The following is a 70,139-nucleotide window of genomic DNA, read 5'->3' as shown; positions in this document are numbered from 1 at the left end:
GAAGACACCAAGCCCCCCCTGGCTCCAACCTCCTTCCAGGGAGCTGTAGAGAGCAATGAGGTCTCCTCTCAGCCTCCTTTTCCCCAGGCTGAACAACCCCAGTTCCTTCAGTGCTCCTCACAGGACTTGAGTCCAGACTATCCAGTAGAAGTTCAGCAGGACCAGATCTGCCTGCAGTGCCTCTCTGGGGCTCTTCCCACAGGACCAGCAGCCTGGGCAAAGACCTCCTGCACTACACGGTGGCACAAAGAACCCAGCTGCAAGTTTTAGCCACACAAATGGTGTGTAAATACAGCATTAGTATGGAAGGGGTATCACAACTGTAGCTGCTCACATCTGAAATAGAATTATTTCATCCTTGCAAACATCTCCAGGGTTGAAGGTTTTATTTTCAAACCCCCCTGAAGTCAAAGCTTGATGGAGGGCACTATAAAACCCAACCATCTGACCACTCATGAGCAGTGAGCTGACTGCTACAATGCATTGCTATGGGAAATTTATCACCTGGGCTTTGCCAAAAGAGTCTTTGACATCAGGCACTAATTAGTTTCTAATTGATCTTTCCAATAAAAACTGTTGGGTGTGCCCATAAAGTTCAATGCTCTGCCTCCAGCATTTCCAACTCTTCAAGCAGAAAATAGCAGGGCTTCAGCTAATGGGGCTGAAGGTGATTTTGTTGATCACCAAACCCTTTCAACAAGGGCAACACCACAACACTCACAGCACTGCTTCACAGAATGGAAGGGGTTGGAAGGCACCTCCAGAGGTCATTGAGTCCAACCCACTGCCAGAGCAGGATCACCTCGTGCAGGTCACACAGGAGCACATCCAGATGGGTCTGGAAAGTCTCCAGAGAAGGAGACTCCACAACCTCTCTGGGGAGCCTGCTCCAGGGCCCCAGCACCCTCACAGTAAGGAAGTTTTCCCTCATGTTGAGGTGGAACCTCCTGGGTGCCAGTTTGTGTCCATTGCCCCTCACATTTCACAGTCACACTACAGCTTTCACACAGACACCTGATAGAGAAGTTTAGAAATCCTCAGCAGGCATAACTGCACACTTCAAGGGTCCCAAATCTGGCCCCAGGACTCAAGGTGTGTTGTCACCACTGCTGACTACAGGGGCACAATCTCTTCCCTGCTCCTGCTGGCCACACCACTGCTGATCCAGGCCAAGAGGCTTCTTGGCCACCTGGGCACACAGTGGCTCCTCTTCAGCCTGCTGTCAACCAGCAGCTTTCCAGCCACTCTGCCCCAAGCCTGGAGTGTTCATGGGGTTGGGATCACCCAAATGCAGGACCAGCACTTGGCCTTGTTGAACCTCCTACAAGTGACCTCAGCTTCTTGACCCAGCCTGCCCAGATCCCTCAGCAGAGCCTGCCTACCCTCAGCACATCAACCCTGGCACCCAGTGCAGTGCCACCTGCAAACTTAGTGAGAATGGCATGAATATCTTCCTGAGGACAGTCTGAATCCACATTTTCTAGGAATGTTGATTTTCATTAACAGGCTAAAAAAAAAAAAAAATCCCTCAAGGGTTGCCTAGCCCACAGATGTGTGATCAGCATCTGGTTTAGACAGACCACCTCATGCCCACGTTGTGTGCATCTGTCTCAGCTTGGTCTTGGAGGCTACAGGAAAAGCAAGACCCTGCAAGAAGAGAATATTTCAGTCTTCCAGTTATTTTGAAAGGATAAATTCTCTGAGAGGTCAGTCCAGTGTTTAACAAGGAAATAACTTGAGGGACATCTAGTGGAAAGAGAAGCAATAGTTGATGGAGGCACAGCAGCTCTGAGGAAGGAGCAAGGAGGGACGTTCTGTGTGAGAATGGGTGTGAGATGAAAGAATTCTGTGATAAAGTGGGTGAAGAGAATTTCCTAATGGCAAGAGTTTACCTGCCTGAGCAGTAATCTGCCAAGGAAGCAGAATCTCACAGTCATAGAACTGTTTTGGTTGGAAAAGAGCTCTAAGATCATTGAGTCCAACCACCATGGCCACTGAACCACGTCCCCAAGGGCCATGGCCACACATTTCTTGAACACCTCCAGGGATGGGGACTCCACCACCTCCCTGGGCAGCCTGTTCCAATGTCTGACCACTCTTGCAGCAAAGAAACTGTTCCTAATCTCCAACCTAAACCTCCCCTGGCACTATTTCAGGCTATTTCTTTGTATCACCTGATACTATGGAGAAGAGACCAACCCCCACCTGGATCTGACCTCCTTTCAGGGAGCTGTAGAGAACAATGAGGTCTCCCCTCAGCCTCTTCTCCCCAGTGCCTGACCTACTCCTGCAGGGGACAAATTTTTCCTGATGTCCACCTTAAACCTCTCCTGGCACAATTTCAGGCCATTGCTTCTCATTCTATCACCTGATAGCAGGGAGAAGAGACCAACCCCCACCTCACTGCAGTCTCCTTTCAGGTCTTAGATTTGACAGAGACAAAATCAAACCAGGCAAATCCACAATGCATGTGCAGAGAGAAACAAAAGGCTAAGAAGGTGGGCAGGCTGAAATTCAGAACCCTCCTATGTGTAAGGACTGCAAAGGCTTTTGCAGGCTGCTTCTCTGGGGTGCAGCAGCTAATGGCAATAGTTTGGGGCAACAATAACTCCTGCTGTGACAGAAAACAGACTTCCTTTGATTCATTTCTGCAGGGATTTTTCCCTGATGTGTGAATTAATTTCTTGATTGAACCTTTTTTTCTTTTCTTTTTCCCCCTTCCTTCATTTTGCTTTCTCATTAATTTGGATAACTCACTAATTACCAGTGCCTCACATCCAGTTATGAAGGAATATGTTGATCAGTCTGTGCCCACCAAGCTGTTTGAAAACAGAACAGATTTAATCAAGATGATCAAACTTCAATGAGAAGCACTTTTGCCACCTGTTGGCAATGGGATGTGGCAAGTTGGATCAGCACTGGAAATAGAAATGATGCTGATCATAGAATCACAGCCTCACAGTGTATCAGAGGCTGGAAGGGACCTCCAGAGATCATCAGGTCCAGCCCCCCTGCCAGAGCAGGGTCACCCAGGGCAGTCTGCACAGGAATGCATCCAGGTGGGTTTGAAATTCTCCAGAGAAGGAGACTCCACAACCCCCCTGGGCAGCCTGCTCCAGGGCTCTGTCACCCTCACTGTAAAGAAGTTTCTCCTCATGTTGAGCTGAAATCTTCTCTGTTCAAGTTTGAACCCTTTGCTCCTTGGCTTATCACTGTGCACCACCCAAAAGAGCCTGGCCCCCTCCCCTTGACACCCACCCTCAGCTATTGATAGACATTGATCAGATCCCTCTCAGCCTTCTCTTCTCCAGACTAAACAGCCCCAGGGCTCTCAGTCTCTCTTCACAGGGGAGATGCTCAAGTCCCCTAAGCATCCACAGGGCTCACATCAGGTTGGAAGGGACCCTCGAAGGTCTTCTTGCCCAACCCCCCTGCAGTCAAGCAGGGACACTCTGACCAGATCAGGCTGCTCAGTGTCCCATCAAGACTGACATTCAATGTCTCCAGGGATGAGGCCTCCACCACATCTCTGGGCAACCTGTTCCAGTGTTTTACCACCCTCACAGTAAAGAGCTTCCTCCTGATGCCTAAGCTGAATCTGCCCTGCTCCAGTTTCAAAGCATTGCCCCAAGTGCTGCAAGCCCTTCTAAACAGTCCCTCCCCAGCCTTCCTGTAGGTCCCTTCAGGTACTGAAAGGACACTACAAGGTCTCCCTGGAGCCTTCTCATCTCTAGATTAAAAGGAGCTTGAGGAAGACATTTCTTTTTCTAGGTCAAAAAGAGGTCAGTGGCAGCAGTAAATGACTACAACCCCTTAAAACCATCTATAAAAATTAGTGACATCTGCTGCCTGAACTTGCTCTTGGCAGGGCATGTGTTTGATTTTCACATTTATCTTTAACTTGCAGCTTTTATCCATGACTGCAAGGAACCTGGTCATCTGCTTTCAACTCTCTTTGCCTCCTTCTGTAAGCACTTGGACACAGAACTGATTGGGCAGATCAAAGTCTCAAAAGAAAAGGAATCCAGAGAATCCAGAAGCTTTGAGGGAATAAGGGAGCAAGACAAGGTTGCTTTGAGACCAAGAGGAGCCTTCAGAAATACCTCCAAGAGGAGGCAGAGCCTCTTTCATTCATAAAAGCTTCCAACAGATTCCCTCAGTGGAAAAATACATTTTCAGACTATAACAAGATTAGAGCAGATTAGGACTTCTCTCTTTTTTTTTTTTTCCCCCCAAATTGTCTCTTAATAAATCCTCTTAAAGGAAGAATCCTCATCTGGCCTACAAACAGCTATAGCCCTAGAATCATAAATGCAAATAAATGCCTTGCATTTCAAGCTGTGCTTCCCCCAGGAGGCTCCCTGCACACACTGCCCTCCACACAGAGCTGTGGGAACCTGCTCGTGGTCCTCAGCACGCCCAGCAGACACAGGCACTTGGCCTGAGCAGCTCTTTCTTCTGGGACAGAGCAGCCAGAGGAATGTGAGACCACCTTTGTGAGGACTGCCCATAGCACAGAGCTTGGACAAGGATTCCAGAGGACTCCAAATATTTTGTGTCTGTTTCAGTGCAGAAAGATGCAGCATTTGATTGCACCACACACTGGGTGCATGAAGAACAGTGGGACCAGCAGCTCAAGGGAGCTTCCCCTCCCACTCTGCTCTCCCCAGGGTGGCCATGTCTGGAATATTGTGTCCAGTTCTGGCCTCCCCCAGTTCAAGAGAGGCAGGGAACTACTGGAGAGAGTCCAGCAGAGCCTACAAAGATGCTGAGGGGCCTGGAGCATCTCTGTGAGGAGGAAAGGCTGAGAGACCTTGGGGTGTTGAGCCTGGAGAAGAGCAGCCCCAGAGGGGATCTGAGCAATGCTCAGCAAGAGCTAAAGGGTGGGGGGCAAGAGGCTGGGGCCAGACTCTTGTCAGTGGTGCCCAGGGACAGGGGAAGGGACAACAGGCACAAACTAGAACCCAGGAGGTTCCATCTGAACAGGAGGAAAAACTTATTTGTTGTGAGGGTGCTGGAGCCCTGGAGCAGGCTGCCCAGAGAGGTTGTGGAGTCTCCTTGTCTGGAGAGATTCCAAACCCACCTGGACATTTTGATCCTGGGCAAGCTGCTGTGGGTGACCCTCCTTTAGCAGGGGGATTGGTCTAGATGACCTCCCAGCCCCTACCATGCTGGCATGTGGAGATTCTGTAATGGTATTCCACAAAACATCACATGAACCAGAACAAGAATGGATCCATGCACACACACCTCCTTCACATCCAAGGCTGTGTTGGGGCACCCACCTGGTGGAGTCCTCCTGGCTCAGGTACCACAGCTGCAATGCACTACAGTGAACCTCTTCACAGGAATCAGTTCTCCTTCTCTGGAGACTTTCAAGACCCATCTGGATGTGTTCCTGTGCTGGATTCTATGGTCCTGCTCTAGCAGGGGGGTTGGACTAGATGATCCCTGCAGGTCCCTTCCTACCATCACTGTGCTCCTGTTCTCCATGTCCCTGGTCATCACAGAAACTTTCCTTTCTTTTTTGAATTAAATACTGGGTGGTTTGGTTGCCTTTTCACCACTATTTCAATATAACAGCATTAATATTTTTTTCCCCCTTGCTGATCTCATTGACTAACACAAATCCTTTTGATGCTACTGTGTGCTTTCACAAACTTTGCTCAGTCAGTGATAAAGTAAACACCAAACACTGCTGGCTCACACTGAAGCAGCATAACTCAACTCCTGGGCTGCCCTCAGCTGTCTTGAACCTGGCTTGGGCTTGCAGGTGCCAGCAGCTGAAGCTCAAGCTAAACATTTACACCTGCAGGTTGTCATAGCTGTGGAAACAAAACCAAACAACAGAAAGGCAAACAAACAACAAAAAAGCAAAACCCAAACCCCAGTAGATTTTAGAGCAGTCATTTTAAGTTTTCCAGATATTGTCAAGTTTAAGGGGAAAAATATATTAACAATTAAAGGGAAAAAAAAAAAAACACACCAAACCCCAAACCAGTCCAAAGCATTTCCTCTTGCTGCCAGAAGATCCAGAAGTGCCCCAAGCACCAAATGCCAGGACAGATGTTAACCACATATATAGCATCTTCCAAGGGCAGTGCTTTCCTTTTTGTGCACAGGAGGAAGCTCATCTTCTTGAACACATTTCCTTAGTGGCTCTTTAAGAAGCCAGCTCCAGTCCTCTATATGCACTCCAACACTTGATCAAGCAGAGGAGAGAAACCAAGAGGGAAGAAATAAAGGTAAGTGGCGGTCAGGCACCTCCCCAATTCTGCCTTTATGGCCACAGTTCTTGCTTCTATGTGCTGTTGAATTTCTCATTTCTGTAGTGTGTATTATATTAAACCAGATCAGCTGTTGCATAGCTGTTGCCTGCCTGTTTCTCAGCCAGATGACAGCAGTCTGTCCTTTTAAAACTGGCCCCAGGACTCAAGGTGTGTTGTCACCACTGCTGACTACAGGGGCACAATCTCTTCCCTGCTCCTGCTGGCCACACCACTGCTGATCCAGGCCAAGAGGCTTCTTGGCCACCTGGGCACACAGTGGCTCCTCTTCAGCCTGCTGTCAACCAGCAGCTTTCCAGCCACTCTGCCCCAAGCCTGGAGTGTTCATGGGGTTGGGATCACCCAAATGCAGGACCCAGCACTTGGCCTTGTTGAACTCACACAACTGACCTCAGCTTCTTGACCCAGCCTGCCCAGATCCCTCAGCAGAGCCTGCCTACCCTCAGCACATCAACCCTGGCACCCAGTGCAGTGCCACCTGCAAACTTGGTGAGAGTGAACGGCATGAACATTTCAGCTTTTCTCAGCCAGATGACAGCAGGCTGTCCTTTTAAGATGTTTGCTTTGAAAAGAACCAGCTCTCGGAGGTGTCTTGAAGGACGAGTATCTATTCTCAGACCAAAGATATTCATGTTAATTCCTTGCTAACAAACACATAGGAGGCTTAAGATTAATGTTGCTCCATGAAGAAGTTGGAGGTGTCCCTGCTGACTGCAGGGTGGGGGTTGGACACTGTGACCTCTGAGGGTTCCTTCCAAACCAGCCTGTGACTCTCTGTGGGAAGTTTAGGTCTTTATTACTTCTTTATTACTACTTAATTACTTGGACTTTTTATTAGCATTAATCCAATTTAAAAGACAGGGTTGGAATATTGAGACCAGGAATCCAAAGCTGTCTAAACATTCTTTTGGACAGCTAAATTACATAATCCTTGTAAGTAAATGGTAGCAAACTGGTTAAAGAAAAACAAAAACAAACCACCAAAATCAATCTCTTTTCCCTACAATTTCAGACTTCATGAAATGAAAGTTCTTAGAGAAAAAAAAAAAAAGACTCAGCTTATTTTAATTTTTTAAGGGGCAACTCTGCAATTTTATTTTTATTTTTAGTTCTGAAGTATCTCTGCACTTGAAAACATTCTTTTAAACATTTTTTTCCTCCAAAATTCCATTCTGATTTAGTATAATTTAAGTTCCCTATCACCTTAGTAGGTAAAAACCTTTGTTTTGTTTTGTTTTTTTTTTTAACTCTCTATTTGTTGTTGTTAATAAGGCAGTTCCACCTGCTGGCTGTTTCTCAGGCTTTGTCCAGTCCAACTTAAAAGGATACTCAATGTGCTCCTGATTTTTGCCTGCAAACAAAAGCTACACAGCCCTTGCCACCTTCTTCAGTTAAAAAGGGATTTTTCCATAAGTAGATAAACCCCCCCCAAAACATTTTACAGGATCTGCCATTCTCCAAGGAGTACCCAAGGCAATGCCCAGATATTTTTGATTGAGTGTTTACTTATTGCAAATAAATTGGGGGTTAAAAAAAAATCTATTTTAATTTGGAGATGTATTAAAATTATAAAAAGAGATGGTTTCACGACTGGCAATTCCCCAGCCTGGGCAAGGGAGTTGGTATTTCAAATTCCAGCCTGGTCCCAGGCCTAGCTGTGTATTTGCAAATGCAGAGAGCAGTGGGAAGCACAGGGAGGGAATAGCTTTAGAAGTTTTAAAGTGCCAGACAAGAAGGACTGAGATGGAAATCCAGTGGGATCCACTCTACAGGCACAGCAAAAGGGATAATCACCTGCTAGCCCAAAGCATGGTTATTGAATCCCTAAAAGACAAAGGCAAGCTATACCAGATATGCAAAACCCCCAAATCTCTGTTCATCCAGGTGTATGCTCTCAGAGGCAGGAGGCAAAAAAAAAAAAAAATTAAAAAAAAGAACACACACACACACACAAAAAATCCCAAAACACCTTTTTGCCACAGAAAAATTGGTACTTCCTGGCTGGAAGAAGAAAGAAGGTTTTTAGCCATTTACAATTATTCAGTCTCCTAAGCTCAGTTTTGAAAACTGACTTCAAGACATCATTTCAACACCAGCCCTATGAAAATAGGGAAACAAACCCAAAATCTTTTCCTAGAATCAAGTTAGCTTTGACCATCAAGGTGATAGTTAGGAAGGTTGGAGCAGGTGATCCTTGGGGTCCCTTGCAGCCTGGGACTCTGTCATTCTGTGTGACTGACCATCCAGGTGACACTTACCATCAAAGTCATACTTCACCATCAGGGTGGTATCACAGTTACAATATGGCTCTGTCATAATGTTCTATCCTAACTGCAGTCTCATACTGCAGCAATGGGGTGCACCATTCGGAAGGGAAAGCAACAAACTGGACACAGACTGGAAGCACTCTGCTCTCCCCCCTCTGCTCTCCCCCCTCTGCTCTCCCCCCTCTGCTCTCCCCCCTCTGCTCTCCCCCCTCTGCTCTCCCCCCTCTGCTCTCCCCCCTCTGCTCTCCCCCCTCTGCTCTCCCCTCTGCTCTCCCCCCTCTGCTCTCCCCCCTCTGCTCTCCCCCCTCTGCTCTCCCCCCTCTGCTCTCCCCCCTCTGCTCTCCCCCCTCTGCTCTCTCCCCTCTGCTCTCCCCCCTCTGCTCTCCCCCCTCTGCCTCCTCCCCCCCTCTGCTCTCCCCCCTCTGCTCTCCCCCTCTGCTCTCCCCCCTCTGCTCTCCCCCTCTGCTCTCCCCCTCTGCTCTCCCCCCTCTGCTCTCCCCCTCTGCTCTCCCCCTCTGCTCTCCCCCCTCTGCTCTCCCCCCTCTGCTCTCCCCCTCTGCTCTCCCCTCTCGCTCTCCCCTCGCCTCCCCCTCTGCTCTCCCCCCTCTGCTCTCCCCCCTCTGCTCTCCCCCCTCTGCCTCCCCCCTCTCTCCCCCCTCTGCTCTCCCCCCTCTGCCTCTCCCCCCTCTGCTCTCCCCCCTCTCTCTCCCCCCTCTGCTCCTCCCCTCTGCCTCCCCCCCTCTGCTCTCCCCCCTCTCCCCCTCTGCTCTCCCCCCTCTGCTCTCCCCCCTCTGCCTCTCCCCCCTCTGCTCTCCCCCTCTGCTCCCCCCTCTGCTCTCCCCCCTCTGCTCTCCCCCCTCTCTGCTCTCCCCCCTCTGCTCTCCCCCCTCTGCTCTCCCCCCCTGCTCTCCCCCTCTGCTCTCCCCCCTCTGCTCTCCCCCCTCTGCTCTCCCCTCTGCTCTCCCCTCTGCTCTCTCCCCTCTGCTCTCTCCCCTCTGCTCTCCCCCCTCTGCTCTCCCCCCTCTGCTCTCCCCCTCTGCTCTCCCCTCTCTGCTCTCCCCTCTGCTCTCCCCCCTCTGCTCTCCCCCTCTGCTCTCCCCCCTCTGCTCTCCCCCTCTGCTCTCCCCATCTGCTCTCCCCCCTCTGCTCTCCCCACTCTGCTCTCCCCCCTCTGCTCTCCCCCCTCTTGCTCTCCCCCTCTGCTCTCCCCTCTGCTCTCCCCCTCTTGCTCTCCCCCCTCTTGCTCTCCCCACTCTGGCTCTCCCCACTCTGGCTCTCCCCACTCTGGCTCTCCCCACTCTGTTCTCCCCCAGTGGTATTGATGCTACTTCACATCAGGAAGAGTGGCTCTGTAGGAAATACAGAAAGCTGAAGATCAGAGGATGTTAGGGGTTGGAAGGGACCTCTGCAGATCTTCCAGTCCAACCTCCCTGCCAGAGCAGGACCAGCACAGGTCACACAGGAACACATCCAGACAGGGCTGCAAAGGATCCAGAGAAGGAGACTCCACAACCTCTCTGGGCAGCCTGTTCCAGGGCTCTGGGACCCTCACAGTCAAGAAGTTCTTCCTCATGTTGAGGTGGAACCTCCTGTGCTGTAGTTTCCATCCATTGCCCCTTGTCCTATCCAGGATGCAACTGAGCAGAGGCTGTCCCTGTCCCTTCCTTCCTGACCTCCAGCCCTCAGCTATTGATAGGCACTGATCAGATCCCCTCTCAGTCTTCTCCTCTCCAGACTAAACACCCCCAGGGCTCTCAGCCTCTCCTCCCCAGGCAGTGCTGCAGTCCCTTCAGCATCCTTGTAGCCCTCCCTTGGACTCTCTCCAGCAGATCCCTGTCCCTCCTGAACTGGGGAGCCCAGACCTGGATGCAATATTCCAGGTGATGCCCTCACCAGGGCAGAGTAGAGGGGGAGGAGAATCTTCCTGGCTCTGCTGGCCACACTCCTCTTAATGCACCCCAGGGATCCCATTGGCCTTCTTTGCCACAAGGACACATTGCTGTCCCATGCAGAACTTGTTGTCCACCAACCCCCCAAAATCCTCCAACCCCCAAAGCCTCATGAGTGATCCTGAGAAAGAGTGAGCTGTGTTGTAGTTGTGCCTTTAGAAACCTGCTAATGCATCACACTGAGCAGATTATTCTTCTTCTCTGGGCAGCTGAAGCATGAAGAAGGCAGAACTCCCGGCCCTGGTGGGATTTTCTGTCTCCTTGCTGCTCGCTGTGGCCCTGAGTGGAGCCTGCCCTCCCTCCTGCAGCTGCATGTCCCTGGGAGACAGGAAGGGTTTGCTCGTTGACTGCAGCTCGCAGGGGCTGCGGGAAGTGCCTGCCCTGCCCGTCGACACCAGGAGCCTTTATCTGCACAACAACAGCCTGACCACAGTTCCTCCCGGCTCCCTGGACAGCCTGAGCAGCCTGCAGGAGCTGAGAGTATTTGACAACCCCTGGGACTGTGACTGTCGTATCCTGTACCTAAAACTCTGGTTGGAAGAGGTCTCTGTCCCCTCTCTTGCCAGTGTCAGGTGTGCAAGTCCAGCTCCCCTGAGGATGAAGCCCTTGGTGCAGCTGACTGGGAACGAGCTGGGGGCTTGTAAGAGACTCCTCCCCACCAAGTGCCTTGAGTTCTTTTGGCGAGACCTCATTTTAGTTGCTGGAGCAATAATTACACTGATTTTAGTAGCCTGGGCTCTGAAACACTCCAAAAAGCTGCTCTGCCAAATAAGGCTCAGCAGATACGACTCTCGGGGCTACTGCCTGTTGAGGAGGCACAGCTCCAAAACCTACAAGATCCAGTGAGCTGTGCACCACCACCAGGTCAGACAGAAACACCAAACGATTCCACAACCAAAAAGAAAATGAATTGGCAATTCTAGCTGTAATGATGACCAGGCTACAAACAGATCACAGTATCACAGGACATTAGAGGTTGGAAGGGACCTCCAGAGATCATCCAGTCCAACCCCCCTACCGAGGGCAGTCTGCACAGGAATGCATCCAGGTGGGGTTTGAAAGTCTCCAGAGAAGGAGACTCCACAACCTCTCTGGGGAGCCTGTTCCAGGGCTGTGTCACCCTCACTGTAAAGAAGTTTCTCCTCATGTTGACACAAAACCTTCTATATTGCAGCTTGTACCTATTGTTCCTTGTCTTATTACTGTTTACCACCCAAAAGAGCCTGGCCCCCTCCCCTGGACACCCACCCCTCAGCTATTGATAGACATTGATCAGATCCCCTCTCAGCCTTCTCTTCTCCAAACAGCCCCAGGGCTCTCAGTCTCTCTTCACAGGGAGATGCTCAAGTCCCCTAAGCATCCTCCTGCCTCTCCCTTGGACTCTCTCCAGCAGGTCTCTGTCTCTCTTCAACTGGGGAGCCCAGAACTGGACACAGGATTGCAGCTGTGGTCTCACCAGGGCAGAGTAGAGAGGGAGCAGAACCTCCTTAGCCCTGCTGGCCACACTTTTCTTGCTGCCCCCCAGGATCCCATTGGCTCTCTTGGCCCCACGGGAACATTGCTGTTCCATGGAAAACTTGCTGCCCACCAGCACTCCAAGGTCTTTCTCCATGGAGCTGCTCTCCAGCAGGGCAGCCTCTAACCTGTCCTGGTGCCTGCTGTTGCTCCTCCCCAGATGCAGGACCCTGCTCTTGTCCTTATTGAGGTTTGTCTGCACTCAGCTCTCAGCCTGTCCAGGTCACCCTGGATGTCAGCACAGCCTGAGGGGTGTCAGCCTCCCCCCAGGTTTGTATCACCAGGAACTTGCTGAGGGTACTCTCAATCCTCTCAGCCAGGTGGTTGATAAAGATATTGAACAAAACTGGGTCCAGTACTGATCCCTGGGGAACACCACTGGCCACAGGCCTCCAGGCTGACTCTGTGCCACAGATGGCAACCCTCTGAACTCTGCTGTCAAGCCAGTTTTCAGTCCACAGGGCTCGAGGTCTGGCTCCTCAGAGAGGCAGATTTGATGGAATTTCTTTCCAAAAAGAAGCTTGCCAGGAAGGTTTCATTCTGCTGCCATCTGCTTATATCAAAACCAGTTTCTAAACTTTAAAAAAAAAAAAATTACATTTTCCCACCACATTCTCAGCTCTTATAGGAAGAAGATTTACATCTCCAGATCCTCCACTTTGTAACATCTGGAGATGAGTACTGATTCGTACTATTTTAGCAATTATTTACTCACTCAGAACCTGGGGGAGTTTGCAAACCATCACCCCCTCCACAGTGTCCCATGGGCTTGGTGGAACCATTCTTGGGTGCTAACAACTTCAACCATCTCTTTTTCAGGTGCAGGAGCTTCCTGCCAGTAAAACCCCTACGAGGGCCAGCCACTGAGTGTATCCCTTGCTAAACATGTTTCAAGATGGACTGGCAATAGGAATATGAGGGTGGTGAAACACTGAAACAGGTTGCCCAGGGAGGTGGTTGGGGCCCAAGCGGGCTCTGGGCAGCCTGATGTGGTTGAGGAGGTCCCTGCTTACTGCAGAGGGGTTGGACTGGATGAGCTTTGGCAGTCCCTTCCAATCCAGACCATTCTGTGAGTCTATGAATATCATCAGTAAAAATGCTTTCAAATATTGTTGCACCTGCTCTGTGTGAGACTGAAGTCCTGTCTGCTGCTTCCTGACCAGCTGGATCTTGAGTGCTCACAACTGCTCTGGAATTCACAATTTACATGTTTCTGAATAAACCCCAAAGAAATTTCCAGAGCTTGTCTTCACCGCTGACTTGTGATCCGCTGGATTTCACACGACAGCTCTGGAGAGGATGAGCTCTCAGCCCTTCTCTTCGTGATTGAAGGTGGCTGTGGGGGTGTATAGGGGCTACAGGGGACATGGAAGTGTATAGGCAGCTGTAGGGGACATTGGGATGTATGGGGGCTAAAGAGACTACAGGGCTGTATAGGTGGCTAGAGGGGTGTACAGGTGGCTAGAGGGATGTATAGGTGGCTATAGGGGTATATAGGTAGATATAGGGGTGTATAGGGATTATAGGGGTGTATAGGTGAATATAGGGGTGCATAGGGGCTGTAGGGGCATATAGGGGCTATAGGGGTATATAGGTGGTTATAGAGGGCTATAGGGATGTATAGGGGGCGATAGGGGTGTATAGGGGCTATAGGGGTATATAGGTGGTTATAGGGGTGTAGAGGTGGTTATAGGGGTGTATAGGGGCTCTGGGTGTATATAGGTGGTTATAGGGGTGTATAGGTGGTTATAGGGGTGTATAGGGGCTATAGGTGTATATAGGTGGTTACAGGGGACTATAGGGGTGTACAGGGACCTATAGGGGTGTATAGGGATTATAGGGGTATATAGGTGGTTATAGGGGTGTATAGGGATTATAGGGGTTTATAGGTGGGTATAGGGGTGTATAGGTGGCTCTAGGAGCTATGGGGGTGTATATGGGTATATCAGGGCTATTTGGGCAATAGGGGTGTACAGAGGCTATAAGGACATGTAGGTGACTATCAGGGTGTATAGAGACTCTAGAGGTGTATATGGATGGATAGAGGCTAAAGAGGTGTATAGCAGGTAGAGAGGTCTACTACGGCTATAGGGACTATGGAGTTCTATAGCAGTGCACAGGGACTAGAGAGTTATATAGGGATGTATGGGTTTGTGGGGTGCATACGCATGTATATGGGCTACAAAGGCTATAAGGGTGTATAAAGTGTGAACAGACAGTACGTAAAAAAAAAGTATTGCGGAGCCCGTGAGCAGTGCTGCCACCAGGTGTTCAATTATCGGTACTGCAGCGGTGCAAAGACGTGTGGTGCCCCGTCAGTGCGCTGTGCTGCCATCAGGTGTTCAATTATCGGTACTGCAGCGGTGCAAAGACGTGCGGTGCCACGTCAGTGCGCAGTGCTGCCATCCGGTGTTCAATTATCGGTACTGCAGCGGTGCAAAGACGTCTGGTGCCCCGTCAGTGCGCTGTGCTGCCATCAGGTGTTCAATTATCGGTACTGCAGCGGTGCAAAGATGCGCGGTGCCACGTCAGTGCGCAGTGCTGCCATCCGGTGTTCAATTATCGGTACTGCAGCGGTGCAAAGACGTCTGGTGCCCCGTCAGTGCGCAGTGCTGCCATCCGGTGTTCAATTATCGCTACTGCAGCGGTGCAAAGACGTCTGGTGCCCCGTCAGTGCGCAGTGCTGCCATCCGGTGTTCAATTATCGGTACTGCAGCGGTGCAAAGACGCGCGGTGCCCCGTCAGTGCGCAGTGCTGCCATCCGGTGTTCAATTATCGGTACTGCAGGGGTCAAAGACGCGTGGTGCGCCATCAGTGCGCAGTGCTGCCACCCGGTGTTCACTTTTCTGTATTGCAGTTGTGCAGCGACGTGTGGTGCGCCATCACTGCGCAGTGCTGCCACCCGGTGCTCAATTTTCTGTATTGCAGTTGTGCAGCGACGTGTGGTGGCCCATCAGTGCGCAGTGCTGTCATCCGGTGTTCAATTGTCGGTACTGCAGCGGTGCAAAGACGTGCGGTGCCCCGTCAGTGCGCAGTGCTGCCATCCGGTGTTCAATTATCGGTACTGCAGCGGTGCAAAGACGTGCGGTGCCCCGTCAGTGCGCAGTGCTGCCATCCGGTGTTCACTTTTCTGTATTGCAGTTGTGCAGCGACGTGTGGTGCGCCATCACTGCGCAGTGCTGCCACCCGGTGCTCAATTTTCTGTATTGCAGTTGTGCAGCGACGTGTGGTGGCCCATCAGTGCGCAGTGCTGTCACCCGGTGTTCAATTATCGGTACTGCAGCGGTGCAAAGACGTCTGGTGCCCCGTCAGTGCGTGAGCAGTGCTGCCATCCGGTGTTCAATTATCGGTACTGCAGCGGTGCAAAGACGTCTGGTGCCCCGTCAGTGCGCAGTGCTGCCATCCGGTGTTCAATTATCGGTACTGCAGCGGTGCAAAGACGTCTGGTGCCCCGTCAGTGCGCAGTGCTGCCATCCGGTGTTCAATTATCGCTACTGCAGCGGTGCAAAGACGTCTGGTGCCCCGTCAGTGCGCAGTGCTGCCATCCGGTGTTCAATTATCGGTACTGCAGCGGTGCAAAGACGCGCGGTGCCCCGTCAGTGCGCAGTGCTGCCATCCGGTGTTCAATTATCGGTACTGCAGGGGTCAAAGACGCGTGGTGCGCCATCAGTGCGCAGTGCTGCCACCCGGTGTTCACTTTTCTGTATTGCAGTTGTGCAGCGACGTGTGGTGCGCCATCACTGCGCAGTGCTGCCACCCGGTGCTCAATTTTCTGTATTGCAGTTGTGCAGCGACGTGTGGTGCGCCATCACTGCGCAGTGCTGCCACCCGGTGCTCAATTTTCTGTATTGCAGTTGTGCAGCGACGTGTGGTGGCCCATCAGTGCGCAGTGCTGTCACCCGGTGTTCAATTGTCGGTACTGCAGCGGTGCAAAGACGTGCAGTGCCCCGTCAGTGCGCAGTGCTGCCATCCGGTGTTCAATTATCGGTACTGCAGCAGTGCAAAGACGTCTGGTGCCCCGTCAGTGCGTGAGCAGTGCTGCCATCCGGTGTTCAATTATCGGTACTGCAGCGGTGCAAAGACGTCTGGTGCCCCGTCAGTGCGTGAGCAGTGCTGCCATCCGGTGTTCAATTATCGGTACTGCAGCGGTGCAAAGACGTCTGGTGCCCCGTCAGTGCGCAGTGCTGCCATCCGGTGTTCAATTATCGCTACTGCAGCGGTGCAAAGACGTCTGGTGCCCCGTCAGTGCGCAGTGCTGCCATCCGGTGTTCAATTATCGGTACTGCAGCGGTGCAAAGACGCGCGGTGCCCCGTCAGTGCGCAGTGCTGCCATCCGGTGTTCAATTATCGGTACTGCAGGGGTCAAAGACGCGTGGTGCGCCATCAGTGCGCAGTGCTGCCACCCGGTGTTCACTTTTCTGTATTGCAGTTGTGCAGCGACGTGTGGTGCGCCATCACTGCGCAGTGCTGCCACCCGGTGCTCAATTTTCTGTATTGCAGTTGTGCAGCGACGTGTGGTGCGCCATCACTGCGCAGTGCTGCCACCCGGTGCTCAATTTTCTGTATTGCAGTTGTGCAGCGACGTGTGGTGGCCCATCAGTGCGCAGTGCTGTCACCCGGTGTTCAATTGTCGGTACTGCAGCGGTGCAAAGACGTGCAGTGCCCCGTCAGTGCGCAGTGCTGCCATCCGGTGTTCAATTATCGGTACTGCAGCAGTGCAAAGACGTCTGGTGCCCCGTCAGTGCGTGAGCAGTGCTGCCATCCGGTGTTCAATTATCGGTACTGCAGCGGTGCAAAGACGTCTGGTGCCCCGTCAGTGCGTGAGCAGTGCTGCCATCCGGTGTTCAATTATCGGTACTGCAGCGGTGCAAAGACGTCTGGTGCCCCGTCAGTGCGCAGTGCTGCCATCCGGTGTTCAATTATCGGTACTGCAGCGGTGCAAAGACGTCTGGTGCCCCGTCAGTGCGCAGTGCTGCCATCCGGTGTTCAATTATCGCTACTGCAGCGGTGCAAAGACGTCTGGTGCCCCGTCAGTGCGCAGTGCTGCCATCCGGTGTTCAATTATCGGTACTGCAGCGGTGCAAAGACGCGCGGTGCCCCGTCAGTGCGCAGTGCTGCCATCCGGTGTTCAATTATCGGTACTGCAGGGGTCAAAGACGCGTGGTGCGCCATCAGTGCGCAGTGCTGCCACCCGGTGTTCACTTTTCTGTATTGCAGTTGTGCAGCGACGTGTGGTGCGCCATCACTGCGCAGTGCTGCCACCCGGTGCTCAATTTTCTGTATTGCAGTTGTGCAGCGACGTGTGGTGCGCCATCACTGCGCAGTGCTGCCACCCGGTGCTCAATTTTCTGTATTGCAGTTGTGCAGCGACGTGTGGTGGCCCATCAGTGCGCAGTGCTGTCACCCGGTGTTCAATTATCGGTACTGCAGCGGTGCAAAGACGTGCGGTGCCCCGTCAGTGCGCAGTGCTGCCATCCGGTGTTCAATTATCGGTACTGCAGCGGTGCAAAGACGTGCGGTGCCCCGTCAGTGCGTGAGCAGTGCTGCCATCCGGTGTTCAATTATCGGTACTGCAGCAGTGCAAAGACGTCTGGTGCCCCGTCAGTGCGTGAGCAGTGCTGCCATCCGGTGTTCAATTATCGCTACTGCAGCGGTGCAAAGACGTCTGGTGCCCCGTCAGTGCGTGAGCAGTGCTGCCATCAGGTGTTCAATTATCGGTACTGCAGCGGTGCAAAGACGCGCGGTGCCCCGTCAGTGCGCAGTGCTGCCATCCGGTGTTCAATTATCGGTACTGCAGCGGTGCAAAGACGTGCGGTGCGCCATCAGTGCGCAGTGCTGCCACACGGTGTTCAATTTTCTGTATTGCAGTTGTGCAGCGACGTGTGGTGCCCCATCAGTGCGCAGTGCTGCCATCCGGTGTTCAATTGTCGGTACTGCAGTTGTGCGTTCCTCTTCTGTCAGACACCTCTGCTACTCAAAATTCATCTGCCCAGCCAGCTCAAAAGCTGCCAGCGGATTAAGGAACTGGACAGCTCTGACCTCAGAGAAGACCAGGTGTGACTCTCAATGGGAACAACAATACCTGTTCTCTTAAATCACTGACACTTACGGGGCACCTTGAAGGTTTCTCTCACTGACTCCCTTAAAAGAAAACACCAAAACTACTGTGAAAATACATGAAAACATTATAGAAACCAGCCTAAGATGTACTAAAGTAGCAACCAAGCAGATGAGACAATAGAAATACTGACCTGGGTAACAGATGTGAATGTAGGAAGGGATCCAGTGGGAAATGAAGGCACATGACAGAGAAGAAAGAACTAAAAGATAGGGACAGACACATTGGTAAAAAGTTGACAGAAAGAAAAGCTTAAAAGCAAGGGGTTACAAGGTAGAGGCGTATTTAAATGCCCGGGTAGGGCAGCAGAGATGAAGCAGGACACACACAAGAAAACATGTGACTCACCACAAGCAGGAGACCTTCACTTCCCAGACACGGCTCTGCTGGCTCTGACCCTGCCTGACCCTCATCCACACACTGGAGGACAGCTCAAAGCTCCTCAGCCCTGGAGCAACCTCAATAAACATAGCCCATGGGGTCACTGAGCTTCCAGCATTATATGCTGGCATGGCTCAGAGGGATACTTCCTTGCCACAAGGACTGCCGTTGCTTGCTGGAAGAGCCTCCCTGCAGGACCCCCTTGGACTCCTTCCTCAAACAGTTCCCTTTCGTCAGTGCCCTTAGGCAGAGCCACCCAGGCAGCCCCTTTGAAAGCTAAAGCCTTTCCTTTGGCTAGGCCAGTCCATCCATGGGGGAAACATAACCCCTGTGATTAAAAAGGGGAGCAAAGAAAACCCAGGGAAGCAGTGGTGGAAGCCTCATGCCTGGAGGTTTTTGCAGCCAGGCTGGATGTGGCTGTGAGCAACCTGCTGTAGTGTGAGGTGTCCCTGCCCATGGCAGGGGGGTTGGAACTGGATGATCCTTGAGGTCCCTTCCAGCCCTGACAACTCTGTGATTCTATGATAAGGTGGCAATCCCCACAGCATTAAAGGTTGCCTTCCAACAAAAGGAAGACAGACAAGCAGCAGAGAGGTTGTTAGAGCCCAGCCAAGGTCAGTGTGCAGGTGTGTTATCTCTGAAGCACAGCCAGAAGAGAGGAGCAGAAGCACCCTGCCTGACTGCCCAGCAGAAAACCACCAGGCAGACTGACTGAGCTTTGTTTTGAGAACTGAATCTTAAAGGTTTCTCTCTCTCCAACGGGAGTGTTTAGAATAATCAATATTTTGCTTTCTTACATGAGGGGAGGGGAGGGGAGGGGAGGGGAGGAGAGGAGAGGAGAGGAGAGGAGAGGAGAGGAGAGGAGAGGAGAGGAGAGGAGAGGAGAGGAGAGGAGAGGAGAGGAGAGGAGAGGAGAGGAGAGGAGAGGGGAGGAGAGGAGAGGGGAGGAGAGGGGAGGAGAGGGGAGGGGAGGAGAGGGGAGAGGAGAGGAGAGGAGAGGAGAGGAGAGGAGAGGAGAGGAGAGGAGAGGAGAGGAGAGGAGAGGAGAGGAGGAGAGGAGAGGAGAGGAGAGGAGAGGAGAGGAGAGGAGAGGAGAGGAGAGGAGAGGAGAGGAGAGGAGAGGAGAGGAGAGGAGAGGAGAGGAGAGGAGAGGAGAGGAGAGGGTTTAAATCCTGTTAGCTGCCTTCAGTAAAATAGGAGAAATATTTTTAGATATATTTCAGATTTTGAAATTGTGGTCTGCTGTTCTGCATAAAAATACACAGGTTTGGGTTTGTTGTTTCTTTTCTTTTGAGGTAGAGATTCTTAACATTTCTTCCTCATGTGGTCAGTGGACTTTAGGTCAATGCATTTCAAGAACCATGTGATGGAAAACACCACATTCATGTCACAGGTGGCAGTTTCACAATTACTGCAACTTTCAGCCAAGGAGCTTAAAGTTTTATGGAGGTGCTGGCTGAGTGCACACTGCTATGTCAAGCCATCAGCTCCAGGCCCCCCAGCCTGATTGCTGGCCAACACAAACAAACTCTTCCAGCCAAAATGTCCCACCAGCCTAGCTGAACAGGCTCTACTTAACAGGCAAAGAGCTACCAGTGAGAATCCAAGTGCACATACCAGGCAAACTAGCACAAATATCTGCAGAGAAGTGAGAGCTGAGCACCCTTCTGCTTGTGTCAGAATAAATGGTTTATTTTAGAGCCCTCGACACAAGGACATGGATCTCTTGGAGAGGGTCTAGAGGAGGACCACAAAGATGATCAGAGGGCTGGAGCACCTATCCTATAAGGATAGGCTGAGGGAGTTGGGTTTGTCCAGCATGGAGAAGAGAAGGCTCTGGGGAGAATAAAAAAAGGATTTTCAGATGGGAAGAGGGAGGGGCAGTTAGCTTCCATGAATTCAGGAGTCATGAAATCCAGATGATTTATTATGCACAACCAAGAATTCATGCAGCAAATACATTAGGCCATTTCAGGTAGTGGCTGAGTATGGGAACATTTTTTTATGACTTCAAAATAAGGACCTTTTAAACTAAACTTTTCCCTGTTTAACAGATAACTTCTTCCAAAAATGAAAGCACAACCTATGACTACTTTTGTTGTTTGGAAGAAATCATCCCACTCAAGCTGACTCAGCTGTAAAACTGGCAGGAGGACATAAAGCTATCCGGAAATACAGATCCTTAAATGTTCTTGTAACCAAAATCTAATCAAAGAAAGTTTGTGCCACAAAAGAACCCCTGACACATCAAATGATATGCTTGCACAGCATAAACAATGTGCCAACCAAAGTGTAATTCAAGGCTTTTGGTTCACAGGCTCACAGGATGTTAGGGGTTGAAAGGGACCTCAGGAGACCTTCAAGTCCAATGCCCCTGCCAGAGCAGGACCAGAGAATCCAGCACAGGTCACACAGGAACACATCCAGACAGGGCTGCAAAGGCTCCAGAGAAGGAGACTCCACAACCTCTCTGGGCAGCCTGCTCCAGGGCTCTGTCACCTTTACAGTCAAGAAGTTCTTCCTCAAGTTGAGGTGGAACCTCCTGTGCTGCAGTTTCCATCTGACACAGTGAGCAGAGGCTGTCCCTGTCCCTTCCTTCCTGACCCCCACCCCTCAGCTATTGATAGACATTGATCAGATCCCTCTCAGCCTTCTCCTCTCCAGACTGAACACCCCCAGGGCTCTCAGCCTCTCCTCCCCAGGCAGGGCTCCAGTCCCTTCAGCATCCTTGGAGCCCTCCCTTGGACTCTCTCCAGCAGTCCCTCTTGAACTGGGGAGCCCAGACCTGGATGCAATATTCCAGGTGGGGCCTCACTAGAGCAGAGTTGGAGGGAGAGGAGAATCTTGGTTTCCATGAATAATTTTGGAACTTGTTGGAATTGGACTGTTCTACAGACACAGTTCAATTACTTAGGATGAATGCTTGATACTGCATCAAATTACACAAATGGATAGACCTACTGAGTCACTGCTTGGCTATAAAACTCACTTTGAACCCCCTGCTCCTCCAAACAGTGCTGCAAAAGTTTGGAGAATATATTTAAGAGGTCCTCCTTGCAGTTTTTCAGTGTTTCAGCTGAGATGCCTCTATGGGTTGATTTAGAAGGCGAGAAGTTAATCAATCCCCTTTTTAACTCCAAATCTCAAGCAGCTGCTTTGAAACACAACACAGTCTCACCACCCCAGTTCCAAGCACCCTTGCACCTGTAGCTCAACCCACTTGGCAGAGTTGGTATTTAACTTCTCTTGTTGAACCAAACCAGCTGAGTGGAAAGGAACCTGTGACTCAAGCCAGTATCAGGGGGTTTCTACCACATTTTGGTACTGGTTTCTAGCAACTATTAGAGTGACACTAGGAGAAAGATTACTGGGGAGTGTTTTCAAGCACACCCTCCTCTTCTCTGCTGCATCCCTCTCAAACACAGCCAGATACAACCTGGCATTGGCTCATTTTAGTTTTCCTCCACTTTGCAAGGAAGAGATGTTAACCCCAGGGGAGTCTGGGGATTGATCACAGACAGACAAGCACTTTAACACTCAAACCACCAGTTGAAGCATTCACAGCTTGAGAGAACTTGAGCCTAACACCATGATGAGACAATCCCTGGGTGTTTGGGGAATTCTTTGGGTTAGAAGCAGTTAAAGGCTCATGATGGCAAGTGGCAAGGACAGTTAATAAGGTTGTCATGGTCTATAGCAAGGATAATGGGATACCTGCTTATAATTATCTTCATGGATGCAGAATCTTTCTTTGGCCACTAAAATGAGGTCATAAAATTAATTCCACATATTAAAGTCTGACCTCTCTAGCAATGTTTCTTCCCAAATAATCTAAATTCCCTAAAGTGCTTTGCTCTGACATTAAAAACATTCAAAGTGCTAATTAGCATGACAACACATGCAGTGTCTTATTTCCTCTTCAACACTTTTTTGTCCTGAGTGATGAATATCCTAGAATTCAGTGGCCTGCTCAACTCAGAGTTGCAGGCTACCAGGAGCAGACAGCCATTGTTCCATCCTGACAGGGTACTCACACCTCTGCTCCAGCTGGAAGGTTACCATGGCTCTCCAAAAATGGATATCCAGACAGCAATAATCATAGAATCACAGAATGTTTTGAGTTGGAAGGGACCTTAAAGATCATCTAGTTATACATACACACCCTCCCCATCCCAACCTCACCATGGGCAGGGACACCTCCCACTAGCCCAGGTTGCTCAAAGCCTCATCCAGCCTGGTCTTAAACATTTCCAGGGATGAGGCATCCACAACTTCTCTGAGCAACCCATTTCAGTGTCTTACCACCCTCACAGTAAAGAATTTCTGAATTTCTTCCTAATGTCTAACCTTAATCAAGCTTCTTTCAGTTGGAAGCCGTTGCCCCTTGTCAAAGGCTCACAGGAGGTCAGGGGTTGGAAGGGACCTCTGAAGATCACTGAGTCCAACCCCCCTGCCAGAGCAGGACCAGAGAATCCAGCACAGGTCACACAGGAACACATCCAGATGGGTCTGGAAATTCTCCAGAGAAGGAGACTCCACAACCTCTCTGGGCAGCCTGTTCCAGTGCTCTGGGACCCTGACAGTGAAGAAGTTCCTCCTCATGTTGAGGTGGAACCTCCTGTGCTGTAGTTTCCATCCATTGCCCCTTGTCCTATCACAGGGTGCAACTGAGCAGAGGCTGTCCCCTTTCTCTTGACCCCCAGCCCTCAGATATTTATAAACACTTATTAAATCTCCTCTCAGTCTCCTCCTGTCACTCCATGTCTTTGCAGCTCTTCAGCTCCCCTGTAGCCCCCTTCAGATAGTGGAAGGCTGCTCTAAGGTCTCCCTGGAGCCTTCTCCAGGCTGAACAGACCTCAAGCTTGTCTTCATAGCAGAGGTGCTCCAACTCTCTGCCCATCTCCTTGGCACTCCTCTGGACCCTATCCAGCAGGTCCATGTCCTTCTCCTGTTGGGAGCTCCAGAACTGCACACAGCACTGCAGGGGCCATCTTACCAGAGCAGAGTGGAGGGGGAAAATCCCCTCCCTTGACCTGCTTCTGCTGCATCTGTTGATGCAGCTCAGGACAGGGTTGGCTTTTTGGGCTGCCAGTGCACATTGCTGGCTCATGTTAATGAAGACACCCCAAAATACATTGATTCAGAGCAACTGAAGTCAAGCTGCCCTGGTTGGTCTGTGCTGGCTGGGTCATAAACCAGGTTGTTCTCCTGCTGCACAGCTACCATTGTGGAAATGGAGCTCTCTGCTATTCAACAGCAATGTGTCCTTGTGGCCAAGAAGGCCAGTGGGATCCTGGGGTGTATTAAGAAGAGTGTGTCAGGCAGATTCAGGGAGGTTCTCCTCCCTCTCTACTCTGCCCTGCTGAGACCTCATCTTGAGTACTGCCTTCAGTTTTGGGCTCCCCAGTTTAGGAGGGACAGGAACCTGCTGGAGAGAGTCCAGTGGAGGACTATGAGGATGATCAGGGGACTGGAGCACTGCCTGGGGAGGAGAGGCTGAGGGACCTGGGGCTGTTTAGTCTGGAAAAGAGAAGAGTTAGAGGGGATTTAATAAATGTTTATAAATATCTGAGGGCTGGGGGTCGGGAGGGAGGGGACAGCCTCTGCTCACTTGCTCCCTGGGATAGGACAGGGAGCAATGGATGTAAGCTGCAGCACAGGAGGTTCCACCTCAACACAAGGGGGAACTTCTTTACTGTAAGGGTCACAGAGCACTGGAACAGGCTGCCCAGAGAGGTTGTGGAGTCTCCTTCTCTGGAGACTTCCAAGGCCCTTCTGGATGTGTTTGTCTGTGATCTGAGCTGGATTGTATGGTCCTGCTCTGGCAGGGGGGTTGGACTTAATGATCTCTTTGGGTCCCTTCCAACCCCTGACATCCTGTGATGCTTTGAACAGTTTTATTTCTCAGTTTTACCACATGAAACCACGAGGGTGGAATTTAGCAGCCCTCTGTTACAAAGAGCAGCATAACAAAATGTACTGTGTCAAGGTATTCTTATTAGTAAAGCTGATTTTTATTAGCACCCTGACTCCCCACGTACTCTCAAGGAGAGCACCTATTAAAGAACAGTTTCTTTTGTAGATAACCCAGCTAGCAGTTGAAGCACAAACCCTTCCAGATTGCTGAGATATGTTATCTCAGCACTCAGTTTGTGATGCATTATCTAATCACACACAAACACCTGTGGATGTGAGACCCATAGCACAATATTAGCAGCTTTAAAGACATCTCTGAGCTGCACTGTACCTAGCCAGAGATTAAAAACCATAGCCCTGAGCCTTGGGTTGTGACTCTGGAAGCAAACCATAGAATGGGCCAGGCTGGAAGGGACCTCCACAGGTCATCCAGTCCAACCTCCCCACAGTCAGCAGGGACATCCCCAACTAGATCAGGTTGCCCAGGGCCTCATTGAGTCTTACTTTGAATATCTCCAGGAAAGGGGCCTCAACCACCTCCCTGGGCAACCTGTTCCAATGTTCCACCATCCTCATAGTAAAGAACTTCTTCCTGCTATCCAATCTAAACCTGCCCTTCTCCAGTTTGAAGCCATTGCCTCTCATCCTGTCACTGCAGGCCTTTGCAAACAGTCTCCATCCTTCCTGTAGCCCCTTTCAGGTACTGGAAGGCTGCTATTAAGTCTCCCTGGAGCCTCCTCTTCTCCAGCTCCCTCAGACCATCCTTGTAGCAGAAGTGCTCCATCCCCCTGATCATTTTCATGGCCTTCATCTGGACCAACTCCATCAGGTCCATGTCCTTCCTATATTGAGGGATCCAGAGCTGCACACAGCACTGCAGGTGAGGTCTCACCAGAGCACAGTGGCAGAATCACTTCTCTGGATCTGCTGGCAGCACTGCTTTTGATGCAGCCCAGGATGTCATTTGCCTTCTGGGCTGCAAGCTCACACTCCCTGCTCACGTCCAGCTTTCTGTCCTTTTCCTCAGGGCTGCTTCCTGTCACCTCATCCCCCAGTCTGCATTGATGGTGAGGATTGTTCTGGCCCAGGAGAACCTTGCACAAACCATACCCAGGCCCTGACAGAAAACTGAAAAGCCAACAAGGCAGAGCAGTTGCACTTAACACTAAATGCACCTGTTTGTTTCTGTGTGCCAGTGACTGAAATCTACCAGAAAGAATACACCACCAAATTCTATCCCCCCAGCAGAATGTGGGACAAACACTCTCCTCTGGCGGGGGCACTGTCAGTGATTTCTGGCTCATCAACAGAGACTTAAGAGGAGCAGCTGAGGGAAGTGGGGGTGTTCAGTCTGGAGAAAAGGAGGCTGAGGGGAGACCTCATTGCTCTCTACAGCTCCCTGGAAGGAGGCTGGAGTGAGGAGGGACTCTGCCTCCCCTAGTATCAGGTGACAGGACAAGAAGAAATGGCCTGAAATTGTGCCAGAGGAGATTTAGGCTGGGTATCAGTAACAATTTCTTGCCTGCAAGAGTGGTCAGGCATTGGAACAGGCTGCCCAGGTAGGTGGTGGAGTCACTATCCCTGGAGGTGTTCAAGAAACCCATGGCCATGGCACTTTGGGACATAGCTTAATTGCCATGGTGGTGTTGGGTTGGAGGTTGGACTCTGATCTCAGAGGGCTTTTTCAGCTGAAACAATTCTATGATTCTGTATTTCTATGAACAGCTGACTCCAACATGCTTCCTTCCCCACACAACCATAGAACCATTTTGTAGGAAGAGACCTTTAGGATCGTCAAACCCAACTGTTAAGATCACCAAACCCAACTGTTAACCCAGCACTGTCGGGTCAGCACTAAGCCATGTCATAGAATCACTGAATCGTTCTGGTTGGAAAAGACCCTTAGGAGTCCAACCATTCTCTGACGCTGCCAAGGCTGGGGCTAAGCCGTGTCCCTCAGCACCACACGTCCCTGCCCGCTTCACACACCTCCCTCAGCGCCACACCTACACAGCTTTCCGATCGCCTCCAGGCATGGTTTACGTCTCTCAGACCGGAACAGGCCCCGGCCCACCGGGGAACCTGTCCGCGACCCCGCGGCCTACGGTGGTGCCGGGCTCTGGCGGGTGGCCGCAGCCAGCTGTGTGCCTCCCGGGCCGGGCCGGGCCGGGCCGGGCCGGGCCGCCAGCAAGCCGGTAGCAGCACCGCCGGCTGCGGGCGGACATGCCCGGGAGGCGGCAGCCGCAGCCGGGGCGGAGAGAGGGCGAGCACGGGGGCAGACGGGAGGCGGGCCCGGCGCTAGGCCCGGCCCGGCGCGGCGAGGGGCGGCGGGCGCTGCGCAGAGCCCGGCTCCCCTCGGCGGCGGGCGGAAGGCCGGAGGGCGGCAGCGCCATGCCCGGCCCGGCAGTGCCGGGAGCGGCGGCGGGGCCCGTCCCCGACCCGGAGGAGGGCTACGATTTCCTCTTCAAGCTGGTGCTGATCGGGGACGCCAGCGTGGGCAAGACCTGCCTGGTGCAGCGCTTCAAAACCGGGGCCTTCGCCGAGCGGCAGGGCAGCACCATCGGCGTGGACTTCACCATGAAGAGCCTGGAGATCCAGGGCAAGCGGGTGAAGGTGAGGAACAGGGCGACGGAGGGAGCCGCCCGGGCCCCGCCGCTTCGGTTCCGCGGCTAGCGGCTCGCTGCGGCTCGCTCCCGGCCTGACAACACAGCCGCCGGGATGCCGGCGCGGCCGTCCGGCCCCGACCCGACTGCCGGAGGAGAAGGCAGCGGCTGGCGGCGAGCGGAGCCGCCCCGTCTCGGGTCAGCCCCCGCTGCTCTCTGCGGTCTCGCTGCCTGGTTGTCCAGCGCCCGGGCCGCCTTCCCGAGCAGCTCCCGCAGGCCAGGAGGGTCCAAGCGCATCCATGAAGTGGTTGTGCTGGAGCAGGCTCACCCCAGCCCGGGCTGCCCCCCAGCAGCACCCCCTGAGCACGGGCAAAGCCCCGCGGCAGGGCAGGACACAGCCCCGCGGTACCGAGCTGCAGCAGCTCGCTACCCAGGCAGGCTCCTGGCCGCGGTTTGTTTACCAGTCGCGAAGAAGCTCAGCTGGCCTGTCAGGTTTCCAGCAAGGGATGTGGAACTGGCAGGCCAGCTGAGAGAAGCTGGGGAGCGGTGTTTAAATTAGACACATTTAAAAGTTATCTTAAGGCACTGTTAAGAGAATGGCTCAGAAAGTGCAACTTCTGTAGTTCTTCTCAAAGCACAACAAATCAGCCCCACATTTGACTTCTCCTTACTTGTGCTGGAGAAATCCAGCTAGTTGCAAGGGTTAGAAAGAGGATAGGGCATTTTCCCCGTGGAATTCTTCCCAGACTCCCAGTGGCACAGATTCCCTACAGCATACTGGGCCTCTGAGAACAGAAGTGTGGTCAAACAGCAGGGGAAAAGGCTGTAAGCACCTGTGGTTTGGAGGAGGTTCTGGGATAAATCCCTTCTCCAGTCCTCTCCTGAGTAGATTCATACAACTGTCCTTAAGGATTTAAAAAAAAAAATTAGTGCAGTCACTGCCTGGGAAAGCTCATAAAGCTGTAAAGTGACACAGAAGTACAGTAACTGCAGTTGAATTTTGATCTGTGTTTACCAAAGTAGGTGTCAAAGTCCTTTATCGTCTCTTTCTTACAGATTAACTTTGGTGAGCAGAGTATTAAACAGAGAAAAGTTGCAGAGAATAAGAGAAGTGAAAGCTCACATCTTTCAGGGAAGGAGCAGCATTAGAAGCTCCACACCCAGCAGAGGTGTTTATTTTCTTGGCAGTTTTATACCTTTACCTATCATGTATAGCCAAGGTTAACAGTTGAAGAGGAAACGCAGATTCTTCTCTGTTTGTGCTGTTGGGTCCAGTTTGGTGCTTTCTAGCAAGTGAGCTGTTAGCAGTGGGGTTTCTCCTTCCAGATTGAAACCTGGCTCCGTTTAAATGCCAGGCACATAGGAAGTGACAAATGTGTCTGTTCCTGGTGCCAGGGGTCTCTGCCACAGACTTCAGGAGTAGGGGAAGGCAAGCCCAGGAAACAACCCAGACTTCCTAGGTGTGCTTGTCCTCTTGTCACTACTTACACCTGAAAATTCCTGTGTTAGTTACCACTCTGTAAAAAAACCTGTGGGTTATTTCTAACTATTTTACACAAACACCCAACCAATCAAAACCCCAATAACAAAAAAAACTAAACAAACCAACAACAACCAAGTAGGAAAATGCAGGCTCTTGAGGCTTTCATTTTCTTTGGCTTGTTCTCTACTTCCACTTAGGGAAAAATCAGGGATGAACAGATTGAAGGAGAGCATTTTCAGCATTACTTTAAGGCAGATGAATCCAACATTGCTGCTGATCTGCCTTACAGATATTGTTGTTAGCTGCTGAGTCAAGGACACAGCTGAAATATGAAAACATTTGCTTGGAGGGTTTTGCTTTTTTCCTGTTTGGTCTGTTAAGGTATGGGTTGGATGTGAAGTTTAAATCTCAGTCAGGCTTTTCCAGTTGGATTGAGGTTTCAGAGAGCTTCCTCTGCTCCAGGTAGGTTTGTTCAGCGTGATAGAGGAAACAGAAAACGAGGAGGCATTTTGTTACACTGTTGTGAGCTCCCATACGAAATAGGGAAGTTGGAGTGTGTTCTACAGATGTGCTTTTGGTGTGGTCATAGTGATAGTAGGAGGAGCACTTGAGCCATCCAAAGAGCTTGTATCCTAACCCCTTAGTAAACAAGGCTGAGCCTGTGCTCTGCCAGAGATGCTCTGTGCTTGTCATTGTTTCTGGCCCAGTCACGTGAGACAGACTGGTTCAAAAGGGTTTTATACAGATTGTTGGTCAGGATGCCTCAAATCAAGAGGTGTTCAGGACAGGTTTTAAATAAAAATCATAAAATCTGACCTTTCACAAACGTTCTCCTCCCCCTCTACTCTGCCCTAGTGAGGCCCCACCTAGAATATTGCTTCAAGGTCTAGGCTCCCCAGTTCAAGAGGGACAGGGATCTACTGGAGAGAGTCCAAGGGAGGGCTCCAAGGATGCTGAAGGGACTGGAGCACTGCCTGGGGAGGAGAGGCTGAGAGCCCTGGGGCTGTTTAGTCTGGAGAGGAGAAGACTGAGAGGGGATCTGATCAATGTCTATCAATATCTGAGGGCTGGGGGTCAGGAAGGAAGGGATAGGGACAGCCTCTGCTCACTTGTGCTGTGTGACAGGACAAGGGGCAATAGATGGAAACTCCAGCACAGGAGGGTCCACCTCAACATGAGGAAGAACTTCTTTACTGTAAAGGTGACAGAGCCCTGGAACAGGCTGCCCAGAGGGGGTGTGGAGTCTCCTTCCCTGGAGCCTTTCTAGCTCTGTCTGGATGTATTCCTGTGTGACCTGCACTGGATTCTGTGGTCCTGGCAGGGGGTTTGGATTGAAAGATCTGCAGAGGTCCCTTCCAACCCCTAACATCCTCTGTTCCTTACAAAAGTGTGCTGGGTGATTGTCTGTGCTGCTCCAATTTCACTGTGAGTTTGTGACACTATCTTCATAAGGAATGCAAACACTTTGCTTTCTCTTTAGCAAATGGTGCAGGAATCTCATTCCCATTTTTATACTGTGTTATAAGTGCAGAAGTTTCTTCAGAACAACAATGTGTACAAAACAAGTCCCAAGGAGCTTTTGAGCACTGCTTGTTGTCTAAGCTTCATTTTTAGTCAGGCTAAAGCTAGGGTTCCAACACCAGGGAGTGAGAGTGAACAAGACACTCATTTTGTGGTTGAAACAAACGTTTTAAGGTAACTGTGTCCCATTCTGTTTAAAACTTCAAATGCTGTCATCACAGTTATATAATGTTTCTGAAATAGGCTGCTCAGGGAGGTGGTGGAGTTGCTATCCCTGGAGCTGAAAGATCTGGGGCCTGGAGAAGAGCAGCCCTAGAAGGGATCTTCTCAATGCTCAACAAGAGCTAAGGGGTGGGGGGCAAGAGGATGGGGCCAGAATCTTCTCAGTGGTGCCCAGGGACAGGACAAGGGGCAATGGACACAAACTGGAACCCAGGAGGTTCCACCTAAACATCAGGAAAAAATTCTTTGGTGTGAGGGTGCTGGAGCCCTGGAGCAGGCTCTGGAGTCTTTGGAGATTCCAAACCCAGATGGATATTGTGATCTTGGGCAGTCTGCTGTGGGTGATCCTGCTTTAGCAGGGGAAGTTGGACTGGATGATTTCCAGAGGTCCCTTCCAACCCCCACCCTTGCTGGGATTCTGAGATGATTGTTTTTTTTTTTTAATGCTCTAGGATGTGGTGGTTAAGAAGTTGAACTTGTGCTATACCACCTTCTATAAAACAGGTCCTTCTTAGCTTGCTGCATCCTGGAAGTACAGGCTGTAGTTCCCAAAAGTTGTCATTGCTAACTTAATGCTTACTGATTAAAGTCTTATTGATTGAACAATTACTTGGTCTTTGAGTGATAGAAAGAATCTGGCAAACAGGACAAAAAAATATTTTGTAACTCTTATGTCACTGTAAAAAAAGATAAACTGCTGGAACTAAGATCTTACATAATGGTAGGCAAGGAGATTCCTAAGTCCATGAATTGTGGTCAGTAATAAAATTCCTCTCTTTTTTTTTTTAATGAGTTCTCTCCTATGATCTGAGAAATTAATTTGGTGTCTTTATTATCTACTTTGTGTTGTCATCTCACAGTGGTTTACATACAATGAGTATTCTTTTTCCTTCATGCCATAGTTTTTCCCTCTCACTGTATCCCTCAGAAAGCAGCAGGAGAGAGGAACACTTGAAAACAAACACATTCCTTTTCTCACAGACACTTCTTTATGGCTCCTTGCACTTCTTAATTTACAAGTTTTTTTCAGCCCATATGATAGCAAGATTCTTGGCTTTTATTCAGCCCTCAGGGCTGTAACTATATTGCTTTCAGAAGGGTCCACAATGTTACGTGTCAGTATCTGGCCAAACTGCAAGGAAGAAGGCCTCCAAAGCTCATCCACTCCAACCATTCTCTAACTCTGCCAAGGCTGGGCCTAAACCATGGCCCTCAGCACCACAGTTCTGCCTCTTGGAAACACCTCCAGGGATAGAGATTCAACCACCTCCCTGGGCAGCCTGTGTCAGGCTTTGAGAACCCTTTCAGGGAAGAATTTTCTTCTAATGTCCAACCTAAACCTCCCCTGGTGCAACTTGAGACCATTCCCTCTCATCCTATCACTTGCTACTTGGTAGAAGAGACCAACCCCCACCTGGCTCCAACCTCCTTTCAGGGAGTCTCTACCTATGTCAAGGCAGGTAGCAGCCACAGGAGGAGCTTAGTTATTATTACCACTGCTTCACAAGCAAAAGTAAACTTGGAGTTCCGTGATACTTCAGAAGAATCAGGAAGGTACTTAATAAATGAGTTAGCAGTAAGAGAGGGAGAACATGACCTGGACAGGCTGAGAGCTGGGTGCAGTCAAACCTCATGGAGTTCAGTAAGGACAAGTGCAAGGTCCTACGTCTGGGTAGAAATAACAGCAGGCACCAGGACAGGTTAGAGGCTGCCCTGCTGGAGAGCAGCTCCACAGAGAAAGACCTTGGAGTGCTGGTGGGCAGCAAGTTCTGCATGGGACAGCAAAGTGCCCTTGTGGCCAAGAGAGCCAATGGGATCCTGGGGGGCATCAAGAAAGGTGTCCAACAGGGCTAGGGAAGTTCTTCTACCTCTCTACTCTGCCCTGGTGAGACCACAGCTGCAATCCTGTGTCCAGTTCTGGGCTCCCCAGTTGAAGAGAGACAGAGACCTGCTGGAGAGAGTCCAAGGGAGAGCCAGGAGGATGCTTAGGGGACTTGAGCATCTCCCTTGTGAAGAGAGACTGAGAGCCCTGGGGCTGTTTAGTGTGGAGAAGAGAAGGCTGAGAGGGATCTGATCAATGACTATCAATAGCTGAGGGGTGGGTGTCAAGGGGAGGGGGCCAGGCTCTTTTGGGTGGTGCACAGTGGTAAGTCAAGAAGCAATGGGTTCAAACTTGAACATAGAAGATTTCAGCTCAACATGAGGAGAAAATTCTTTACAGTGAGGGTGACAGAGCACTGGAACAGGCTGCCCAGGGGGATTGTGGAGTTTCCTTCTCTGGAGACTTTCAAATCCCACCTGGATGCATTCCTGTGCAGACTACCTTGGGTGATGCTGCTCTGGCAGAGGGATGGGACCTGATGATCTCTGGAGGTCCCTTCCAGCCTCTGATATACTGTGAGACTGTGAAATTGGACAGTTATAAAACTCAGGTTGTCAGGGTGCTGGACCATCTCCTTTAAACTCTGCTATTACCTAGAAAGGTTGCACCAGATGATCCTTGAGATCCTTTCCAACCTGTTATTCTGATTTAATTACTTAATGTGTCTTGAGACTGTTTGATGAGCTTTAAATCTGAGGTAAACTTTATCAATGCAAGAAGAATCCACATCAAACCACTTGATAATAATTGTCCACCATGCTCTCAGATCAACCTGTCACTCACCATTTTCAACACTTTGTCCATTTCTATAGCTGAAACTTTGCTTGCTTTCAGCCTAATTAGCTATCCCAGAGTGACCCATCTCCATCCCTGGAGGTGTTTCAAGAAACCTGTGGCCATGGCACTTTGGGACATGGTTTAGTGGCCATGTTGGACTCAATGATCTTAGAGGGCTTTTCCACCCCAAAAAATCCTATGATTTTCTAAGTGGGTGAATGAGCCTGCTCCCTGGCCAGGCAGACCCTAGCCTCTACCCTTGGCCAGGGTGAATGCCACCTACTTCCAGTACACTCCTTCCTAGTGGGAAGAGATGAAACAGAAAACATGGACAGGTGTCCAAGGATTGTCTGATATACTTATGGAATGCTCTGACTCTGTGGTGTCTTGAAAACCTTTACAGGAGTCAGTGCTTGGTTTAGGGCTTTGCTGTTCAGAACCAGGCAGTGCAAAGAAAATTCAAAGCTGAAAGCGGAACAAACTTAGCAACTGTTTAAAGTAAACTGGCATTCAGTAGTGAAACAATTAGTGTGAGGAAGGTGGCTCCTTGTGTTTGATCCCTCAGGGCATTCTGGCATATTCCTCCTGGACAGTGAGTCTTTGTTCTCTGGTTTTTATCAAAGAATCATAGAAGGGTTTGGGTTAGAACTGTAGAATCATTATGGTTGGAAAGGTTCTCTAAGATCATCCAACCATCAGCCCAACACCACCATGGCCATTTGGTCCCAAAGTGCCATGGCCACATAGTTTTTAACACCTCCAGGGATGGTGACTCCACCACCTCCCTGGGCAGCCTGTTCCTGACCACTCTTGCAGCAAAGAAATTTTTCCTAATCTCCAACCTAAACCTCCCCTGGCACAATTTCAGTTTATTTCTTTGTATCATCTAATACTGTGGAGAAGAGACCAAGCCCCACCTGGCTCTGACCTCCTTTCAGGGAGCTGTAGAGAGCAGTGAGGTCTCCCCTCAGCCTCTTCTCCAGACTAAACAACCCCAGTCCCCTCAGCTGCTCCTCACCAGACCCTTCCCCAGCTTCACTGCTCTTCTATGGACCTGTTCCAGCCCTCAATGTCCTTCTTGGAGTGAGGGGCCCAAAACTGAAGCCAGTACTCTAGGTGTGGCCTCACCAGTGCTGAGTCCAGGGGGACAGTGACTTCTCTGGCCACATTATTGCTGATCCAGGCCAGGATGCTGGTGGCCTTCTTGGCCACCTGGGCACACAATGGCTCATCTCCAGGCAGCTGCTGATCAACACCCCCAGGTCCTTTTCTGCCAGGCAACTTTCCAGCCACTCCATCCCCAGCCTGGAACGTTCATGGGGTTGTTGCTGACCTAAGTGCAGGACCCAGCACTTGGCCTCCTTAAACCTCATAAAATTGACCTTGGCCTAGGCCCATGGGAGTTCATTGGCTCATCCCCTCATGAGTTCATTAATACAGACATCAAACAAGACTGTCCCCAAAATTGATCCCTGAGAAACACCACTTGCCACTGGCCTGCAACTGGATTTAACAGCTTACCACCGCTTGGAAGGGACCTTAAAAATCATCTAGTTCCAACTGTTCCTGCTAGACCAGGTTGCTCAAGGCACTATCCAACCTAACTTTCAACACATCCAGGCTTGAAGCCTCCACAACTTCTCTGGGCAACCTGTTCCAGGGCCTCACCAGCTTCATGGGGAAGAATTTCTTTCTAATGTCTAATCTCAGTCCAGCTTCTTCCAGTTTGAAGCCACCAGCCCTCGTCCTGTCACTCCATCCTTTTTAAAATTGTCCCTCTTTTGCTGTCCTGGAGGTCCCCTTCAAACACTGGAAGGCTGCTAAGGATCACCACACCTTCCTCCCTGTGTAACCAGCAGCAGAACAAGAGGACACAGTCTCAAGCTGCACCAGGGGAGGTCTAGGCTGGAGGTGAGGAGAAAGTTCTTCACAGAGAGAGTGGTTGGCCATTGGAATGGGCTGCCCAGGGAGGTGGTGGAGTCACCATACCTGGAGGTGTTCAAGAGGGGATTGGATGTCGCACTTGGTGACATGGTTTAGTGGTCATGAGGTCTTGGGTGACAGGTTGGACTTTGATGATCCTTGAGGTCTTTTCCAACCTTATTGATTCTGTGATTCTGTGTGATTTCATAGAATCCCAGAGTGGAAGGGACTTTGAGGATCATCTGGTCCAACTTTTCTTTTCAAAGAGTCTGATCTAGATAGGGTGGCCCAGCACGCTGTCCAGATGAATCTCAGAAGTGTCCAGTGTTGGGGACTCACTAATTCCCTAGGGTGATTATTCCAGTGTCTGGTTGTCTTTGTGCCTAGTTGGAATCTCCCCAGGAGTAACTTGCACCCATTACCTGTCTTTTCCATGCGACTTCTTGTAAAGACATAGTCTCCAACTTCTTTGCAGCCACCTTTTCAGTACTGGAATGTGGGGATAAGGTCTCCCCTGAGCCTTTCTCAAGGCTGAACAAACCCAGTTCTCTCAGCTTTTCCTCATCTGGCAGCTTCCCAATCCTTGGATCATTTTTGTGGCCCTTGTCTGGACCCTCTCCAGCCTGTCCACATCTCTTTTTGTATAGCAGAGACCAGAACTGAACACAGCCTTCTGGGTGTGGCCTGCCAAGAGTAGAGTGAGATAATGGCTTCTTTATTGCTGCTGGTGATGTTCTTGTTGATGCAACCCAGCATCCTGTTGACTTTTCAGTGGCTGTGTAATTAGTGTCAACCCTTCCCAACAAAAGGCAAGTGCCTGTTTTTCAGTTCCATCAGTGAGCTAAGCTCTGTGGTGAATCAGGTTAACAGGTGCTAGTTTCAGTGCAGGGAGAGGCTGGAGTGGCAAGGCTTTGAAGGCAGCATTGTCTTTGTTTGACTTCAGCAAGTCATTGAACCATGTCTGGGTTTGACTGGCTTTCCCCTGAAACAAAGAGGCAGCACTTGCCTGGCACCTTCTGCCAGCAGAATTGCTGGGAGCAGCAGCAAACAGGTCATAGGATCACAGGGTGGTAGGGGTTGGAAGGGACCTTTGAAGATCATCCAGTCCAACCCCCCTGCCAGGGCAGGACCATAGAATCCAGCACAGGAACACATGGGTCTGGAAAGTCTCCAGAGAAGGAGACTCCACAACCTCTCTGGGCAGCCTGTTCCAGTGCTCTGGGACTCTCACAGTGAAGAAGTTCCTCCTCATGTGGAGGTGGAACCTCCTGTGCTGTGGTTTATATCCATAGGCCTGTCAGTCGGTATCTTTGTTTGCAAAGAAATTATCTGCTGGTGGGTCTAACACATGTTGTCTTCTGAGCAATGAGAGCAAAACCACAAGGAACTGAAGATGATGTGAAAAGAGAAATGTTTCAGAGTCCTTACACAAAAGAGGAGTGACAAATGCCTGAGGGAAAGAGCTTACCTAGAGGATATGGGCTGGTTGGAGCTCTTCCTAAGGTCAGATCTGTGGTCTGTACTGGTCCCAGCAGGACACTCAGTGCTTCAGCAACTCTGTGCCTTCAGTCCTGTGAACATCAGAGACATACCTGCTCAGTGTTGGGGGATCCACACTTTTCTGTGAGATCTGTGAGATCGTTTTCTGCTGTGAGATCTTGATGGTGACATTCTGGGGTTGCTCCATGACTACTGAAAGACTTTGTGGATATTGGGGAAGACCAGAGAAAGACAAATAATCATACTTATGTTCAGAAGGGACAAGAAATCCTGGGAGCTTCAGGCTAGCCAGACTTGCTTTGGTCACTGGGAAAATCATGGATCAATTCTGCATGGAAGAATGAAATTTGGACCCCACTTTGAGCAGGCAGATGGCTTTGTCACCTCCCCAGATCTGTCCCCACCTCAACAATCCTGTGATTCTATGAAATGTACTCACACAGAGGTTTTCAAAATCCAGTGTACAGCACAAGACCCAGGACTGGTTTGCTCAGTCACTCTGCAGGTAAATCACTTTAAAACCATGTGAGAAGCAGGAGATAAGCCATTATTTGTTTGTTTGTTTGTTTGTTTGAATTTAAAGGGTTTGGTAATTCTTCTGTAGGCACAGAATCTCTCATGCCATTCCCAAGAGTTTGGTAATCAGCAGGAGCCTTGCTTTGCGCTTGACTTAACAAGCACTGAGATTTCAAACTAGGTAACAGACACAAAGGTCTAGGAACAGAGGGGATCATACCTAAACCTGCCATGAGCTTCCTTGTCTCTGCTAATTGGCTGCTGACTGCTTTAAATCAGGATCTGTTGCATTGGTAAGCATTGCTTTGTGGTTTTCTGAGTCCATCACAGCCCCTTCCCCCTTCTCTGGGAAAACTTGCCAGGCCTGGGAAGTCTTTTTCCATTGGATTGATTGTTTTTAGGCTGTACATCATTTGGGATATAAATGCTTGGTTAGAACCAGGCTGTGATCTTCCAAGGGAAAGAAAGCTGCTGCTCAAACATGCAGCAGAGTCAGAAGATACAAACAAAATGTTCATGTGCAAAAGAAATAAATGGGAAAATGATTCCTTGTCATTTGGTATAAAATGAAATATCCCTGGTGCACTGAGTGGAGTTGTTGTCAGCTCTTCAAAACAATGAGCTTCAGAGAGAGGGAAAATAATACAGAACAGATCCACAGCATGGGAAGATTAAACAGTGCCAGAAGTATTTGCTTGTGCCCTGTCTCAGTGAAGAGGAGCTGCAGGATACAAGGAATGGCCCCAAAAGACAAGCAGACATCTGCCCTTCATCATTTGGGGAGAGAAGTGAAGGTACAACAGGACAAAATAAAATCCATAAAAGGGAAATTCTTTGGTTTGATTGCTACTGTATGTTGAAGCCAAGAGCTCTGGAAGATTCAAAAAGGATTTGAGATTTATATGGAGGGTGAGAACATCCACTGTTACTTCAGATTAAAGGCTTCTGGAATATCAGATGTCATCTTCCAGGACATTAGGCAATCTATAAAACAAGAGGATAGAAAAAGAAATTTTCCCTGTGAGTAGGATACTGTTTGTCCAATCTTGAGTTATTTGGCTTCTTCCTCTGGAACATCTAGTTCAAGGAACTGAAACCTTGACATTAAATTCAGAGTTCTCATGTTGCTGAATTTAGGGGAAAATAAGTGAGCCGAGCATGGCTTCTTCCTTGCCCAGATGTCATGTCTGTTCTACCACCTGGAAAAGGACAGGTGGTGAGGCTGACTAGGTCTTCAGCTGGCTTTATTGAAACCTAGAACTGCCAACATCTCTTTTATGCATTCTTTCACACCAGTGCTCTCAGATGATACTACCACATCCTGCTCCAGCTGTCACTGCCCCTGTAGCAGAGCTGGCAAAGCCACCTCAGCACTGCAGACAATATGCCAGCAAAACCCCAGCTCTAGTTTCAGTGTCATGCTTAATGATGAGCTGCAGTGGCCTGGCCATGGGCTGACGTAGCCCTAGACATTGTGATCCTGGGCAGCCTGCTCTGGGTGACCTTGCTTTAGCAGGGGCTTGGACTAGATGATCCCCAGAGGTCCCTTCCAACCCCACCAGTCTGAGATTCTGGGATTCTGTAACACCTACACTGCTAGAGAAGATGTCAAAGAGGTAGGGCTGGATACACAAGCAATGATTTCATAGTTTACCACAGGAGGATGCATCAGAGCTCACCTGCAGGAACCGGGAGTGGCCCAGCTGATGCAGGTATAAACTCTGAGCAGCCAAGGGCCAAGAGTTTCTCCAGTGTATGTTCTTATCCTTAAATGATGAACAAAGGAGTAGGAAAACGTGATGCCAGAAAGTGTTGCCAAAATAAGGGAGACTGAGAACAAGGCTGTTGAGTCCAGTCCTATTTGGATTTGGAAGACCTTGCTAGGCAGTGGCTCACTGAGAGCAAAGCTGTTGAGTTGAATCCTGTCTTTGGAATTGGAAGACCTTGCTAGGCAGTGGCTCACTGAGAACAAGGCTGTTGAGTCAAATCCTTCTCTGGGTTTGGAAGACCTTGCTAGGCAGTGGCTCACTGAGAACAAGGCTGTTGAGTCAAATCCATCTCTGGATTTGGAAGACCTTGCTAGGCAGTGGCTCACTGAGAACAAGGCTGTTCAGTCAAATCCATCTCTGGATTTGGAAGACCTTGCTAGGCAGTGGCTCACTCAGAACAAGGCTGTTGAGTTAAGCCCTGTTTGGATTTGGAAGAGCTCGCTAGGCAGTGGGTCCCTGAGAGCAAGGCTGTTGAGTTGAATGCTGTCTTTGGAAGTGGAAGAGCTCGCTAGGCAGCGGCTGACGGTGTGCTGTCTGTGATGTAGCTGCAGATCTGGGACACGGCCGGGCAGGAGCGGTTCCGAACCATCACCCAGAGTTACTACCGCAGCGCCAACGGAGCCATCCTGGCCTACGACATCAGCAAGAGAGGCTCCTTCCTGTCCATTCCTCGCTGGATCGAGGACGTCAGGAAGTACGCCGGATCCAACATCGTCCAGCTGCTGATCGGTGAGTTCAGAGCCTTCACACCAAGCACAGCACGCTCCTGTATGGTCAGGCTAGCTGCAGTGCTTGTCTAAGATGGCTGGGAGCTGTATGTTTTGGTTGAAGTTAAGATGTCTGTAATAGATCCAACTGGAAATGGTCCCAGTGTCAGAGGGGTTCTTTATTAGAAAGAGCTGGTTCGTCAGAACAGAAAGGGTTTGTTTTGATTAACTGCTGTTAAGAAATAGTTTTGTATCAGAAGCCAGCTGTGAGTCTTTTGTGTCTTAACACCATGGAGAATTGGGCACCCAAAGTTTCCAGGTTCTGAGGCACAGCTATTGTGGAGCTCTCTCATGTTAAGGACAAGGCTGAGAGCGTTGCAGCTCTTCAGCCTAGAGAAGTCTCTGGGGAGACCTTAGAGCAACCTTCCAGTACCTGAAGGGGGCTACAGGAGAACTGGGGAGGGACCTTTTACAAAGGCTTGTAGCAACAGGACAAGGGGCAATGGTTTTGAACTAAAGCAGGGTAGATTTTGACTGGACGTCAGGAAGAAGTTCTTTACTATGAGGGCAGTGGAGCACTGGAACAGGTTGCCCAGGGAGGTGTTGGAGGCCCCATCCCTAGAGACATTCAAGGTCAGGCTTGATGAGGCTTTGAGCAACCTGCTCCAGTTGCAGAAGTCCCTGCTGACTGCAGGAAGCTTGGACTAGATAACCTTTAGAGAGCCTTTCCAACCCAAACCAGTCTGTGATTCTCTTGACTATCAATGACTCTGTTGTTTCTTTTTCGTCCAGGAAACAAGTCTGACCTAAGTGACCTTCGAGAGGTTCAGCTGGAAGAAGCTCAGAGCCTGGCTGAACGCTATGATAATATCATCTGTGCCATAGAGACCTCTGCGAAAGACTCCAGCAACGTGGAGGAGGCCTTTGTGAAGATGGCGACGGAGCTGATGCTGAGGCACGGGGGCCCTGTGTTCAGCGAGAAGAATACTGACAGCATCAAGCTTGACAGCAAAGCCGTTGTGGAAGGCTGGGGGTGTGGCTGCTGATAGGAGCTAGGTGATGTCCCTAACTTTACTGGAATTTAGATGGTGCTTCACCCTAATGCTGAGTAGCACGGTAGCCATATTCTCCTCCTCCTGTGAAACCAGCAATTTTGTAGAAGTTAGACACAATCCTCTTTGCTTTGGTGTCTTATTTTTAAAAAGGGACTCTTGAGAAATAGTCCTAAAAGTCAAACCCTCTGAGAAACTTACTCAACATTTGCCCCCACCATTTCCTTTTCTGTAACCTTCATACAGAAGTGGAGGAAACAACTTTGAACTGGTGATGTGGGGTGGGGAGACAGATGGTTGGGGAAAGGACTGATGCACACCCAAAGTTCTGAAGCATTTAGTGTGGCACTGTTGGCAAAAGAGGTCACTTTTGGGCTGGGCAACCCTGGCAGTGTCTCTTTAACCCCTCAGCGCTCCCCCAAGGAGCAGAAAGTGGCAGTGTCTTTGACAAAGATACTGCAAGTGTCACAACACCCAGCGTCCTGATTGTGGGACCAAATAGCAGTCACCTGTCCTGGGGCATATGGATTGCTGGTTTGTATGGAACAGGCCCAGGTGGGGAACCTCCTCTCAGGTTTTGTCAGGATTTTTTGAAGCTATCATTTTAACGAAAAGCAAAATCTCCCTGAGCAGTTATCTCATGGCTGGTGGTCAAGCAGGCCTGCCCCAGCATCGTTGCTTTGAATACGCAGCCTTGAGGGAGAGGGTAGATGCATTTCAATTGTTCTTCTTTGCACTCTTTTCCAAGTGGGTATCGCTGAGTTTTTGCCCTCAGGTCTCTTAATTTCATTCCACAACTCAAGACCTGCACCACTGGAAAGAGGAACTGGAGAAACCTTGAACTGACTGGTGGCCAGGATCTCCTGCCACATGCCTGACAGTCGTGCACAGGGTTCATTTCACTTTGTTACCAGCTTATTGCTCAAGTGGCAGAAGTGGATTTGGGGTTTGGTTTGGTTTCTTTTTTTAAAGCATCTCTTTAAATACAATCTGGGCAGAGACTGGGAAAGATGACCTTAAATAGCTGCAAACTGCATGCACTGCAACTTCCTGGCTGTAAGAATCCCCAGTGTCGTTCTGAGCGATTCCTTCCCAACTTTGTACTCGACTGCTTCCCTCTCCTGATCACAAGTTGCCAATTGCTTTTCATTTCCTGAAAACACTCGACAGGAAAAGTCTTTCTCTGTTAATCAAAGGTCAACAGGAAAAATCAGTAAAACAGATTTCAGAATTCAGCCTCATCCAGTTGTCTTTCAGATTGGGTGCTGCGTTCTGTGCTGAGGGTGCTGGTGGCAGCAAGCACCATACAAAAATGGACTTGCAGAGGGAGCAAAAGCAGGATTCTATTAAGCTCTGCAGGTAAAGCAAAGGTGTTCAGAGGTGACAAGTGATTTTTGCAATCCTGCTACTTGGAAGGAGCTGCTTTACAGAAAACAGCCACTTGTCCCTTTTGAAAACCTTGGTCAAAAAGGGCCTGGACTAGGTTGCAACTGGGGCTATGCCAGCTTCTAGCCATTCATCATATCCAGTGTCATGAAATCAGGAAGATGTGAGAAAGGGCTAATGGATCCTAATTTCAGTACTCTTCATCTTCCTGCAGAAAAGCAATCTCAGGACTTTCTGGGTTCTTAAACCATGGGGTAGGCAGCTGAGGGCTCACTTACGCTCCATAGCTTGTTGGCTTCTAAACTAAGGGGTTAGAGTTCAGCTTTTATAGGGCTTTACATTTTTCAGTGAGTATAGTTTGGGCAATTCTCATGTTTTATATGGAGGGGCAGGTGGAGCTGCAGTACTCAGTAGTATTTTGGGATAGTTTTCCAGGGCATTCCCAGCTCTCCTACATCCAAAGATAAAAGGCAGTAAGCATCCAGGCAGCATCTAGACACTGCAAATGAGACTAGTCCAAACTCTAGATCTGTTCGTGATCAGCAAACCTTGTTCTCTGCTCTCAGGAGACAGTCCAAGCTAAAATTCAGTCCTGGTGACTGCTTTTCCTCTTGGTTAGATGCTCCTTTTGGAAACAGAGTACTAGCAAACACCTGACTTATGTCATGACATCTGTAGGTCAGAGCCCTGCAGTTCTTTGTGCTTGAACACAGCCCCTCAGATCAGCTCAGCCTCCCATTGTTTGCAGGATTAGTGCCAAAATATTTAAGCCATGCTGATAAAAATTGACACTGGTTGAAGAACAGTGTTGCTCCTACTCAGACTGAACTCACTAGTTTACGTAGTAACTGTTCTTAAAACTGGAGCAAGATGCAAACTGAAGATAAATCCTGCTTCTAAGGCAGTCAGTGACTGTGTTGACTGTGTGGAGACCTGAGGGATGATTGATCTATGTACTTAGTGCTGAGGTTTGTTTAGTAAACAAGCAGAACTGGAGCAAGCTCCATACTTCCTGACTCACCCCCACAGATCTCATCAGCTAGGCTTGAGGGGCAAGACTCTGTCTGCAGGTTGGTCTCTTTCAGTGGGTAAACATGAGATAGGGTGTCAGTGGTTTGTTCACTCTGCTTGCAAAAGAAGGCACTGATTCTGTTAGTTTTCCTTTTGCTGCAGCAAACTAAGACTATGGTTTTCAGTCAGCTTTGTCCTCCAACTCTTGGCTCTTCCATGTCACCACAAGTGTAACACGAGACTGCTAACCCAAGAAAAGGGAGCAAAGAAAGAGACTGAAGAGCTGGCTGATTTTTTTTCAGGTTAGCAGCAGTGCTTGGGCTGTCCTTAGGGAAAGGCTGGTGTAATTTCCAAACCCTTTCTGCACTGTTAGTATAGAATCACAGAATCATTTCAGTTGGAAAACCCTTTAAGATCATCCAGTCCGACCATTCTCTAACTCTGCCAGGTCTGAGGCTAAACCATGGCCCGCAGCACCACAGCTCTGCCTCTTTGATACACCTCCAGAGATGGGCATTCAACCACCTCCATAGGCAGCCTGTTCCAGTCTTTGAGAACCCTTTCAGGGAAGAATTTTCTTCTAATATCCAACTTAAACCTCCCTTGGTGGAACTTGAGGCCATTTCCTCTCATCTTAGCACTTGTTACTAGGGAGAAGAGACCAACTCTCACCTCAGTCCAACATCCTCTCAGGGAGTTGTAGAGAGAATGATGTCTCCCCTGAACCTTCTTTTCTCCAGCCTAAACCCCAGTTCCCTCCAGCCACTCCTCCCTAGCCCTGCTCTCCAGACCCTTCCCCAGCTTTGTTGCCGTTCTCTGGACCTGCTCCAGCACCTCAATGTCCTTGGACTGAGGGAGCCTAAAACTGAACCCAATACTCAAGGTGTGGCCTCACCAGTGCTGAGTGCAGGGGGACAATCACTTCCCTGCTCCTGCTGGCCACACTATTGCTGATCCAGGCCAGGATGCTGTTGGCCTTCTTGGCCACCTGGGCACACCCTGGCTCATCTTCAGCTGGCTGTTGATAAGAGCACAGTAGCAGCAATTACTGTAACAGCAGTGACAGTAACAGCACAACACTTACTAGGCTGATAGCTGCTTGACCAGAAATTGATTGAAGTTAACTTAGAGCTTTTGACTCCCCTTCTGAAGATTTCTAAGAAATCCCTAATTTCCTGTGTGAATCAAGTATGAGCAAGACAGCCCTGGTGGTTTAATTCCAGTGGTCCCATAGAAACCAAAAAGATACCTGGGTGATGGGTGTGAGTAGCAATAAACCTGAGATTTACTGGCAAAAACCCCTCAGCTTCAGGTCTCAGGTTACAGATGTGCAGTGCTGTAGAGCAAGTGAATAATTCAGCACTGCAGGACCAGAGTTCACAGCAGAAACATTTGCCAAGAAACCTGTTTACTGGCAGTTGAACATTAACAAGGTAATGGTGCAGTAATTGCCTCTAAGCAGATTTTCTTGGCTGGCTGGGTATTTACATCACTATCATTTATTTTTGGCAGTACACAAAGTGAGAAAAATATTACAGAACCACAGGGAGGGTGAGGGGGGGAACGTTGAACCCTGCCTTGTAACACTCAGGAGTGGAATGCAAAGGCATATACTGAATTGAGATGATCAGCAGAATGTGGTTCCCAGGAGCATGGGAATTGTTATCTCTTGTATTGGTTCTGCTTTAGGCTAATTTTATCTCCAGTTACTCATCCTGCCCGTCGTCATGGATGGGACCTGGACAAATATTTATCAGCCTGTAAACACACCACCAAATCACTGTCAGCCCAGAAACCTGCCAACTTCTGCTTTGCAAAACAAAAATGGGAAAGAAAGTAAAATTCTTCAGGACAGAGGGGAAAGGCCTAATGATTTTATCACTCTTACTGGGAAAGCAGGGCACTTTTGGGGGAAAAAAACTACAAAATGGAATTAAGCCCTTGCTAATGCCACATAGATTGGTAAGCTCTTCAGGAAAGGTGGGGGTCTTGCTCAGTTTTTCCTTTGCCTTTAAAGAAGATCATAGTTTCTGCAGAGTAGAACTGACCATCAGGTGCAGTAAATGTGTTTACACAGCACTATGGTGACAGTCACCCCACAGCACTCTTAATCATCCAATCATAGAATGGCTCAGGTTGGAAGGGACCTCAGAGATCATCTACTCCAACCTCCCTGCTAATGGGCAGGGGCAACTCTTGGATGCTCAAGGCCTCATCCAACCTCCCCCTGAAGACCCTCAGTGAGGAGGCATCCACAATCACTCTGGGCAGCCTGTTCCAGAGCCTCACCACCCTTATACTGAAGAACTTCTAAGATCCAGTCTAGCCCTACTCTCCCTCAACTTCAGACTATTCCCCCTTGTCCTGGCTCTAGACACCCTTATGAAAAGTCCCTCTGCAGCCTTCCAGCAGGTTCCCTTCAGGTACTGGAAGGCAGCTTTAAGGTCCCCCCAGAGTCTTCCCTTCTCCAGGCTAGCAACCTCAGCTCTCTCAGCCTGGCCTCACAGCAGAGGGGTTCCAGCTTTCCCATCGTTTTGTGGCCTCCTCTGGATGCAGAGGTCTGGTCTCAGATTTGACAGTTCGCTTCCATGCTGTAAGAAGCGATCCATAGACGTGGGAGATACTCTCACAGTTTTATTTTGGGAATGTCTTTTGGTGCTGCTCATCCCACTTGAGATTTGAGTTAGTAACAGTTAAGCAACCACTGAGAGATCAGTTAGAAATCTCAGTGGTATCTTTAATTTTCTTCTATCAAAGGGCAATGGATACAAACTGCACCACAACATGAGGAAAAGCTTCTTCACTGTGAGGGTGCTGGAACAGGCTGCCCAGAGAGGTTGTGGAGTTTCCTTCTCTGGAGGCTTTCAAGACCAATCTGGATGTCTTCCTGTGTGGCCTGCCCTAGGTGACCCTGCTTTGGCAGGGGGCTTGGATTCGATGATCTCTGGAGGTTCCTTCCAACCCCTAGCATTCAGTGATTCTATGATTTTTACTGGCCAGGCAGTGTTAGTTTTCTTTTACCTCTGTTGAATTGGGTTCTAGAGTGATTCAAAGCAGCAGACTTGATGGAAGCCCCAAACTATTCCACAGCTAAACCCCCCAACTATTCCACAACTCAGTGTTGGCAAGAGTTGCAAGAGTTAGCCCTCTGCATCTTTCTAATCATTTTAGTTGCCTTGGAAAAGAGCAGGGTTAGCAAATCAAAACAAACAGACCAACCTAAATGTGTATTTGCTGTCCATGGAATTGCTGCCAGAGGTTAGATAAAAATAGCCTGCACACAATTCTCTGCTGATCTCAGATCACATTTTCTTAATACAACTGAAAAAGTTAAAATGCACTTTAAAAAAACCCCCAAACAATTCTTGGAAGCATAGAAGGGTTGTGATTTTTTTCCCCTCCACTGTCTTAGAAACAAGGGGGTTTATTACTTGAGTCCTGATAAAGGCAGCTCCCTGCATCACACCTGTAACCTCAGGTGTCACTGGAGACAGGCTGTGTCAACAACTCTCTTGGTTTCCCATGTGTCAGCAGCCAGTGGAAGACAGGGAAGGGAATAACTTCAGCAGAGGGAGGGAAGTGAAGCTGAGGGAGAGGGCAGATTTTCTGTAGAGCCTAGTTCAATGTGGGTTTAATGACTGCTCACTCAGGGCAGAGAAAATACTTTCCTTCCCGGGGGGAAAACACTGCACTGCATAAAGACTTTCAGGGGTTTTCCTGTTTGCTCTGTGAACTACAGGAATTTGATTGCTGTCTAGAGTGAACACAAGGGGGCTGCTAAATGAGCAAAGGGTATGGGAACAACATCATTAAGTCTTTAGGGAGCTGCTAAATCAGATTGAAGCTGTAGTTAGAACTTCTGGTAGGAGGTGGAAAGTAGATTCTGTGGTCATAGAATCATAGAACTGTTTCACTTGGAAAAGACCTTGAAGATTATTGAGTCCAATCATCAACCCAACACCACCATGGCCACTAAACCACGTCCCCAGGTGCCATGTCCACAGGTTTCTTGAACACATCCAGGGATGGTGACTCCACCACCTCCCTGGGCAACCTGTTCCAATCCCTGACCACTCATTGCAGGGAAGAAATTGTTCCTCCAACCTAAACCTCCCCTGGCACAATTTCAGGCCATTTCCTCTTCTTCTATCATCTCATAATAGGGGGAAAAGGCCAACCCCCACCTGGCTCCAACCTCCTTTCAGGGAGCTGTAGAGAGCAATGAGCTCTCCCCTCAGCCTCCTCTTCTCCAGACTAAACAATCCCAGTTCTCTCACAAGAGTTATGCTCTAGATAGATCCTTCAGCAGCTTTGTTGCCCTTCTCTGGACCAGCTCCAGCATCTCAATGTCCTTAGAATGAGGGCCCAAAACTGAACCCAGTACTCAAGGTGTGACCCCAACCAGTGCTGAGTACAGAAGGACAATCACTGCCCTGGTCCTGCTGACCATTTTATTGCTGTTCCGGGCCAGGATGCTTTCAGCCTTCCTGGCTACCTGAGCACTTTGCTGGCTCATGTTCAGCTGGCTGCCAAGTAGCACCCCCAGGTCCTTCTCTGGCAGGCAACTTTCCAGCCACTCTGCCCCAAGCCTGGAGCATTCATGGGCTGCTTGTGACAATTTATTGTGGCTCTCTTTATGATAAAATGTCACTTTCCCTGTTTCTTTTGCAAGGGATCTTTAGACTACAATTATTTCCAACTCAATGATCCAGCTGAACTGCTGCCATCAACTGCTATTTTCTTTCAACCTCAACTTTAACAGAAAACTTGAGGATTCATCTTCCTATCACAAAGTGTGGAAGGGTCACCAGACAGACTACAATGCACAGGTTTATGCACATCTGTGGTTATCCAACTCCTACTCCTGTGGCAGTTACTTAATACTTGTAGGGTTGTGCAAGTTCCTGACAGATGTCTGATTTGTGAGGAGAGAAGCTGTGAGGGAGTGGTCCTGACTACCTTCTCTGCAAAGAAGGACCTGAGAGCACTGGTGGACAACAAGCTCACCATGAGCCAGCAGTGTGGCCTTGTGGACAAGAAGACCAATGGTCTCCTGAGATGCATTAAGGAGAGTGTTGCCAGCAGGCCGAGGGAGGTCCTTCTTTCCCTCTGCCCTAGTGAGGCCACATCTGGAGCCCTGGGTCCAGTTATGGGCTCCCAGTTCAAGGGAGGCAGAGAACTATTGAAGACAGTCCAGTGAAGGCTACAAAGCTGCTGAAGGGCCTGGAGCATCTCTGTGAGGAGGAAAGGCTGAGAGCTCTGGGGATGTTGAGCCTGGAGAAGAGCAGCCCCAGAGGGGATCTGAGCAACGCTCAGCATGAGCTAAAGGGTGGGGGGCAAGAGGCTGGGGCCAGACTCTTGCCAGTGGTGCCCAGGGACAGGACAAAAGGCAACTGGAACCCAGGAATTTTCATGAAGAAAAACTTCAGTGTGAGGGTGCTGGAACCCTGGAGCAGGCTGTCCAGAGAGGCTGTGGTGTCTCCTTCTCTGGAGAGATTCCAAACTCACCTGGACGTTGTGATCCTGGGCACCCTGCTATGGGTGCCCTGCTTTAGCAGGGGTGCTGGACTAGATGATCCCCAGAGGTCCCTTCCAACCTCCAGCATGCTGGGATTCTGTGATCTAAACTACTGTAGGGTGTGACAGATTGTCCTTCAAGCATGGCATGCAAACTTGTCCTGCCAATTTGAAGGTTCATTGAATGGCTCAAGCTGACTTTTGAGAGGCATTAAAGCTGCAGACAGATGCTTCCTGATGTCCTCAAGAGCACCTAGCTACCACTGCCAAAAAAAAAAAAAAAAGGCTCAAGACTTGTATGCAGCTGGTTTTGCACTAAAGGGAAATGGTTACCAGAAAAAAGCTTAATGAGGCAGAGAGTGGTGATGACTCTGTGTGCTTCATGTTCATTGCCTGGGTCAATGCCATGCAGAAATGAGCACTTTCCCCTTTATAAATGATATTCAAATAGATTATTCTGAGTGGGAAAAGCAGTTTGATACTTGACAAAGTAAAGCACCCTGTACTTTCTGAAGAAAGTGATGAGGAAAGGAACTCTGCTGATACAGCTTGTTGGTGTCAGGCAGGGGCTTCACCAGATAAAGGGTGGAGTGGTGCTAGACAAGCACCATTTCAAGGGTGGGGCTGGGCAGTGTCCTGCTGGCCAGATGTGCAGCAGGTCCAGGCATGCAGTGAGCAGAAGGTGAATGTAGTGATTTGTAAACAGAGTTTTTCAGCTGTCTGTGGTTTTTTTTGGGGCCATGGTTTAGGTGCAGGGACACAGTTTAGTGTTGACCCTTCAGTGCCAGGTCGAAGGTTGGACTGGATGATCTTTGAGGTCTCTTCCAACCAGATACATTCTGTGATTTCCTAAGCCTGTCAGGAGAATGCTAAGGTTTGGGGCAGTCAGATATGCTCAGTGCTGTCAACCAGCTCTTCCCTCCTCTGTGCTTCACCCACTGACAGATGCATCCCCCCACAACTCCAGGGATGAGACCACAGGTGAGGCCAGTCTGGCTCTCAGCCCTGCTGGGGAGAAAATAACCATCTCTGATTCATATTGAATTCATCCACTGCATTCCAAAATGATTGAGGGCTTTGGACGAGAACAGTGGTAAAATGATTCTGCATTTTCTAGCACAGACCTGTTGGTGTTCTCTAAGGTTTCTTCAGCAGAGGCAGGCTGTACATTTCTAATCATCAGTAACTGCTTTGTCTGGAAACTTTCTCACCACCATACTGACCCTCTGGAACACCAGGAGAAAAGGAAGCAAGCCTGCATACTACAGTAATTTTTTTATACTTTACCTTCATCTATTTATGAATTTATTATGAAAAATATTTTTAAACACACAGAACCTGCTTTTTGTTGTGAACTTTAGCAAAGTAGTGGATCCATTGTACTGTCTGTCATTAAAAAGGTTTCATTAAAAGTAAACATTTGGCAATTAATATCTGTTGCTATTTCATGTTCAACATCTTCATCAAGGACCTGGCTGAAGGCACAGAGTGGAGCCTCAGCCACTTCGCTGGTGATACCAAACTGGGAGGAGTGGCTGACAACCTGTCAGGCTGTGCAGCCATCCAGAGACCTGGCCAGGCTGCAGAGTTGGGTGGAGGGGAACCTCATGAAGTTCAGCCAGGGTAAGTGTAGGGTCCTGTACCTGGGGAGGAACAACTTCCTGCACCAGGACAGGTGAGGGCTGACCTGCTGGAAAGCAACTCTGCAAGGGAAGACCTGGAAGTGCTGGTGGACAGAAGTTCATCATGAGCCAGCAACATGCCTCAAGTGTGGCCATCAGGTCGAGGGAGGTTCTCCCCCTCTGCTCTACCCTAGTGAGTCCACATCTGGAATACTGGATCCAGTTCTGGGCTCCTCAGTTCAAGAGAGACAGAAAACTACTGGAGAGAGTCCAGCAGAGGCTACAAAGATGCTGAGGGGCCTGGAGCATCTCTGTGAGGAGGAAAGGCTGAGAGCCCTGGGGCTGTTGAGCCTGGAGAAGAGCAGCCCCAGAGGGGATCTGAGCAATGCTCAGCAACAGCTAAAGGGCAGGGGGCAAGAGGATGGTGCCAGACTCTTCAGTGGTGCCCAATGACACAAGGGGTAATGGGCAGAAACTGGAGCCCAGGAGGTTCTGGGTTCCTTGGAGCGCTGCCCAGAGAGGTTGTGGAATCTGCTCTGGAGAGATTTCAAACGCCCCTGGACATTGTGATCCCCTGGGCACCCTGCTGTGGGTGCCCTGCTTTAGCAGGGGGGTTGGACTGGGTGATCTCCAGAGGCCCTTTCCCACCCTACCCATACTGGGATTCTGAGATCTTAAGCATGTATCCTGCTGTGGTTTGTTATTTGAAACAATCTCAAATTTCAAGTTCTGTTCACAAATGTTTCCTGTTTGTAAAGTCTCCAACACACCTGGGCAGGAGATTGAAAATGAAAACCCAAGTCCTCAGTGCTGGGGAAGTGCAAACAGCCTATTCAGTGCTCACAATTAGGTGTAAACAATATCAGTTACCACTGCACCTTCCCCGGGGAACACTGAGATCCTGCATTTTATGTAATTGCTGTAAATTAAACAAAGCAACACCGTTTTCTTTTTGCTTGGCTCTGCAATTCTAACGTAAGCAGATGGGCATTTCGGGTCTGTAGGAGGCAAGGATCCTGTATTGAGTTTACTGCTTCAGTAACAGCCTCAGCCACCAGAGCAGCTAGCAGTTTTCAATGGAACAGCCACACTGCAGAGCTGGCTCCTTAGATGCTGGGTACAGCTGAATTCATTGGTTAACTAGAATCATAGAATGGTTTTGGCTGGAAGAGCTCTTTAACATCATCAAGTCCAACCATTAAGCCAGCACTGCCAGCTCACCACTAAACCATGGCCCTCAGCACCACATCTCCATGGCTTTGAAACCCTTCTAGGGATGGGGACTCCACCACTGCCCAGGGCAGCCTGTTCCAGGGCTTTGCAACCCTTGGGGGCAGGAATTGTTCCTCACACTCAACATAAACCTCACCTGGTGCAACCTCTTGTTCTGTCATGGAGGGAGAGCAGGATCTTCAGAGGATGTGTTAGGACAGGTGAAGGTGCATGAGGGCAGGGCAGGCTCTCTCACCTGATCTTTGTCCACCATCTGTGGTCACAACTGCTTAGCTTTTGGCAATATTCACACCCCTACAAGACAAACATAGACTAAATAGGCTAAGAGGGAGAGAGACTAATAAGCTGTCTTGTTAACCCTTCAGTTCTAATACATTAGCAGCAGCCTAATCAGCAGCCAAACAGACTTTTTTGTTCCACATATGCATTCTAAGTTAACATTTCCATGAGGGATGAAGATTTAGAAGTCCACACAGGAAGTCCTTCAGGAACCTTTGAAGTGTTCACGCATATTCTGGAGAAAAAAAAATGAAGAAGGAAGAAGAATGAAGGAAGAAGAATGAAGGAAGAAGAATGAAGGAAGAAGAATGAAGGAAGAAGAATGAAGGAAGAAGAATGAAGGAAGAAGAATGAAGGAAGAAGAATGAAGGAAGAAGAATGAAGGAAGAAGAATGAAGGAAGAAGAATGAAGGAAGAAGAATGAAGGAGAAACCAAACAAACCTTTTCTGTTCTTTATCAACTTCCACATTTTTATTCTTTGCTTCACTGACAGTCTGAAACCAGCTCCAGTGAGGGCTTCAGTGTTGAAACAACACAATGTCACATCATCCTGACCTTGTACAAAATAGTCTTGACTTCAAAAGCTTTGGTGTATTTTGCAATTAATTGGTGTATTACAGAAATAGGAGTATCTGTTTATTGTACCAGAAAAAGAAAAGAAAGAAAGGCAAGGCTGTGCTGCTGTAACATTTCCCCAGTGCAGAAGTGGAATCAGAGAATGCATTGGGTTGGAAGGGACCCTGGAAGGGCATCTTGTCCAGCCTCCCTGCAGTGAGCAGGGAAACCCCCCACAAGATTAGGTCGCTCCAAACAGGAAAGACACTGCTGAGAGTGGTGACCTTACACTGGATCCAGCAAGGTAAGTTGAAAGCTGCTTGTGAATCAACAGCTGAGGAGGGGACAGAAGTGGTTTGTAAAGGGAGAAACCAACAACAAAGAAAGCTGACTCCACAGCAGCAATGTTCTCTTCAGGGGGTGAGTTCTCCAACTGTGCTATCAGGATAACAAGCCACGAAGAAGCTGGCCAGGAAGTCACTTCCTTTAATGCCACCAACTGCCCATCACTGCTTATAAGCCAGCTAGTCCTGCAAAAGCTTGGGAAAACTGAAGACCAATAGATTTGTTTGTTTGTTTGTTTCCAGCATTTCCAATTCATAAAACCCCAACCCAACCATGAACAGCCCCCAGGTGATGTTAAGTGCTCTCTGTAAGTGGACTTAATTGGCTTATGTTCTCCCAAGCTTATGCCACAGCTACACCATATGCCACCTTATAACAAACTAACACAAAACCAGTTCCAAAGGCATCTTTAGGATGAAAACATTGAAAAGCATTTTACAAAAATAACATAAAATAAATTACTTTTTTGTTTGTTTTTTCTTTCCTTTCTTGTTTTTTTTTTTTTTCCCCAAATGAACAGCTATAAACCCCAGGAACCAAACAACACTGACACAAGATGAAAGCTATGCCACTAAAGACCCAGTTAATTACCACAGTGGTAGTGAAGCTTCAAGTAAATTATGAGGCACTTTATGCCCAAACAGTAGCCACTCCTTCAGTGGAAAAGCCCAACTGACACAAACACCCCAAACATAATTTCTAAAGCTTTCTAACATTCTAAATTCCTCAAGAAAGTGCAGATAAAAAGGCAAAGACAGAAAGGTCACCTATGGTGCCACAGAGGACACCCAGTGTTAGCCATTTCCCTTACATGCCTGCGTTCAGCTGAGTTGGAGCTCCAGAAATGGAGGTAACAGGTCAGCCTTCTCCACTTCACAGAGGCATTTCTATTAAGGCTTTGCATCTCAGAGCAGAAAGGAACAGCTGCAGCTCCAGACACATGGAAAAGAGGCAAAAAAGGAAGGCTGCAGGGTTGCATGTGAGCGAGTACAAAGGAGCAGAACAGACCTGAACTTGACTCTGATTTGGAGGAGCACTCATAACTTGCACAATAGCAGGCAGTAATATGTTGTAACAGTTGTGCTCTGTACTAGACAATTGCGGGAATGAGCCCAGCACCACAATCCAACATCCTACAGATCCCCAATACACAGAAACTAAATCTTCCAGCAAAAGAAGGTACTGTCAGGTGGAAATTGAAGTACCAGCTATAAATCACTATGAAAAACTGCTATCAAAACAGCTAACATCATGTATAGGAGGGTAATAAAGGGCAACTAAAGCATGAAATGACATCTTTCAAAGCAGTTTAAAAAGCACTATTGATATTTAAACTATTAAGTATATTAATATACCCAACTATACTGGGTATACCCAAAGTAAGATTGTACTAGAAGTTCAAAATCCCAGAAAGCAGCAGTTTGTGGCATGATCTTAATGCACAGTTTGGGGTTTGTTTTTTCGGGGAGGGGAGGGGGAAGAGAAGCACAGCACTGAGTAGTCCTTATGAAATCCTCTCAATGAATCATAGAATCAACAAGGTTGGAAAAGACCTCAGAGACCATCAAGTCCAACCTATCACCCAGCACCTCATGACTAACTAAACCATGGCTTCAAGTGCCATGTCCAATCCTTTTTTGAACACCTCCAGGGATGGTGACTCCACCACCTCCCTGGGCAGATCACTCTTTCTGTGAAGAACTTTCTCCTCACCTCCAGCCTAAACTTCCCCTGGCACAGTTGGAGGTGCAAAGTTCTCCAGCTGGAAGACCAGGTCTACAGCAGCATCGACATCTGGTACAATATGATCTGGTTCTACCAAGCCAGGGTCAAATCTGAAATCCCTGTGGCCGTGGAACACCGTTTCAGTGATGCTCTCCTGGGTGTCCGAGGGCACCTCGCTGTGAGGGTTGTACACCCCAGTACAAACCAGAACAGACCTACAGCGGGCAGCTGCTGCAGAGGCTAATTCATTCTCCCAACTGCTGCCTGTTTCATCATCCAGAGAGAGTGTGGTAGATCCTCTGCCACCAGTGGCTTGGGCCTGCAGCCGTGATTTGGAGCCTTTCCTGGAGCTCTCCTGAAGGTAGCGATTGTAAAGGTTAGCACCGTAGACATCGGTCATGAGGTTATCTCTGCAAACACAGGCAGGAAGGTTAGTCAGCAGGGCACTCCTACTTGGCAGCTTCCAAGGGCTGGCTTGGATTTAACAGATGATTCTCTGCTTCACATAGCTCTGTGTGGCAGCCTGCAGACAGGAAGGAATCCCTTTTTAGAACTATTTTATGACATCAGTTTCATTCGGCATGGCCTGGGGCTGTTTAGCCTGGAGAAGAGAAGGCTGAGAGGAGATCTTATCAATGTCTATAAATATCTGAGGGGTGGGTGACAAGGAGAAGGGGTCAGGCTCATGTCAGTGGTGTCCTGTGAAAGGACAAAGGGCAATGGATATAAACTGGAACCCAGGAAGTTCCACCTCAACGTGAGGAAAAACTTTGCTGTGAGGGTGCTGGAGCCCTGGAGCAGGCTGCCCAGAAAGGCTGTGGAGTCTCCTTCCCTGGAGACTTTTAAGATCTGTCTGGACCTGTTCCTGTGTGACCTGTCCTAGGTGATCCTGCTTGGGTGAAGGGGTTGGACTGGATGATCTCTAGAGGTCCCTTCCAACCCCCATCATTCTATGATAACTCTCCATATGGAAACTGCAGGTCAGAGCAAGGGGCAGGGAAATCAAGGATAGGTATTAGCAGGCCATGAATGAGCTCATTATATGTGCAGACATCTTGGAGATTGTGGAACAGCCTTTAATACAATACAGCTTTATCTCTTTCTATGAAAAGGATTCTATGATGTGACAGCACACACAGAGCATATGACCAAGCTTAATGACCTCACAAACAAATTCCAGCTCTGCATTCTCTGATAACTGTTATTTACTCAGTTTGTTGCTTGTCACACCAGTAAGCCTAACCAAACAAACACCCATATCAATCTTTGTTAGATTTAAGCAGCCTATTACAGAAAGAAATAAAAAATAAGAAGAAAAAAAAAATCAGGAGAAATCTTAGCTGCTTATAAATCAGTTTTTGTGCTTCTACAGAACTCACACACAGAAAGATCCAAGTATTATTCATTTGCAGGGTGAGAAGCAGTGAGGCTTGAGAGCATTACAGAAAGTACACCACAGCCCCAACAACATCAGGGAGTCCTAATGGTATGAGAAACAAACCAGTAAGAGTTGGGGATTTTTCCTTACTGCTATTTATGGTATAACAAACTGGTTTGGGTTGGAGTAACCTTTAAAGCTCAACTAGTCCAACCCCCCTGCAGCCAGCAGGGACATCTACAACTGGAGCAGGTTGCTCAGAGCCCCAAACAACCTGACCTGGAGTGGCTCCAGGGATGGGACATCTCCACCTCTCTGGGCAACCTGTTGATTTAGTGGAAACTCCTTGGGCTGTTACTGGGCCATCCTTAATCTTAGCATTTCTTTTTATACTGATGTGGAAACGTATCCTGTTTAACTGACGCTGGAGGAGTCCTTCTTGCTCATTTTCTCCTTCAGCTCAGACCCATTAAAACTATAGGTCCACTTTCAGTGCTCTACTGCTGTGCTGGTAAACATCTAGGTACCACCTATGTGTTTCAAGTACTGAAGTTATTTCCTACTCAAAAGATACTTACAGATAGGAACATGTGGTTGTCCCTACTACATCCCTTCTCAGTCTAGGTTATTTTCATAGAATCACAAGACTGCTTTAGGTGGGAAGGGACCTTTAAAGGTCCTCTAGTCTAATCCCCCTGCATTCATCAGGGACATCTACTGCTAGAGCAGGTTGCTCAGCACCCCAGACAACTGCAATGGTTCCAGGGTTGGGGCATCTCCCACCTCTCTGGGCAACCTGGGCCAGTGTCTCACCACCCTCGGTGTCAAGCATTTCGTCGTTCTCTCTAGTCTAAACCTCCCTCTTTTAGTTCAAACCATCACCCCTTGTCCTGTCACAACTGGCCCTGCTGAGAGCTGTGTCCCCAGCTTTCTGATCAGCCCCCTGAAGCACTGAAAGGTGCAGTAATTCCCTGCTGCCCTCGCTGGACTCGCAGTACCTTACCCGACAGCATAGAGAGTTTGAATGGGCTGCTGCCACTGCCTCTCTGCAGCCTGGGCCCGGATCAGGTACTCTGCATACTGGTAGGTCAGCTTACTGGGCTTGCCCATTAAGGCTTCATATTTCAACTCCTTGCCAGTGATCTTCTTGTAAATGTTTTCCAAACAAACCATGAAAGTACCATGCCCAAACCTACGCAAAGACAAAGACAAATCAAACTCTGTTAAGTACAGATCTTTTATTTCCTGGGCTTTTAGGGATCAATCACATCCTGTAACTCTCAAATTTCCCCTCAGTTTGCACATGGCATTTCCCAACCAGACCCAGTCGTGTCCTGGGCTGATCCCTAGCAGTGTGGGCAGGAGATGGAGGGGATTCTGCCTTTCTGCTCAGTTGAGACCCCACCTGCAGTGCTGGGGCCAGCTCTGAATTCCTCAGGACAGCAGAGGCAGAGACAGGAATCTGTTGGAGAGGGGCCAGAGGAAGCCACAGCAATGCTGGGAGTGCTGGAAGCCCTCTGCTGTGAGGCCAGGCTGAGAGAGTTGGGGTTGTTCAGAATGGAGAAGACTCTGGGGGGACCTTAGGTCAGCCTTCCAGGATCTGAAGGGGGCTACAGGAGAGCTGGAGAGGGACTTTTCACAAAGGCATGGAGTGACAGGATGAGAGGGAATGGTTTCAAACTGGAAAAAGCTGGATTTGGATTAGACGTTAACAAGAAATTCTTCCCCAGGAGGGTGGTGAGGCACTGGAAGAGGTTGCCCAGAGAAGCTGTGGAGGCTTCAAGCCTGGCAGTGTTCCAAGCCAGGCTAGATAGTGCCAGCAAGTTGTCTAGTAGGAGGTGTCTCTGCCCATGGCAGGGGGTTGGACCTAGATGATTAAGGTCTCTTCTATACTCAAACCAATCGCTGATTCTATGATTTCCACAGCTGTTCAAATGAAAATTAAGTGCTGATTAGCTGAACAATTAACACCACAATAATCCCAGATTATTGGGACAGCACAACAGGCTGGCCTGCTGTAAAATGCAGCAGTGGTTTGTGTTAGCATTGCTTGCATTTCAATAGACATGAAATAAAGCCTAGCCTGAGCTCCACCCTCTGTAGTGACCAAACAGAATTAGCTACAGTAACACAGAAGAGAAGAAAAAAACAAAAGGAAAACTAGCATCAGACAGAAGGAAAAATAATCTCTCCTGAAGAACAAGAGTAGACAGAAAATGCACGTGTAATATGGAAACAAATAAACAAAAAACCCTCATTGCTTTCTCTAAAAAAATTTAAATTACTAAAAATAAAGAAAAATTAAAAAAAAAATCAAAGGACGATGAAGGAACAAATGAAAATTTTACCTCATGCTTTTGGTAACTCTGTTATTCTGGGCATGGTGCAAACAGTAATGATAGAATCATGAAGGTTGGAAAAGACCTCTAAGATCATCAAGTCCAACTTTCTACCCAACACCTCCATAGACAGCAATCAGGTGGTGTATGCTGAAAGCAACCTGGTCCAGTGCCTCACCACCCACATGGGGAAGAATATCTTCCTAATGCCCAATCTAAATCTTGCTTTAGAGACATCATATTCAAAGCTGAGACCTGCTGTGAAGCTGTAACAAGCATCTGGTGACTAAATTTGACTGCAGAAATGAGGAATCCCCAAGTATTCCAGGACAGAGACTCACCTGGGAGACTGAGCCTCAGCAACCCACATCAGATCCATGTTACAAGCCAGTACAGGAATGTGAGGGTAATTTTCATGCTGATAGGGATTTCCAGGATAGCCACTTGTCAGCAAAACATCTATTATCAACTGGAGGTTGGTTTCCCATCTGACTGGCTCCCCAAACAAAACAACAGCTAGGAGAACAAGTATTATAAAACAGAGTTAGGGAACTGGACATAACAAGGCACCAAATCTCCAACAAGTAAAACTTGGTCTTAAAGAGACTGAACAAATAACCTGATCTAAGCAGGAACTGATGAACAGTCACATTAACTTAGGGTTTTAATATGTTACATACCTATTCATTCACAGTAAACCTTAGAAGCAACAAGACCCCACTGCAAAATCTACAGGTTTAAGAAGCTATTTATTTTTTATAGGCTAAGTTTCACCACAGCACCACAAAAAAACCCCTCACCTTTGTAAACTGTTTTTCAAAGTCCTCAGCACCCTTCTGAATTTTATCTTTACAAACAATATTTAAATAATCCATCATCACAGATGTTATTTTCATCTTAAAGTATTTTTTTCATCTTAAAACAAAATCTGAATGTTGTTTTTAGACATTTTTCTCATCTCCAGCAATAAAGTGACATGTTTTTGGTTTTTTGTTTTTTTTTTTTTTTTTCAAATGCCTCAAGTGCAGTTTCTATTATCATAGAATCATAGAATGGTTTGAAGTGACCTTAAAGATCATCTAGTTTCAACCCCCTGCTATGGGCAGGCACATCTCCTACTAGAGTAGCTCGCTCAAAGCCCCATCCAACCTGGCTTGGAACACTTCCAGGCTTGGAGCCTTCACAACTTCTCTGGGCAACCTGTTTCAGTGCCTCACCACCCTCCTGGGGAAGAATTTCTTCCTGATGTCCAATCTAAATCCAGCTTCTTCCAGTTGGAAACCATCACCCCTTGTCTGTCCCTCTGTGCTCAGCACTGGTGAGGCCACACCTTGAGTACTGGGTTTAGTTCTGGGCCTCTCACTCCAAGAAGGACATTGAGGTGCTGGAGCAGGTCCAGAGAAGGGTGCTGAAGCTGGAGAACAGGGCTGGTGAGGAGTAGCTGAGGGAACTGGGGCTGTTTAGTCTGGAGAAGAGAAGGCTGAGGAAGATCTCACTCTCTCTGCAGCTCCCTGAAAGGAGGTTGCAGTGAGGTGGGTGTTGGTGTCTTCTCAAAAGCAAGTGGTAAGACGAGAGGAAATGGCCCCAAGTTGCACCAGTGGAGATTTAAATTAGACATTAGAAGAAACTTCTTCAGTCCTTTAAAAGGTTCTCAAAGACTGGAACAGGCTTCACAGAGAGGTGGTTGAATCTCCATCCCTGGAGTAGACTTGATAGAGTTAGATAATGGCTGGACTTGATGATCTTAAAGATGTTTCCAACTGAAATGATTCTGTGATTCCTACCAGACCACGCTGCTGTAAAAAGTTCTGTACTTCAGGTAAGGCTGCATTCAGTGTGCTGAGAGACAAGCTGCCTTTCTACACACCCAGAACATAACACAACACACCTCATTCTACAGCCCTGAACTGATCATCCTGCCTGCTGTAAGGACAAGAGTGATTCTTCCTGAAGAGGTGTCAGTTGAACCCTCCTTTCTGAAAGGAAGGCAGCAATAGCCTGTCCAAGGAAAAGGAAAGCAGAACCTCACCGACCTTCTCAGACTTCCAACAGACAGGGCTGACAACTGCAGATGTTAAAGCCTCAGCTTTAGCATACATGATACATTCCAGAGCAATGACAGGTATTCCAAATTAACAAGGCATTTTGAGAAGTGCCTCCACCAACTTTCTGAAGCAGCCAGTGATCTAAAAACAAATTCTAATCCTAAAGCACAGCACAGATATTTCACCTATTAATGGATGGTTGCAAGTTAAATGAAGACAACTGACCCTCGATCTTGGGAATCTCCACAGCAGAGGGGTACTGCAATAAGAAGAAAAGAAACAAACAAAAAGGAATGTTTTCAACAACATGAAACATCTACCACCATTTTTAACAGGATAAATTCAAGTATAGCTTCCACAGCTGCCTTCTGCCACACTGACAGGAAACCCACTCTCTCTTTTGGTTTACTTCGAAACTTGTGTTTCAAGCCTGAAGTGAAACCTTGTGGCCAACAGACAAGTTGCTGTGTTTCACATTCACTACCTTCCTACATTTATTAACCTGCCTCTGGCATGTGATAAAAGCTTCAAGTTGTTTCATTTACTTGTGTAGGAAAGTGTGGATGTTTGTCCTTCTGCAGGAGTAAGAGGTCTTCTAGTATTATTTACCAAGACACTGCTAAGAAAGAAAAATACATTGTACAATGTCTAATCCCCCTGCTAAACAAATAAGGGGTTGCACTTCATGATTTACTCCAGGTGGTGACAAATTCACAGATTGCATTGGGTTGGAAGGGAGCCTCAAAGCTCATCTTGTCCACACCCCCTGCAGTGGGCAGGGACATCTCCAACTAGATCAGGTTGCCCAGGGCCACACTGAGTCTGATCTTGAATGTCTCCAAGGATGAGGCCTCAACCACATCCCTGGGCAACCTGTTCCAGTATTTCACCATCCTCATTGTGAAGGACTTCCTCCTATGTCCAACCTAAATCCACCCTGCTCCAGTTCCAAACCACTGCCCTTCATCCTACCACCACAGTCCTCTCTAAACAGTCCCTCCCCAGCCTTCCTGTAGGTCCCCTTCAGATACCGGAATGTAGTTATAAGGTCTGCCTGGAGCCCTGTCTTCTGCAGGCTGAACAGCCCCCATTCTTTCACCCTGTCTTCATAGGAGAGGTGCTCCAGATACATGAACAGTTTCTTGAACTTCTACATCTTGCAAAGCAAGGCAAAAAGTGACATAACTGAGTTAGGGATTCTAAGAACCACAAAGAATTTCCTGATTTCATGTGGGAAAAATCCACTCTATATGCTGACCCTGACTATATCTTTGCTGTGCATGCATTCACTGCTTTCTGAACTGACAATTCAGCTGGAATCACTGTGCATACTGCTAGTATCTATTTAAATAATGGTATAAACCAAAAAGGGAGACCTTGGGATGAAAATTAGTTACCTGCAAAGCATTAATTTACAACCAAATCAACCTCACAGCCTAGAAAATACCAAGACTGTACTGAAGGAAAAAAACTTATTTCATCTTCCACACATCTAGAAAGCTAATAAGCTTCCCAAGACAGATTTTGCATTAGGAATCTGTACTAAGTTGTAACTTTTCCCACCACAGTAGGCTACAAAATCAAAGTTCATGTTAAAGAATTAAACTGATAGGAAACTGTTGTGAATATGAACATGTTATGACACAAGAATATGTTAAAGAATTACCACAGCTGTTCTTGAAAATGCTGTCATAAAGCAAATAAAGAAGCAGAAAAGCAAAGTCAAAATACAAAGTAAGAACAACAGCCTGAGCCTGGCAGTTTGAAAGTATTTAGATTATGGCACAAAGCAGAAATGGAGTCTTTGGCAGAAAAAACACTTATCTGCAAAGCTTTAGCTTACAACCAAAGGACCTTCACAGCCTAGAAACAACACCAATGTGTTTCTCTCACCCCCTATTACAGAAGCCATCTAATGAGCAAATAATTTTCAAAGAGCAATCCACACTCACCAGAACATTAGGTCTTCTGTCATGGTCAACTACATCTAGCAGAGGGTGTTTCTCTCGCAGTGTTTCAATGGTAATAGGTTGACAGAAACCAAGGCTGCAGCAGTACCAGTTAAGGAGAGAGAAGTGCCCACGTGAAAGGATTTTTTAAATCACTAATTCTACTTCAACAGTTTTAACAGATGCAGTTCATCAGGTGAAGCAAATTGTGTAGCAATGAAGGCAATATACCCAAGCCTGACTTTTTCTTCTGTGAGGTAGGATGATCATCTCATTATTTATGAATGGGAGACCCGTGTGTCTGAGACCTTAAGAGTGAAATGACACAGAAATCTTTCTCAAGAGATGAAAAGCAGGAAGCCTCTTTACACCTACCATACTCCAAGATCGTAGAATCAAAGAATCATTTCAGTTGGAAAAGACCTTTAAGATCAAGTCCAACCACCCTCTAACTCTACCAGTAAAGTCTGGCACTAAACCATGCCCTCAGCACCACAGCTCTGCCTCTTGGAAACACCTCCAGGGATGGGGATTCAACCACCTCCCTGGGCAGCCTGTGCCAGTGTTTGAGAGCCCTTTCAGGGAAGAGGTTTCTTCTAATGTCCAACCTGAACCTCACCTGGTGCAACCTGAGACCATTTCCTCTCATCCTACCACTTGTTACTAGGGAGAAGACACCAACACCCACCTTGCTGCAACATCCTTTTAGGTTTCATCCTTACATAAGCACCAGAAAAAAGGTTTATCTGGCAGCAGGACAACATCTTGTGTAATTATTACAAGAAAGAAATATTGAACTAGCTGAGGAAAAAAATACTGTCACCACAAATGGTGCTTTCCTCAGGCCATTAGAGCTGCAAACATGTTGCTGGGCAAACAAACACCACAAAGCTCAGCCTTGTACAGAATGGTGGACTGACCACTCAGGTTTATCTGTGTTCTACAGGTACTTAAGATAAACTCCAAAACACATCAAAAAAAAGGAAAGGACCAAAAGGGGAGAAAAAAACAACCTTATGATACCCATGGTACTGCCCTTAACTCTGAGCTATCCCAGTAATTTAAACTGAGTGAGCAAGAGGTAATCAAACTAAAACTGCTGACTGATGTAACAAGCAGTTGGGAGCTACTCTTGCTATCAAGACAACTTCCTACAAGGCAGAGAAAAATAAGGAATAAGAAAGGAAGAAGTGAAGTGCAGAAAGCAGTACCTGGAAGTATGAGTGAAGATTATACAATGCTTGAGGCCATCAAATTACAGTTTGAAGCTTTGATACGACTGTTAGATCAACACAATTCAACTTCCTTTCTGGCAGTCATCATAGAAGCAGCAAAATATTTTGAAATGCTGTTCTACTCTAGATGTTGGTTACAAACCCAACGTGACCTGGACTGGCTATGCTGTTAAAAGAAGATCTTAGAATCATAGAATCAACCAGGTTGGAAGAGACCTCCAAGATCCTCCAGTCCAACCTATCCCCCAGCCCTATCCAATCAACCAGACCATGGCACCAAGTGCCTCATTCAGGCTTCTCTTGAACATCTCCAGGGATGGGGACTCCACCACCTCCCTGGGCAGCACATCCCAATGGCAAATCTCTCTCTCTGTGAAGAACTTCCTCCTAACACCCAGCCTAGACCTCCCCTAGCACAGCTTGAGACTGTGTCCCCTCCTTCTGCTGCTGGTTGCCTGGGAGAAGAGCCCAACCCCCACCTGGCTACAACCTCCCTTCAGGTAGTTGTAGACAGCAATGAGGTCTGCCCTGAACCTCCTCTTCTCCAGGCTGAACACCCCCAGCTCCCTCAGCCTCTCCTCACAGGGCTGTGCTACAGACCCCTCCCCAGCTTCGTTGCCCTTCTCTGGACACCTTCCAGTCCCTCAACATCTCTCTTGAACTGAGGAGCCCAGAACTGGACACAGGACCCAAGGTGTGGCCTGAGCAGTGCTGAGCACAGGGCAGAATAACCTCCCTGCTCCTGCTGGCCACACTACTCCTGATCCAGGCCAGGATGCCATTGGCTCTCCTGCTGGGCACACTGCTGGCTCATGTTCAGCACCCCCAGGTCCCTTTCTGTCTGGCTGCTCTCAGCCACTCTGTCCCCAGCCTGTAGCACTGCTTGGGGTTGTTGTGGCCAAAGTGTAGAACCCTGCCCTTAGACTTGTTCAGTCTCATCCCATTGGCCTCTGCCCACCCATCCAGCCTGCCAAGGTCCTTCTGCAGGGCCCTCCTACCCTCCAACACATCAACACCTGCTCCTAACTTGGAGTGTCCTGAGCTACTGAGCCAGATAAGTAAGTCAGTGATAAAGTTCTGGGTCCAGCTCTGGAGTGCTCAACACAAGAAGGACATGGAACTGCTAGAGCAGGTCCAAAGGAGGCCACAAAAATGATCAGAGGGCTGGAGAACCTTTGCCATGAAGGCAGGCTGAGAGAGTTGGGGAAATTCAGCCAGGAGAAGAGAAGACTTCACAGAAACCTTAGAGCAGCTTTCCAGTGTTTGAAGGGGGCTACAGGAGAGCTGGAGAGGGACTTTCTACAAAGGCCTGGAGTGACAGGACAAGAGGTGATGCCTTCAAACTGCAAGAAGCTGGATTTAGGTTATGCATTAGGAAAAAAATTGTTACAGGGTGGTGAGGCACTGGAAGAGTTGCCCAGAGAAGTTGTGGAGGCTCCAAGACTAAAAGCATTCAAGGCCAGGTTGGATGAGGCCTTGAGCAACCTGGTCTAGTGGGAGGTGTCCCTGCCCATGGTGGAATTTGGATGATCTTCAAGTTCCCTTCCAACTCAAACCATTCTGTGATTCTACGAAACAACAGCCAGAATGCCACGCTCTCGTCCTCAACAGAGCACAGACTCTGGGTGCTAAAGTGTCATTTACATATGAGTCAACAAACTGACTGTTTTTACCTTTCTTGTTAAAAACAGTGAAACAAAAACCCACCACACCAACCAGCTTCAAAACATCAATGTGACACGACAGTAAGAACTACCATTTGCCCATCACTGGGTTAGTAGTGTTGAAAGACTTGGTCTCCGTTAGGTCTGCAGGATCTCCTGAACTTGGTTAAGGACAGTACTTAAACCAGAAGGTTGGATGTGTTGTTTGTTTGTTTGCTTTTTAAAGATACTCTTGAGCAATATCCAGAAGTGGTCCTTGGCCAGACACAAGAACACATTTCTCATGGTAACGTTTGAACATCCGCAGAGGGCTGTGCGACATCATCACCTGATCTTGTGAAATCTGTTTGGGATTTGAAAAACAAAAGGAGGTTTTGTTGCTTTTCAGGTAAATTATTGACATGTAGATTGAAGGAACAGGTCTGACAAAGCAATCATATCCATCTACCTGAAACTCCACCCTATCATTCCTGACCCCCCCTGTCAGCTTCCAGAATCATAGAATCATCAGGGTTGGAAGGGACCTCAAGGATCATCCATTTCCAACCCCCCTGCCATGGGCAGGGACACCTCACACTCCAGCAGGTTGCTCACAGCCACATCCAGCCTGGCTGCAAAAACCTCCAGGGATGAGGCTTCTACAACCCCCCTGGGCAACCTATTCCAGTGTCTCACCACCCTTGTGGTGAAAAACTTGAGGGTGATTCACTCTATCCAATATGATCACCAGGTTCTCTCTTTTTATGTTTACAGAATCACCTATCATTTAAAAAACAAAGAAGGAAGAAAAATCAGAACTAGTGCAAATTGAGGTCCCTTTCCTAGACTGCAGCACTGATTTAATTGCAAACTAAAAGAAGTTGCAAACTTCTGACACATAACCCCATTGAGACCTGGACAGGTTGGAGAGCTGGGTGGAGGGGAACTTCACGAAGTTCAACATGAGCAAGTGTAGGATCCTGCACCTGGGGAGGAACAACCCCCTGCACCAGTACAGGGGAGGGGGTGACCTGCTGGAAAGCAGCTCCACAGAGAAGGACCTAGAAGTGCTGGTGGACAACAAGTTCGCCATGAGCCACCAATGTGCCCTCAAGGGCAACATAGCCAGTGGTCTCTCAGGGTGCATTAGAAAGAGCGTGGTCAGCAGGTCATGGGAGGTTCTCCTGCCCCTGTACTCTGCCCTGGTGAGGACACCTCTGGGGTACTCTGGGCCCAGCTCTGGGTTCCCCAGTTCAAGAGAGACAGGGGACTACTGAGGAGAGTCCAGTGAAAGCTCCAAAGATGCTGAGGGACCTGGAGCATCTCTGTGAGAAGGAAAGGCTGAGAGATCCGGGGCCTGGAGAAGAGCAGCCTGAAAGGGGGTCTTCTCAATGCTCTGCAAGTGGTAAAGGGTGGGGGGTAAGAGGATGTGGCCAGAGTCTTTTTAGTGGTGCCCAGAGACAGGACAAGGGACAATGGGCACAAATTGGCATCCAGGAGATTCCATCTAAACGGGAGGAAAAATTTCTTTAGTGTGAGAGTGCTGGAGCCTTGGAGCAGGCTGCCCAGAAAGGTTGTGGAATCTCCTTCCTTGGAGAGATTCCAGCCCCCCCCGGACATTGTGATCCTGGGCACCCTGCTGTGGGTGACCCTGCTTTAGCATGGGGTTAGGACTGGATGACATCCAAAGGTCCCTTCCAAACCTCACCATGCTGGGATTCTTTTAATATATATAAACCCAGTAATTATTATCCTGAAAGATTCTATTATGAATCACTAGTTATCACCTTTGCACATCTAAAAAAACCCCAAAATAACTGAGACGTCCTTTCACCCATGACAGACAGGGTTTTACTGATACAGATATGCTCTTGTCTGCTGGTCTTTACTGAAAGAAAAGGCCCTGCAGAACTGGCTTTACAGCTTTTGAATAATGCTCAAACAGCCTCCAAGAATGGAGAAGTCCTACTCACAGCACCCACAAACCACAAAGCCAGATGTATTCTCACAGTAATAATGTTGCAAAGAAAGATCAGCAGCCTTACCCATGGCAACATCATCAAATTTGGGCAACGGGCTGTTTACTTTTGTGACACCTCTTGCAAAGCATTTCAGGGGGCTTAAGGGGAAAATTAAAACTGACTAATGGAAGAGAAGGCATTTGACACATTCACCATGAGTAAATAACTAAATAAGTAAGCTTTAAGATACTCACAGGGACTCCCAGTAGATGAGACAACTGATCAGCTTTTTTCTGGCGAAGGCAGTTCCCTGCATTGGTGACAAACACCACAGGCACCAAGAACTGTCCCTGAGAATTCACCAGCTTTTGAAAGGCTGTTTTTGCAGCAGGAATTGGAGTCTTGCCTCGTACCAGCACCCCATCAATGTCAAAGAGAAAACCAAAGGATGGTCTTATGCTGAGCTGTGAGAAGGAGTTGCAAAGAGTACATTAGTCATGTCCATGTTGACACAGCTCCTAACAGCTAACACCCAACGACAATCAACACTTCAAAGAAGAGAAATGGATCTTGAGTTGCACATAGAATCATAGAATGGTTTGGGTTGGAAGGGACCTTAAAAATCATCTAGTTTCAACCCCCTGCTGTGGGCAGGGACACCTTTCACTAGACCAGGTTGCTCAAAGCCTCATCCAGTCTGGTCTTAAACACTTCCAAGCTTGAAGGCTCCTCAGCTTCTCTGGGCAACCTTCTCCAGTGCCTCAACACCATCATGGGGAACAATTTCCTCCTATGTCTAAACTCAAACCACCTTCTTCCAGTTTGAAGCCACTGCCCTTCATCCTGTCACTCCAGGCCTTTCTAAAAAGTCCCTCTCCAGCTCTTCTGCAGTCCCCTTCAAACACTGGAAGGCTGCTCCAAGGTCCCCCTGGAGCCTTCTCTTCTCCAGACTGAGCAACCCCAACTGCCTCAGCCTGCCTTCATGGCAAAGGTTCTCCAGCCCTCTGATCACCTTTGTGGCCTCCTCTGGACCTGATCTAGCATTTCCATGTCCTTTTTGTGTTGAGGGCTCCAGAGCTGGTGTGACAGGTACAACTGCCTCCCCCCCCCAACACAAGCACGGGGTCCTGGCAAGACCCAGAGCAGGGGACCAAGCAGGGGGTCGAGGCTGGCTAGAAGCTGATAAAGATCAGCTTGATACCCCTGGTCCCTCTGCTTCTAGACACAAATGACTGACAAAAGAAACAGAAGCAGGTTCTAACTGCCGTGCCATGCGCAGGGGTACTTCCCACTAACCCAGCTTGCTCAGGGCCTCATCTACCCTGGCCTTGAACACCTCCAGGGAGGGGACATTCACAACCTGGGCAACCTGTTCCAGTGTCTCATCACCCTCACTGTAAAGAATTTCTTCCTAATATCCAGTCTAAATCTACACTCCTCAAGCTTCAATCCATTCCCCCCTGTCCTGTCACTACAAGCCCTTGGAAAAAGGGCTCCCTTTTTAGCCCTCCCCAGCTTTCCTGTAGGCCTCCTTCAGCTACCGGAATCTCCTTTGATTCTTTGAAGAAGTGAAGAGCCAGACTTTATGGGCCTGGAAAATGAAAGCAAGGCTACGTGGGGGTAAGAAATACACTGGGTGATAAGGAGTAGAGACAGAGAGAGGAACGCTGAGCAATGAAACTATCACTGGAGCAGGTTGGAAAATGATGAACTAGAAAGGGTCAGTAATCTAAACTTCCTTTCCCTCACAAGCCTAGGACGGAAACTCTTAGGGTTTATGATCCTCTCTTTCAGGGTTTGAAGAAAAAGGAGACTGAGGCTGAGCATGATGATACAGAGAGAACGCTCAGCCAGGACAGGTGGGATGGCCTTTTCATGCTTGTCTCAGGGCACACAATGACAGTGATCCAGCACATTGTTCTCCCCATGCAGGGAGAAGAGCATTTTGCCTATTTGAGCAGCCCTTTGTTCCTCATCAATTATTCATCTGCTTCATTTTTCCTGCAGCTGGGTCCAGCACAAGGACACTGCCACCATCACCTGAACAATGATGTACACTCAGACACAGCCCCACGCACTGCTTCTCGCTCCTGCCTTCTCCAAGACCATGGCACAGGAATGTCATTTTAAACCCCAGGAGCTGGAGTCCGTCTTCACAGAGTCCAGGCTAACAAAACCAGCACTAAGTACGTTGCCTTAGCACTGATCTAGACAAGGCAGTTGGCATTTTGTTCAATCTCACATGCCAAGAACTCACCCTGAAGCTGTTTCTTCCCTGCATAACCATCAGCCTTCTATTTAAGAACAAACCCCCTGCAATCCTTGTCACCAGCAGCTTCAGGAATGGCACCTGAGGAGCAACCCAACAGCTTTGGAACTGATACCTGACGTTACAAACCTGGGACAATATCCTGTCAGTGAGAAATGCAGGCTCTGGCATTGGTTTTGTAAATAAAGTAGGTTATAAACAGAAATTAACACTTGACAAGACTGCAGGGGAAAAATAAAAAAGTATTTTGCTAATTATACACAGGGAAAAAAAGGAGCTAGGAAAGGAAAGAAGGCTGTAGCCAACAGGCAGACAACGAAGTTAACAGCTGTCTTTTCCTACTGACCACGAGGGAACTCTCTCCTTGACAAGAGATCAGCAACAACAAAGGGGACGGCCTGAAGCTGCTCACCCCAGCACCACCGCACCGCCCGCCCGGCTCTCCCTTTTGTAACCACACAGAACAAAACCCCGTGCAAGAGGAGAGCTCGCAAGGAACCGCCGGTAGCAGCCTCCCAAGTCCCGGGCGGGACGGGAGAGAGGCGGCTCCGGCAGGAAGCCGGCAGGAAGCCCCAGCAGCGTGAGGAGGCCGAGCCCCGCCGAAGCCGTTTCGGTTTCGCTCCGGCTCCTCCCGCACGCCCTAAAGCCACCGCCACGGCCCTGCCGGCCCCCGGCCCTAGCCCTTCGCTTACCGTGCTGCCGGCGCTGCCCTCGGCCGCCGTGGCGGAGCAGAAGCCGCTGAGCGCAGGCAGCCGGGGCGGGCGCCCCGCGGAGCCGGCCCCGAGCAGAGCGCGGAGCGGCGGCAGAGCCCGGCGCATCTCGGCCGCGGCTGAAGGAAGGAGGAAGTGCCGGCGACACACCACCGGCCTCCCCCTGGCCGCCCGGCTTCAAACCGCGGCTCGTCCACGCCCCAGGGTACCGCCCCGCAGGCGAAGGCCCCGCTCCCGGCCGCGCCGGGACTGCCCTGCTCCGGGACTACCTCAGCAAGCGACGTCACACGGCAGTCACAGAATCGCTCGGGCTGCAAGAGGCTTTTAAGATCTTGGAGTGCCAGAGTTAACCCAGCACTGCCGCTAAGCCGTGTCCCTCAGCATCACATCTACACGGATTTGAAACCCTTCCAGGGACTCCATCACTGCCCTGAGCAGCCTGTTTCTGGGCTTGACTGCCCTTCTGGGGAACTGTTCCTGATGTCCAGCCTAAACCTCCCCTGGGGCAACCTGAGGCTGCTTCCTCTCGTCCAAGCACTTGTTACCCG

General features: G+C 48.9%; 3 protein-coding genes across 3 annotated transcripts; 2 read left to right on the top strand and 1 right to left on the bottom strand.

Moving 5' to 3' along the window:
- The first annotated feature begins 10,719 nt into the window (after window positions 1-10,719).
- On the top strand, window positions 10,720-11,349 carry GP9 (glycoprotein IX platelet). The gene has a single exon (XM_054387659.1). It carries the CDS (start codon window positions 10,720-10,722, stop codon window positions 11,347-11,349), a length of 630 nt encoding a protein of 209 aa, XP_054243634.1.
- A 15,475-nt stretch (window positions 11,350-26,824) lies between these two features.
- RAB43 (RAB43, member RAS oncogene family) lies at window positions 26,825-40,382 on the top strand. The gene is made up of 3 exons (XM_054387638.1): window positions 26,825-27,046; window positions 39,175-39,358; window positions 40,129-40,382. The coding sequence occupies exons 1-3, from the start codon at window positions 26,825-26,827 to the stop codon at window positions 40,380-40,382; spliced, it is 660 nt and encodes a 219-aa protein (XP_054243613.1).
- A 13,675-nt stretch (window positions 40,383-54,057) lies between these two features.
- Window positions 54,058-69,699, bottom strand: LOC128971630 (haloacid dehalogenase-like hydrolase domain-containing 5). Its single transcript, XM_054387233.1, has 8 exons — window positions 69,574-69,699; window positions 66,867-67,076; window positions 64,903-65,015; window positions 61,777-61,870; window positions 60,050-60,083; window positions 58,121-58,295; window positions 56,444-56,632; window positions 54,058-54,472 (listed from the first exon to the last, which is right to left on the bottom strand). Exons 1-8 carry the CDS (start codon window positions 69,697-69,699, stop codon window positions 54,058-54,060), a joined length of 1,356 nt encoding a protein of 451 aa, XP_054243208.1.
- Window positions 69,700-70,139: the final 440 nt, after the last annotated feature.

The sequence above is a fragment of the Indicator indicator genome, chromosome 15 (assembly GCF_027791375.1).
Source record: "Indicator indicator isolate 239-I01 chromosome 15, UM_Iind_1.1, whole genome shotgun sequence".
Taxonomy (NCBI): domain Eukaryota; kingdom Metazoa; phylum Chordata; class Aves; order Piciformes; family Indicatoridae; genus Indicator; species Indicator indicator.
Note: the sequence above shows the minus strand (reverse complement) of the source record. Positions and strands in the feature narration are given on the sequence as shown.

Bases quoted from the DNA above. Each gene is read 5' to 3' on its own strand.
- GP9 (XM_054387659.1), top strand. From the start codon at position 10,720: ATGAAGAAGGCAGAACTCCCGGCCCTGGTGGGATTTTCTGTCTCCTTG.
- RAB43 (XM_054387638.1), top strand. From the start codon at position 26,825: ATGCCCGGCCCGGCAGTGCCGGGAGCGGCGGCGGGGCCCGTCCCCGAC. The intron at 27,047-39,174 runs GTGAGGAACAGG...TCTGTGATGTAG, and splicing joins TCCAGGGCAAGCGGGTGAAG to CTGCAGATCTGGGACACGGC. The intron at 39,359-40,128 runs GTGAGTTCAGAG...TTTTTCGTCCAG, and splicing joins CATCGTCCAGCTGCTGATCG to GAAACAAGTCTGACCTAAGT.
- LOC128971630 (XM_054387233.1), bottom strand. From the start codon at position 69,699: ATGCGCCGGGCTCTGCCGCCGCTCCGCGCTCTGCTCGGGGCCGGCTCC. The intron at 60,084-61,776 runs GTGAGTGTGGAT...TTCTTATTGCAG, and splicing joins ACAGAAGACCTAATGTTCTG to TACCCCTCTGCTGTGGAGAT. The intron at 56,633-58,120 runs GTGAGTCTCTGT...GTCTTTGCGTAG, and splicing joins GCTGAGGCTCAGTCTCCCAG to GTTTGGGCATGGTACTTTCA.